The sequence below is a fragment of the Pseudorasbora parva genome, chromosome 14, assembly GCF_024679245.1.
Source record: "Pseudorasbora parva isolate DD20220531a chromosome 14, ASM2467924v1, whole genome shotgun sequence".
Taxonomy (NCBI): Eukaryota; Metazoa; Chordata; class Actinopteri; order Cypriniformes; family Gobionidae; genus Pseudorasbora; species Pseudorasbora parva.
The window spans coordinates 37354952-37427040 of record NC_090185.1 but is presented as its reverse complement, the minus strand read 5'-3'; the positions used below and the strand labels follow the sequence as shown (position 1 = coordinate 37427040).

The 72089-nt window shown below is 40.7% G+C and overlaps 5 protein-coding genes across 7 annotated transcripts in view; 2 read left to right on the top strand and 3 right to left on the bottom strand.

Annotated features, from left to right (window-relative positions):
- The window catches only part of mark1 (MAP/microtubule affinity-regulating kinase 1), a 144303-nt gene extending 142585 nt beyond the window's left edge, over positions 1-1718 (top strand). For all 3 annotated transcript variants that reach the window (XM_067416348.1, XM_067416349.1, XM_067416350.1), the window contains one exon: positions 1-1718. This exon is cut by the window's left edge and continues 1359 nt beyond it. The gene's annotated coding sequence lies outside the window, so the exon portion shown is untranslated.
- A 1108-nt stretch (positions 1719-2826) lies between these two features.
- On the bottom strand, positions 2827-21067 carry zgc:172076. The gene is made up of 9 exons (XM_067416352.1): positions 20913-21067; positions 20729-20775; positions 15631-15829; positions 9175-9335; positions 8713-8845; positions 7166-7322; positions 6142-6265; positions 5827-6016; positions 2827-3183 (listed from the first exon to the last, which is right to left on the bottom strand). Exons 1-9 carry the CDS (start codon positions 20944-20946, stop codon positions 3023-3025), a joined length of 1206 nt encoding a protein of 401 aa, XP_067272453.1. The 5' UTR covers positions 20947-21067; the 3' UTR covers positions 2827-3022.
- A 366-nt stretch (positions 21068-21433) lies between these two features.
- LOC137039626 (uncharacterized) lies at positions 21434-26709 on the top strand. The gene is made up of 2 exons (XM_067414920.1): positions 21434-23169; positions 26491-26709. The coding sequence occupies exons 1-2, from the start codon at positions 22048-22050 to the stop codon at positions 26491-26493; spliced, it is 1125 nt and encodes a 374-aa protein (XP_067271021.1). The 5' UTR covers positions 21434-22047; the 3' UTR covers positions 26494-26709.
- A 6570-nt stretch (positions 26710-33279) lies between these two features.
- On the bottom strand, positions 33280-56300 carry traf5 (Tnf receptor-associated factor 5). Its single transcript, XM_067416351.1, has 11 exons — positions 56157-56300; positions 49094-49317; positions 48935-48992; positions 48750-48851; positions 48472-48636; positions 48312-48389; positions 40857-40931; positions 38861-38953; positions 38483-38602; positions 36073-36241; positions 33280-34024 (listed from the first exon to the last, which is right to left on the bottom strand). The coding sequence occupies exons 2-11, from the start codon at positions 49309-49311 to the stop codon at positions 33459-33461; spliced, it is 1644 nt and encodes a 547-aa protein (XP_067272452.1). The 5' UTR covers positions 49312-49317; positions 56157-56300; the 3' UTR covers positions 33280-33458.
- A 3398-nt stretch (positions 56301-59698) lies between these two features.
- On the bottom strand, positions 59699-71869 carry rcor3 (REST corepressor 3). The gene is made up of 12 exons (XM_067416347.1): positions 71639-71869; positions 71482-71538; positions 70577-70654; positions 70404-70456; positions 67984-68145; positions 67400-67524; positions 67228-67306; positions 66669-66887; positions 65787-65864; positions 65619-65676; positions 64716-64957; positions 59699-61723 (listed from the first exon to the last, which is right to left on the bottom strand). Exons 1-12 carry the CDS (start codon positions 71760-71762, stop codon positions 61367-61369), a joined length of 1632 nt encoding a protein of 543 aa, XP_067272448.1. The 5' UTR covers positions 71763-71869; the 3' UTR covers positions 59699-61366.
- Positions 71870-72089: the final 220 nt, after the last annotated feature.

Genomic DNA, 72089 nt, shown 5'->3' with positions numbered 1-72089 from the left:
TTGGTTTTAGTTAGTTATTCAATTCTATATAAACGGGGGGGTGACGTCATGATTGACAGCTGAGATTGACGTCTGAGTGAAGTCTGATTGACGTCTTTTTTCTGGATTTTCGAGAGGAGATGGGAGCTTTAATCTCTACATTTCCATAACTGTTTATTTCACACTGATATAAATAATTGTTCTGCATCTGTGAGTGTGGGCGGGCTTTTAAAATCGCGGCTCTACTTCCTGCTCTCTACTGCGGAGACTCACTATATCTGCGCAAGATGGCATTTCTTCTGTGGAAGGTAGTATTTTTTTTACGGCCTATTGTTTCGACCGCAGTAACCAGGGTCTAAATGAAGTTTCGGGTAAACATTTCCCCCTCAAAACGGCCCTGCTCATGAACTTTCAGGAGTGGGACAAGGGCGCTGAACATGCTGATTGCTTGAGCTCACTCTGTATTTTATTTCAACCTAAACGTCGTTTGCTATTCAAATCAACAATAGAGTATAAAAAATACGACGACGAGGTTCAGGCTTTATTACGATTATATGCGGAGGGCGAAATCCAGCCGGAACTGGAAAGTCGCGCGCAGTCCTACGTCACCGGACTAATCTTCATGGTACTGGAAAAACTAGACAAAAAAGTTCCTGAGACAAAATCTTCTGGGTTATTTTGGTGGAAACGGCTTTTGTAACAATCCAAAAGGCAAATAGTTAATCACTTAAAAAATTTGCTGCGCTTAGTTGAGTTTAATACGTTTACTTTCCTATTCTATGGAGAAATAGCAACACACATGGAAGGACATGAGGGTAAGCAAATAATGACAGAGCTTTCCTTTTGGGTGAATTATCCTTTTAATCCACAGTGAGAATTAGATGTGATCATAACATCCGACTAAGTGTTCGTAGAGCAGGCGGTGTATTTCCCAGATGCAGATGGTTTGGATGTACAGATCAGCTAGAAAATAATAAATGAGCGTCTACATTAACATTCCTTACAGAACATCCTCCGAGACTGACATCAGGTGTGTTTGGAGCAACATTTCCCTTTCAAAATCAAGAAAAGCTTCAACTAATAACTACAAGAAATTTATTTATTAAGCCATTTTATGCCTTGTTTTATTAACTGTAGAAACCAGAGAATGCATGACTTTTTTTTCTTTCTCGTTTTGGTAAAATGTCATTTGTTTTGTAATAAGTGGTGATGATGAAGATGATGATGATGGATTACAACCACTCGTACTGGTACTTTCTACTAGTTCTTTTGTACTGAAGTATCGAAGGTTAAATGTGCAATGCTGTCTATGTTGTATTACTGTAATGCTGATTAAAGAGGTCGTGACTGCACACTTGTAAGGGAAGATGAGGTCAAGTTTCCGTAGTTTGAGAAAAAGGACTGAAAATATTAAAGGGTAAAGCTGTGATTAAAGCTCAGAGAGGCATTGAATGTTCGAATGTCAACTGTGATGTTTCATTTTGTGACGGTACATTTCCAGGTCAAATTTCTTTCTTTTTTCACCCCTAAATGAAACCGTTTGAATGGGAAGGAAGCTGAAGGCTGAGGATCTCCAAAAAATGCAATGAACTCAACACATTTCATCCTTCCATACACACTCTTCCCATTTATTCTCTTGACATTGTACTGTACATTTCTGCGGAAAATCCCTTGGGCCACTGTGGTTCAACTTCAGTCCCACCGGAGCACATTAAAGCTTACTTGAAATGAGTCTTTGAGCTACGATGTTTTGTGTCCTTTTTTTCCCACAAACCCTCAATTATATCATTAAGTAGTTTGGTCGTCATGAAGGAAAACTGAACATTCTTGTTCTTGTGTTTTGCACATGATCCTCTGTGTTTAGGATGTAGTGAATATCCCTGTCTGCTAAATGAGTCTGCAAATGCTGTGTGCAGGGCGATTTGAACAGTTTATAGAAATGCCCTCGTCACATTTCAGCCCAAAATCGGACAAAAATCAATCAATTGCATTTAGAGAAAATTGTGGCATTTTCATGAACAATAGGGTTAGATCACCCAAAAATGAAATGTATGTCATTAACTCCTCACCCTAATGTCGCTCCACACCCGTAAGACCTCCGTTCATCTTCACACACAGTTTAAGATATTTTATATTTAGTCCGAGAGCGTATGCAAGTGTATGCACACTATACTGTCCATGTCCAGAAAGGGAATAAAAACATCATCACAGTAGTCCATATGAGACATCAGTGGGTTAATTAGAGTCTCTTGAAGCGTCGGAAATACACCTGTATGAATTTTTTTCTTCAGCTGAACACAAGGGAAGATATTTAGAAGAATGTCAGTAACCAAACAGTTAACTGGAGCCATTGACTTCCATAGTATTGTTTTTTCTTACTATGGAAGTCAATGGCTCCAGTTAACTCTTTGGTTACTGACATTCTTCAAAATATCTTCCTTTGTGTTCAGCTGAAGAAAAAAATTCATACAAGTTTGAAACAACTTAAGGGTGAGTAAAGGATGACAGAATTTTCATTTTAAAGTGAACTATTCCTTTAACCGTTCGAATCTTTGTAAATCCAAAAAACACAGAAGAGAAGCCAATGCTGAATAAAGTCGTAGTTTTTGTTATTTTTGGACCCAAATGTATTTCCGATGCTTCAAGAGACTCTAATTAACCCACTGATGTCTCATATGGACTACTGTGATGATGTTTTTATTCCCTTTCTGGACATGGACAGTATAGTGTGCATACACTTGCATACGCTCTCGGACTAAATCTAAAATATCTTAAACTGTGTGTGAAGATGAACGGAGGTCTTACGGGTGTGGGACGACATTAGGGGGAGGAGTTAATGACAGACATTTCATTTTTGGGTGAACTAACCCTTTAATGATAGAAGCCATAGGCTCAAACCACTAGCTTCAAACATATTTTACAAACAAGACAAAGAGTGTCACAAAGTCCCCTTTTCATCATAATATTGATGAGAACCGCAGACTTGTCACCAGAGCAATGGAGCTTCAGTTCTCATGAAACAAACCGTCTGCTGATGGCCGCTTCACTTATGAGTAGGCACCAGGTCATCAATACCACCGTTGTTTTCCAGTCTTTTCTCCATTCGGATGAGAAGTTTGACCCCGTCCACCACTAGCTGGGTCAGCCTGACTTCACTACAGCCAATGGTCTGCAGGTTGCTGATTTTATAGATGCCTGGACTGCCTGTGTGTTAAATAAAAATAATGCCACAGTTAAAGTTTGTTTAGAGTAGTGTTGGTGATCAAAAGGAAATAGGTTAGTAGAGCAATCTTGCAAATATTTATGCATGACATTAAAATATTTGTGTTCTTGCCATCATCTTCATTGAGCTTTGATTAATAAATGGTTGTTTTCAAAGCTCGGAGTGGATAACCTCTTGCTAGGAGTCGGTAACGTTGCATTTAATTTGTAGAAGGAACATAAAAATGTATGAAATGAAATTGGTGACATTGAAACCACATTGAGCTCTATATGAGATATGGATAACAACGCTTCTTTACCATTTTGTTCAAAAGTTATTTGCCACTGGACTTTTTGTGGCTTTAGAACATTTGAGATACCCAAGTAGCACTGAGACCAACCCTAGTTAGTGTCCTAAATTGTCACGGCCTTTCATGGGAGTGCCATAGATGCCACCTGGCGGAAGAAAAATAAAGAGACTTGAACGCCCATGAATTCATAAACACGACTTCTCACCTCGTAAATATGAACATCCCAGGAGGATTGACCGCACCATTAGGAGGCTATAGTATGAATGTGTCTAATATGATTGTAATCTGGACGTGGAGCATCGGCCATTTTGTCATTGTGTAGCGTCTGTGGTCTCTTACAATGAGGATCAATGATGAACTCAATGTTGATTGTGAAAGGGGGATAGCTTTTAGCCGCATGTAAATTAAGAGCCACGCCACAGAGTCTGGGGGAAGTGACACCTTCGACAGCTTTACGACCCAGTCAAAATAAAACAGGCAGTGATCGGGTCACATGACTCGAACCCTGTTCCCCCCTCCTTACATTCTCCCAGACAGAAAGGCGCCAAGATTCCTGTCAATACACACAGACTCACAAACACACACACACATTCCTTATGAAGCTTTAATTAAGACTATTCTAGACTGTATACGAGGTAGCTTGGTGTGTATATGCATGCTCCTTGACTCATGCCTACTCAATCATGGTGTAGAAACAATGTAAGCTCATTTTAAATGCTTGTATTTCTGTGTAAGAATGTATCTCTGTTTTAATATCTCCCAGCCATAAGGTGTTTGATATCTAAATATTCCTATTTCTTTGACTTACTCAACGATGCACAAAATGGGATTATGAAATGTATCATTAATATGTTTAGCCAACTTGGGAGTAAAACCATACAAAATCAACACCCCTTTACGACACCTCAGAAACATGCAAAGCAGGTCGTAAACCAAGACAAAGAGAACTTTTCCCGCTCGGAATTCACCCTCTGGATTGGGTAAACTAACCCAGAAGGGGGCGTGGATTAATTCTCTTAAAAGACCAGTGGAGACAACTCTCCTCCTCTCTTCTTCTCTCTCTGGCTGAACCAACACGTCATCTGGCTGGCCATTGAGCCAGGCCACCAATGCAGGCCCTCCAAGCAGGCCCCAACTCTTCCGAAATCTTTTTCTACACTCCGCTCTTCCACAATCCTCTTCTCCTCGTTTCCCTACTGCCTCATCAACTTACTAGCCCCAAGGGCATTCTTCAGAAGGAGGACACGGAACATCCCTAAAAGCAACCAGCCGCTCCCCCCGACCTCGGAAAGAACCGCCGGACACGCAGGACGTTTGAACTCGGAACACATGCACACACCCGAGAAGCCACAACTAGAGCAAGTATTCTTATTTTCCAAATTCAAACTGCTGTTAAGAGGGTGTGTTATTTTCCCGTTGGGACAAGTTAACTCCGTGAAGGTTGTATTTGATGAACTGAAGGAAAGCTGCTTCTTATCCCTAATTCTTTGTCCCATCTCTCTCTCTCTTTTATCTCTCTAATTTTAGTCTATTCATTATTCTCGTTTATGTATTCTTTCGTTACTATCTATATTTTTACTCTCTTGATGCATATTTAGTATGTACTTTCTGTGTGAATTGTAGTGTTATTTTTAGTCTGTGTTTATTAAACCTCCAAAAGACATTTAATGAGTTGAGTCTGTTGTTCTCCCACATACACAAAGTCAATGAAACTTGCGATCTAAACGTTACCTAACTGCTTATGCTACTATTTTAGTAAAGTAAACTGTATGACCATTTGAAATATTGAACTTGTCCTGATCAGTAAAGTTAATGTTTCTTATGCACTCAAAGCAGTAATCCCTTATTGAGAATTGATTTGAAAAGTCTATAACTAATTTGCAGGACAAACTTAGTAGGATAATTTCAAGCAATTCCGTAAAGGGTTACTTGTATTTAATTAAACAATTTTCCCTATCGGAAAATTTTAATACGTAATGAACGACTAGCAAATTATATTCATAAATTCATGAATATTGAATATTAAATCCCTTTTGAGTTAATTATTCCCCGAGACATTAAACTCATAAGTCATTGTCGTTACAATTGTAATGTGACCTGCAGCATTAGCGTCTCATCACTGCCGTTCACAACTCGTCTGCTGTGGCCTCTTTGTAAATCAGAAACTTATCAGAAGTGGCAAGTCATCTTTTTGCCTACTGTTTTATGAGTACTTATAAGACACTGTTTTTTTTACCTGCTTTAGGGAACTAAGCACATTTGAAAGCAGACTAATTACGTTTTTATGTTAGACTGTGGCTGATATCATGCATGATTTTACACAGTTTTGCCATACTTGTTGCTTCCATCTGAAGTCGCAGTCTGTCCAGGATGTCATCCATGCGTTTGTTCTCAGCGAGATGTAACAGATTAACCGTGACGCTTGCCCTCAGGCCTGTGCCAACCTCTGCAGGCGAGCTGACCACCCAGCCCAGGTGAGGCTTCCAGATAAACGGATGTCTCAGTTTCTTATATAGTGTCTCCATCTAAAAAGACATACTTTTGGTGTGTGCAAAATACTATATAGAATATATATGGTTCAATATTAAGACCTATCATCTTCTCACAGAAAACATATCAACAATATTGTATGTAGTTGATTGATATAAACCTTCAGCACATTGATGCAGATCGTTTTAAATGCTTCTTGTAGGCAAGCATCACTTCTGTAAGACACTAGTTTCAGATGGTCTTCCATGTTAACCCAGACTGCCAGGGTCCCGTCCTTGCTCAACCTGATCACAAAACAAAAACATATCAGCAAAATCGAATTGCTCAGCATTATTTAAAGCAATAGTTCACCCAAACATGAAAATGTGATGTTTATCTTGTTTCTTCAGGAGAACACAAATGAAGATTTTTAACTCAACCGTTGCTGTGTGCCAGTCATATAATGCATGTGAATGGGTAACAACTCTATGAGAGCAAAACAAACAAACAAAAAAACATGCTTAGACAACATGCACAAAAACCCTGCTGCTCCTGACGACACATTGATGTCTTAGACATGAACCGATTGGTTTCTGTGAGAAACACAACAGTATTTATGTTTGGTTTTTTTTACCTCATATCCAGACGAATCTCATCTAGTGTTCCCATCGGCTATTACTTCCGTCTGATAAGGTCAAACTGGCGCAATTATAGCAATATATTATGTAGATTCCTCATTCAACCGATCCGCGCCGGCACTAATGAGGAATATATAAATATATATATCTATGATCGCGCCAGTTTGACCTTATCAGACAGAAGTTACTGCCAATGGGAACACTAGATGAGATTCGTCTGGATATGAGGTAAAAAAAACAAACATAAATATACAGTTGTGTTTCTCACAGAAACCGATCGTTTTGTGTCTAAGACATCAATGTGTTGTCATGAGCCACAGGGTTTTTGTGCATGTTGTCTAAGCATGTTTTTTTGTTTGTTTGTTTTGCTCTCATAGAGTTGTTACCCATTCACATCATTATATGACTGGCACACAGCAACGGTTGAGTTAAAAATCTTCATTTGTGTTCTCCTGAAGAAACAAACACACCTACATGTTGGATGCACTGGGGGTCAGCAGATAAACATCACATTTTCATTTTTGGGTGAACTATCCCTTTAACCACAACTTATAAACCCTAACCAACCACAGGGCCCTCGCATCAGGCCAGTCACGAGCCACACCGATCTGTATCAAAGGAGATGGTGGAGAGTCCATCACAACCCCGCGGTCTTCACTCTCATGGCTGAGTTCATCTATGGAGTAAAGCTTTCCTGGCAGATCCTCAGCCAACTGCTCCAAAGCTACAAAACAAGTTACATTAGCATAAAGTTAAAGGTGCCCGAACCTGCTTCAGGAGGGTCAGCGTCCTGCAGAGTTTAGCTAATATTTGCCTCAACACACCTGCCTGGGAGTGTCTAGTATGCCTAGTAATGGTGCGTTGAAGTCATGTCCTACAGATCGTATTTACAAGTTGGACGCACATGAATCAATGCCACCACAAAGTCGTAAAATACCAGTGGGAAGTTCGGGTTTTCTTTAAGCCCCGATCTGTACGAGTTGGAGGCGTGTCCGTTACAAACATGGAGGAATCAATGGATGCGAAGTCTAGTTGAATATTACCGTATTTAGCAGTGATACTGTCAGGCTTTGTCATTTACAACAAAGTAAGCTGGCATTGTAATGTAACAATTAGCCTAATATATAATGATACCTTTTACAGTGGCTTCATAGATTAAAGGGGTGGTTGCATGCGATTTTACTTTTTTAACTTTAGTTAGTGTGTAATGTTGCTGCTTGAGCACAAACAGTATCTGCAAAGTTACAGCGCTGAAAGTTCAATGCAAACGGAGATTGTCTTTTAAAGTTACGGCAGTTTATTGCCTACAAAAACGTCCGGTTTGGACTACAACGAGCTTCTTCCTGGGTTGGTGACATCATAAACCCTTGCTAGTCTCCGCAGATGAGACTTCTGCCCGTAATGGGAAGGGGCGTGGCCTTTCCGACAACCTGTGCTTGGCACTTCAGCCAATAAAAATACAGGAATCCACATTTTGCCATCTAACCAATCTAAGACCATTGAGTTTTTCAGAGGGATGGGCTTCATAGAAGCAGGAAGCAAACGAGCCGTTCAGAGGACAGTGGAGACAGCAGTGTGGAAAAAAAGGGAGAATAGAAGAAAAATACGGCGTTAAGACATGTTAAACTGCTCCCATTGACTATCAAAGGGGTGCTCAAGCTGTTTGTCGTTGCATTTTATTCTTAACCTGTCGTTGTCTTGAGGCCCCAGGCCAGCTCGGGGCCCCAAGCAATTGCTTGACTTTCACTTTCGGACGGGTACCCGAATATATGGAAGTGAATGAGGTTTTGCGTTTTTTTGTTTTTTTTGTATCTAGGCATACGTGAAACGTGTACGATTTTTTAATTTATTTTTTTCCACCTCGAAAGGGCATCGTGAGTCAAGAAGGGCATATGGGCAGTTGCCCGGGCAACCTGAGCAACCCCCCTGTGCACGTCACTGCTTCTGCTACACACTCAAAATGTACTTTTTCTTCACAAAAAGAGTACATACTTTTAGGACGTAGTATAAGTAGGCGAATTGGGACGCAGGATCAGAGACAGTGGCCCTCCAGGAGCAGGATTGGACACCCCTGCTCAAACTAGATCTGTGTGATCATGTTTTTACTGCAATACCTGCTTTGGCCAGTGTGAGGAGCTGTCTGCGCTCCCCTCTGCTGCAGTGTGTAGGGAAGCAGTAATCCTCAATGCCACGGCTCACAGTCACCTCACAACTCAAAACATACGCTTGGTCAAAGTCATCACCACCCTACACACATAAACACACACTTAACACATTCACAGCATGCTGCCTCTCCAGCACTAACTCTCATGACTATATTATAATCACACAATTTACCCTGAGGAAAGAGACTCCATAGAGAGGGTTCTCCTAAAACTGTGTTTTTGGGTTTCTTCAACTGAGCTGTAAAATGAATGTGTCTAGCATAGCAAAGTTCATGTTTGAGATCTCTGAAGATCTGGAGCAGACACGAGTGGGCCTTTTTCTCAGGTGCCATACTTTAGCAAAACGTGTCCATTTGGTCTCCATTTAATCTCATTGTAGAGATTTTACTAGTAATTCTTTTTTTGTCATACCTTCAGGTTGTCGTAATTGAAGTCGCTCTCTTGCACAGTGTCACTGGTGACCTTGTAGCCGTGGTAAGACTCAATAATACGGTCAAAAAAGTCACAGAACAGGATATATGATTGAGCATCTCCCGCTAAACAGCCGACTGCTTTTGGTCCGATGGACTGCCCTGTCAGACAAAGACAGACAAGATCTAAAATATAACATAACAGGACAGGGTTTACAAATGCAAGCATGATTAAAGAGTTAGTTCACCCAAGACTAAGTCATTGATTACTGACCCTCATGTTATTCCAAACCCGTAAGACTCTTGTTCATCTTTGGGGCATAAATGAAGATATTTTTTTATGAAATTGGAGAGCTTTATGTCCCTCCATTGACAGCTAAGCGTTCATAAAGAAATATTAATCCATATGAATTTCTGAATCGAACGTTGTGTATGTATATATATATGTATATATATATGTATATATATATATATATATATATATATATATATATATATATATATATATATATATATATATATATATATATATATATGATGTATGTTATAACGTATATAATATTATATATAATATATATTTGGGATTTTTTGGTTCGGTTCGTTTTTTTGCTCTTCTATTCTTAGGCGACAGGAACAGAAAGAGGTTAAGGAGAAAATGTTTTTACTACAATAATCTTTCTTTATTTTACTTAAAAGACTTAAAAAACCTTTCTTAAAGTTAAAAATTTACTTTAAAAAACCCTTGTACACATTCCTAGTCTATTGTATAATATAAAATAAATATATATAAAGATTTACAGTGGCAGCTCAGAGATTAACAGTAGCATTTAAGTAAGAAATTTAATTAATAAATATAAAATTAAAACACTACATAGTCTTCAATATTAAATATACATTGATTAAAAGCTACTGTATTAAAGGGATTTTTATTATTCAAGAGCAGTGAGGGATTTTCTCTGTCTTTTGTTGTTTTATTAACATAATTTTTGAGGTGAACTGTCCCTTTAAGGACAAGAGTTCACGACCTGCTCGCATCTTATACACACACACACATTTTACTTTCACTTTAGACATAACCGACTGTGTTTCTATATGTTAACCTTGTGTGTATTTGATAGTATTAGCACAGTAAGACGTTTACTCCAGTACTGAAAGGCTTAGTGCGCGCGCTCAACGCATGTAAAACAGTGATAAGCACGCAAATGAAATGTTTAACCGGCAAGGCTTTAAAACGCATGCCAATAATGGACTTTCATGATTGTGAATAACTATAGTGTATAGTATAACTCTGACAACAGCATTTCAAGCGTGGCTAAACACCTTCTAACCTTACTGCATATTATTGGATATTTGCTCATATCAGCACATAGACTTGGAGAGAAACAGAAATAATTCATTAAATGCAAAACCGAAAAAAAAGGCACTTCACAAGCGCGTATTGAACCACGAATGCCGTACCGAACGGTTCAATATAATATTGAGAATTGTGGCATCCCTAATATATATATAGGCCTTTTTAAACAGATTTAATTTCGTCATCATTCCAGCATTAAATTCCAGCAAGAGCCAATGAGGTTCATTCTCGTGTTACGCAGCACGACATGAGTGAGTAATTAATGACAGAATTTAAAACTTTTTTGGGTGCACTAACCCTTTACAGTTTTTTTTCCAATTGCTTTAGCACAATTTTGAAACCAGGGCCCAGTTTGTCAAAACACTTCACACAATTAACACAACCCTACACCAAAGTAGCACAACACTTGAGTTTAAAGTTGGTTCATAGGTGTGCTATTATGGAAAGCAGTGCCTTGAAATGGCAAAGAAGACATCGTGTTAGATTTCTGTGTCTAATGGAAAGAAGTGTGTGCAGTGTTTTGCAAAAAGTGTGAAGCTGAAAATGCGCTTGTAGTTGTGCAGGTCTGGACTGAGGGTTTGCTCCTTGACTGTCAGTTTTCACTAACTGTGGGTTAATTAACATTTTTGTGTGTAAGCAATCGTAAAAAACTGTAATATTAGTTAATGATTATTCTTAGATTTTTTTTGATCAGAAAGAATGGTAGACTAAAGGTTCAGTTAACTATCAAAAAGTTAATTTACAAATGTGTTCTCAGTGCTAGTACATTTATGGCAGAAAATATCAGACAGTGCATGAAACCCCAGTGGTCCACAGATATACAGTATAGGACCAGGACCTGGTGTGTGTGCATGCGTGTGTGTGTGCGTGCGTGTGTGTGTGCGTGTGTGTGTGCGTGTGAGTGTGCGTGCGTGTGTGTGTGCGTGTGCGTAAAAGTGTATAAAAAACAGTATAATATAACAGTAATGACAAAAAAGGCAACTTAAGTGTCCTTAAAGAGAGTACACTTAAATTACTACATTTCTTAATAAGTACACATTTAAAGCATGCACTTTATAATATTGTCAAATTAAAAGGTTTACTTTATGTACATTTTAAATCATTCAGGGGTTTTTTTTTGGCCAAAGATTCTGTAAAATTCAGCTAATTGCATTTAATATCAATTTAAATGATAACACTTTTTCCATTTATTTGCAATAGCATGCAATTGGTATGTGTCCAAAAGCATTACATTCAGTTCACACTTAAGTATTTCATTTTAATTATATTATTCTTTTTAAAGTAGGCTATATTATTTCTGTAATAAGTACTTTTTTGAAAGTGTGCTCAAGTGTATGATGAATGAACATATTCCATGATGAAAATGGCCAAATAAACATAGTAACGATATCTTTAGATGTAAAAGTGTAAAAAATCACGAACAAATTTATGTATGTTGGTGAAGATTTACATGTAATATAAACATAATAGAAACCAAATGGGAAAATATACAATACAGTGAATCCGGAAAGTATTCCCAGTGCTTCACTTTTTCCACATTTTCTTATTTAAAAATGAATTAAATTCCTTTTTTTGTCAATTCTACTATTAATCCCCATATAATGACAATGAAAAGAAGTTTGTTTCTTAAATCTTTGCAAATTTATAATAGATAAAAAAATAATAAAAAAAAATCACGTACATAATAATAATAATAATAATAATAATAATAATAATAATAATAATAATAATTTGTTCAATTTATATAGCGCTTTTCTAGGCACTCAAAGCGCTTTACATTGAAGGGGGGAATCTCCTCAACCACCACCAATGTGCAGCATCCACCTGGATGATGCGACGGCAGCCATATTGCGCCAAAACGCCCACCACACACCAGCTGATTGGTGGAGAGGAGACCGAGTGATGAAGCCAATCAGGATATGGGGATTATTAGGAGGCCATGATGAACAGGGGCCAATGGGCAAATTTGTCCAGGACACCGGGGTTACACCCCTACTCTTTATCGAAGGACATCCTGGGATTTTTAATGACCACAGAGAGTCAGGACCTCGGTTTAACGTCTCATCCGAAGGACGGTGCTCTTTGTCAGTACAGTGTCCCCATCACTATACTGGGACGTTAGGACCCACACAGACCACAGGGTGAGCGCCCCCTGCTGGCCTCACTAACACCTCTACCAGCAGCTACCTAGTTTTCCCAGTTGGTCTCCCATCCAGGTACTGACCAGGCTCAGCCCTGCTTAGCTTCAGTGGGAAACCAGTCTTGGGCTACAGGGTGATATGGCTGCTGGCCTGAATACATACAGTCTTGTTCAAAATAATAGCAGTACAATGTGACTAACCAGAATAATCAAGGTTTTTAGTATATTTTTTATTGCTACGTGGCAAACAAGTTACCAGTAGGTTCAGTAGATTGTCAGAAAACAAACAAGACCCAGCATTCATGATATGCTCGCTCTTAAGGCTGTGCAACTGGGCAATTAGTTGAAAGGGGTGTGTTCAAAAAAATAGCAGTGTCTACCTTTGACTGTACAAACTCAAAACTATTTTGTACAAACATTTTTTTTTTCTGGGATTTAGCAATCCTGTGAATCACTAAACTAATATTTAGTTGTATGACCACAGTTTTTTAAAACTGCTTGACATCTGTGTGGCATGGAGTCAACCAACTTGTGGCACCTCTCAGCTGTTATTCCACTCCATGATTCTTTAACAACATTCCACAATTCATTCACATTTCTTGGTTTTGCTTCAGAAACAGCATTTTTGATATCACCCCACAAGTTATCAATTGGATTAAGGTCTGGAGATTGGGCTGGCCACTCCATAACATTAATTTTGTTGGTTTGGAACCAAGACTTTGCCCGTTTACTAGTGTGTTTTGGGTCATTGTCTTGTTGAAACAACCGTTTCAAGGGCATGTCCTCTTCAGCATAGGGCAACATGACCTCTTCAAGTATTTTAACATATGCAAACTGATCCATGATCCCTGGTATGCGATAAATAGGCCCAACACCATAGTAGGAGAAACATGCCCATATCATGATGCTTGCACCTCCATGCTTCACTGTCTTCACTGCGTACTGTGGCTTGAATTCAGAGTTTGGGGGTCGTCTCACAAACTGCCTGTGGCCCTTGGACCCAAAAAGAACAATTTTACTCTCATCAGTCCACAAAATGTTCCTCCATTTCTCTTTAGGCCAGTTGATGTGTTCTTTGGCAAATTGTAACCTCTTCTGCACATGCCTTTTTTTTAACAGAGGGACTTTGCGGGGGATTCTTGAAAATAGATTAGCTTCACACAGACGTCTTCTAACTGTCACAGTACTTACAGGTAACTCCAGACTGTCTTTGATCATCCTGGAGGTGATCATTGGCTGAGCCTTTGCCATTCTGGTTATTCTTCTATCCATTTTGATGGTTGTCTTCCGTTTTCTTCCACGTCTCTCTGGTTTTGCTCTCCATTTTAAGGCATTGGAGATCATTTTAGCTGAACAGCCTATCATTTTTTGCACCTCTTTATAGGTTTTCCCCTCTCTAATCAACTTTTTAATCAAAGTACGCTGTTCTTCTGAACAATGTCTTGAACGACCCATTTTCCTCAGCTTTCAAATGCATGTTCAACAAGTGTTGGCTTCATCCTTAAATAGGGGCCACCTGATTCACACCTGTTTCTTCACAAAATTGATGACCTCAGTGATTGAATGCCACACTGCTATTTTTTTGAACACACCCCTTTCAACTAATTCAACTAATTGCCCAATTGCACAGCCTTAAGAGCGTGCATATCATGAATGCTGGGTCTCATTTGTTTTCTGACAATCTACTGAACCTACTGGTAACTTGTTTGCCACGTAGCAATAAAAAAATATACGAAAAACCTTGATTATTCTGGTTAGTCACATTGTACTGCTATTATTTTGAACAAGACTGTAAGTATTCACAGCCTTTGCTCAATACTTTGTTGAAGCATTTTTAGCACCAATTACAGCCTCAAATTTTTTTGAGTTTGATGCTACAAGCTTGGCACACCTATTTTCGGGCAATTTCTCCCATTCTTCTTTGCAGGACCTCTCAGGCTCCATCAGGTTGGATGGAGAAAGTCGGTGCACAGCCATTTTCAGATCTCTCCAGAGATGTTCAATCAGTTCAAGTCTGGCTCTGGCTGGGCCACTCAATGACATTCAGAGTTATCCCGTAGCCACTCCTTTGTTATCTTGGCTGTGTGCTTCGGGTCGTTGTCCTGTTGGAAGATGAACCTTCACCCCAGTCTGAGGTCCAGAGCGCTCTGGAGCAGGTTTTCATCAAGGATGTTTCTGTACATTGCTACATTTATCTCTCCCTCAATCCTGACTAGTCTCCCAGTTCCTGCTGCTGAAAAACATCCCCACAGCGTGATGCTGCCACCACCATGCTTCACTGCAGGGATGGGATTGAACAGGTAATGAGCGGTGCCAGTGTGCTCATTGGGACCTTCAGTGCTGCAGATATTTTTTTCTGAGTCCTGTCTCAGAGGGCTACAGACCATTCCTTGGACTTCATGGCTGTGTTTGTGCTCTGACATGGTGCTAACTGTGGGACCTTATATAGACAGGTGTGTGCCTTTCCAAATCATGTCCAATCAACTGAATTTACCACAGGTGGACTCCAATCAAGGTGTAGAAACATCTCAAGGATGATCCAGTGGATTTCAAACAAACTTCTTTCTTGTTGTCACTATGTGGTATTGTTTGTAGAATTGAGGAAAAAAATAATTAATTGAATCCATTTTTTAATAGGGCTGTGACATAACAAAATGTGGAAAAAGTGAAGCGCTGTGAATACTTTCCGGATGCACTGTACATGATTACACGTTCAAAGTCTTAAATCAGTGTGCTTTAGTGGATCATGTGTCATCTGTGTATTTACACATCTTTATTCTCATTGCTTGAATCATTCATTCAGAGAGCTGATTGCTGAGCTTCTGGTTTCATATCTCTGCAGTCTGCAGCCTGGTAACCGTTCAGTGGAGATTGTGACTCATTCTATGAATTAACGTTTGCGTAAATGTGTCAACAAAAAATGATCTCAAAACTCATCCAGTAAATGTCAAACTAAAACTCACCCGGTTCCTCAAGTCCAGGGCGTATTATATCATCAAAAATGACCCCGCCTTCGGTTGCGCGGTTGAACTGTCGCGTGTACATGTGCAGGCTGAGCACACGGCCCATGAGGGTGCAGTTTCGGTCCAGGTTTGGGAACTCATCTTTAGGGGAACATCTCTTCAGATTGAACCTGCTCATAGGGTCACGGGGGACTAAACTCTGAGAAAAAACAACATCAGATATTGCAGTTTATATATTTTTATTAACTAATCCATACACTGATATCATTTCTACAGAAGCAGGGTAACACTTTATTTCGATAGTCCAATTTAAACTACTCTATTCTACTAACCATAAGTAACTTTACAACTACATGTCTACTAACTCTCATTAGAGTATTAGAAGATTGTCTACGTAATATCTGCTTACACTTTATTTAGACGCTCCCCAACTTTTTGACTATAAGTAACTTTACAACTAACCCAAACTCTAACCGAACAGTCTACTAATACGCTAAAGACCTTATGGTTATAGTTATAGTTATAGTTATAGTTATAGTTATAGTTGGTAAATCCACTCAGGGTCATTTTTAGGAGATGCCAAAGTGAAATTTTGATCATGATCAAATTATAATATTGTGATTATGTAAATCAGTTTATTTTAGGTTCGATACCCTTGTCTCAATTCGATACATATCACGATACTGAACTCATAATACAATATTACTGCAATATTCCAAGACATATGGTAAAAGTTTTACAAAAAAAATGTACTGTTGATTTGATGCTATTCAATTTGGTTTTATATTGGGGTGTGGAAATGAATATGCTTGGATTTAAAGCTGGAAATGTGCACAGGACAATGATGGCACCAGAATAAAAATATTCATCATTCTGAAGCTGAAAATACAGAATTATTTTAGACAAATATACTTGCACTATGTCACTGGCTAGATATATTAAAATAATGTACCCCTTTTTTTACTGGAAACAGAAGACATTTGTGACCCTGGACCACAAAACCAGCCATAAGGGTCAATCTTTGGAAATTGAGATTTATACATAATCTGAAATAAATAAGTTTTCCATTGATGTGTGGTTTGTTAAGATTATTGTTAACAATATTTGGCCGAGTTTGAAAATCTGGAATCTGAAGAAAAATCTAAATATTGAGAAAATCGCCTTTAAAGGTGCCCTAGAATGATTTGAAACAATAGCCCCGTTTCCACCACAGGAACTTTACCCAGGAACTAGGAACTTTGGGTGGTACTTCGTGTGTTTAGACCGCAGGAACCAGGGTAAAATTGAAGTTCCGGGTAAATATTTCCCCCTCCAAACGGCCCTGCTCGCGAGGTAGTACTTTTTCAAAGTTCAGGAACTTTCGAGGGCGGGACTTGGGCGCTGAACATGCTGATTGGTTGAGCTCACGCAGTTCAACCGGCATTTTTAAAAGTCTTTTGCGAGGTTCGTTCTGCGTTCAGTAAATATCAGTCTTTGCTCTCTGTCTGGTGGCGCGCGGTCGTCTCAGCCATCTCACGTTCAATGTCCGTAATAGCTGATAATAATATACATTGTCATTTTAAATCTAGCTTTACAAGCTTTCTGAATATGCTGCATGCTGCTGAATCTGCATATTAGTGCTCTTTTCTGTCGTTGTTAATTACCTCTTTAGTAAACCTATACATAACCAGCAAAAGCAGCAAAGCTTGAATCTCTTCCATACTCGTTATTAATTTTTTTTCACCATATAAACGACCTGACCGATTACTTTTAAGTGTGTGTCCTTAAATGACGTGACGGCGCGCGCCGCGCTCATGTTGACAAGAGAAGAAAGCTAATTTTTCTGAGGGGTAAACTTTTTATTTCGTAAGTTATGAAGATAATGTTGGAGTAATGACACAGCGTATATTGCCCCAGGCAGTTTTTACTTTAACTGCGCCTGACAGAAGATTTTTTTTTCTGAGATGATTATTACACTTTACAACAAATAGCTATAAATAATACTGTATTAGTCCTGGTTGCCGTTAAGAGTTGCTATGGCTACAGTTAACACACTCCAGCTGCTGGAGAAAACAGCGTTGACATTTTTGATGCGGCAGACAAACTGCATGTGACAAAATGATTGCGATTGAAAGTCATCACATGTAAACACCAGATCGGTTTAGATAACGTCTCATGTAAACAGTTCACTAAATCTTTCAATCGGTACACACACAAATGATTACTGTCCTTCACTGATTTTGGAGGAGCAGTCGCGCGCAGTCCTACATCACCGGACTAATTTGCCTAATCTTCTCGGAACTTTATCGCGGTCGAAACGCAGACAGTTGCAGGTCTGGGGGGGAGAAAAGTTCCTGTAAAAAAGTTCCTGGTACAAATTGTTCCGGGTAATTTTGGTGGAAACGGGGCTAATATGTTAAATTGTTCTCTGATATCTACATAGAGGGTATGTGGCTTATTTAAGGGAAAACATTGTCCGGATAGTTTTACAGGTCCATTTACAACCCTATAAATTGTCCCTAGGATGTAATGCTCTGTTTTTGCCTTATTTGGAAGAGTCATGAATATTAATGTTGAGCTCTGCTCTGATTGGCTTATTTCAGCAGCTCACAGCAGTTCAGTGAAGCGGCTCATGAGTCCTGACAGAACACAGACCGACTGAATGACACTTTAAGCAGAATTGCATTACTTGTTTATTGGCATTTTCAGATCATCCGCTCACGAGAGAAAGAGCTCGCGTTCGTTTGGTTGCCAGATTTCAGTCATTTAAATCCCCCAAACTGAGCTTTTCTGTTTGGGGGATTTAAACATGAACAATCTAAACATGTCCAATCTGGCAACCATATGCACGCTCTCTCTCTCGCGCGGATGATCTGAAAACACCAATAAACAAGTAAGCTGCATTTGATCAATCTCCATGTGAGATGTTTTGCTTAAAGTGTGTCATTCAGTCTACATTTTAGACTTCGTCTACGCCACAATGTAGGCTAACGTTATGCAGTGACTGTGATGTAGCCTAATCTGAAATACAAATAGGCAAAAACATCATAGGAAACCCCATACTTCAGTTCTCAAAAATATAAATATATAACGTATATTTTTACCAAATGAATAGCCTTGTCAAATGACTATCGTTTTAACTTATATGGTGGAAAATGATATATATATCGTTATATGGGATGTTTGCTAGAAGGATCTAGTGAACGATCTAAGCAAAGTATCTACGGTTGTATTTTGTAATACAAAATAATATTACCCTTTGTCATTAGACACACTATTTAGTTTGGTATGGTACTTGGTGTTTCCTATTGTTACTGTACTAGCATCTTGCGTTATCTAGACAATGCTGTCTCTCTAAGAAACTTTCAATTTAATCAGAAATTGTTTAAACAGTCAATAAGGGGATAAATCACTAAATTACTGCTTGCAGGAATACAGTTGTAATTGCCACTTTCTTCAGTTTAAGACGCTTGAGCGAAGCTTGCTTGAAATGGGCCGAACAAACGAACGATCTTGAAATACATTGTTGTGGTATCGGATTATAATAAACCTCAACCAATGACTGTTGACATATGAAAAGTCCTCACGTCTCCTGCACAGCCTGGATCATAACGTGTGTCCGAGCTGCTGTTTTTGCTATCCTAGAGTGACGTTTGATGATTCGCTCCGTTAGTTTCACCTGAGAATGAAAATGTTTGGGCCTTCATATAAATGATCCCCAATGCTTGCGTCACAACTTATGTTGAGAAGCACTTTTTTTTTTCCTGTTGAGTTTTTGATTTACGAGATTTACATAAGAAGGAGGAGGCAATGATGTTTGAGACTCACAGTATGTGATGTCCATGTACTGAACTCTTATGATTTCACCATGGCAAGGTTAATTCAATTTTTCATTCTAGGGCACCTTTAAAGTTGTCCAAATAAAGTCTTTAGGAAGGCGTATTACTACTAATAATACAATTTTGATATATTTACTGAATATATTCATGGAACATGATTTTTGGCATAAAAGAAAAATGGCTAATTTTGACTCATACAATATATTGTTGGCTTTTGCCACAAATATACCTGTGAGTCTATACCCGTGACGATTGGTTTTGTGCTCCAGGTTAACATTTGTCATTATCAGGACCACAAATATTCCTCCATTGCAATATTATACATTATATTCAACAGTATAGTAGTTTAACATAGTACTGACACGAAAGCGTTTTTTTTTTTTACGTATTAAAGTTGTATTATATATATTGTTACACCCCAACATATTTAGCATTAATATGAATTACTAAAAATTATATATATATATATATATATATATATATATATATATATATATATATATATATATAATAATTGTAACTATAATATTATTATAGCAATGCGAGCTGCATCTTTATAAATACAATCATGAAATAGTAATTAATACTATTAAATCAGGCATTTGCTTTTCAATGTGCATGCTCATAATCCATCATACACTGATTTTGTAATTATAAAAATAATATAAATGTAACTATAACTGTTCTTATAATGCAGTATGGGTCTTAATGAGTCTTTTTAAATATATTTATAGAATAGTAATAGTCTTATAATACTGAACTTCATAGAAAGTGTTACCATATAATGCATTTAAAATGCGACAAACAACCAATTTCATATGTAACAAGGAATCTGCAAATATCATTAAACTTTTACAATAACAACAGGATGTAAGTACAGTAAAATAGCGAAAAATATTTGCTTGCAATTTTTAATGTAAAGATATAATGCATTATAATGTACATTATGAATACCTTTACAATGAAGTACAAAAGCTTTAGGTAAAGTGTTACTTGTTTTTATGGTTTTCATTTTAGTAAACTATAATAACGCTGATGGCAGCAGTGTTCTCTGTGCTTTCAAAATGAACATTGATCTGTTGTGAACTAAAATATAATCTGCCAAAAGTGGCCAAGGTTGTACAGAGAGAGGACGTGGTTGTGGCGATCCATTCGAGATCACTGAACAGTGCAACTGCCTGGCAAGCACTCTTTTTTTTCTCGTCCGCAAGCAGGCAAGAGTACGGGACTTTCCACTAGCTGGGTGTAAATGGGTTTGGTGTGTTAGTGAAGGGGAATACCTCCAGCACAGGCCTGTATTTCGACTCCTTTGGGTGCTCGGTGGGTGCTGAAACACAAATCAGACATGAGACTTCAAATCTCAAATTCCTCTACACAAATACCATAACATTGTGTTTTATTACACAACTTTTACACACTTTATTAACACAAGCAAATCCATGCATCCAAAAATGTGACACTTACGTTTAATCATCCACATTTTTTCTCTCTTCCACATCTTCAGAGCAGTTTTTGTCTGAAAAGCTTGCACAGATAGTCTCCAGCACACAATAGCTAGTCGGAGATGTAGACAATGTCTATGAATAGCTACTGGGGCTCAGCGTCATATGAGCGGCTATTGTCCCATCACCCACCATACAAAGCACGAGCTCCCATGCCGGTGTCATGTTGCCCGTCTGTAATAATGTTACTATTATTAAAACTATTCATACGGCTGTGTCAGTGTTGTCTTCACGTTGAAGCTTGAGGGCTGGGTACAAACATTTTATTATATACACCGTACAATCCAACGGTTGTTCTAAATAACAGTTTTTTAGTTAACTTGATTTAATGTTTTATGAAAAATATTTGAAAAAATAAGTTACCTGGTTGCCTTAAAATTCATTTTAAGTTTTAACTTAAAATTTGAGTTAATACAATCAACCTTTTTTGAGAATCGACAACCTTTATTCAAATATTAGTGAAAGGTTTTGTAAGCATACAGGGAGTGCAGAATTATTAGGCAAGTTGTATTTTTGAGGATTAATTTTATTATTGAACAACAACCATGTTCTCAATGAACACAAAAAACTCATTAATATCAAAGCTGAATATTTTTGGAAGTTTTAGTTTTTAGTTTTAGCTATTTTAGGGGGATATCTGTGTGTGCAGGTGACTATTACTGTGCATAATTATTAGGTGTGGCAAGGGGGGCGTGGTTCAGCGAGGTCTGCAGCGGGAGAGAGAGCCGCGGGACAAGCGGTACGTGAGTGGGTTGGAAGCAGATTAATAACACCTGTCTCTTGTTCTAGTAATGAGCGCGGAGAGGGGATAAAACAGCAGTGGAACCGGAGATCGAGGAGAGAGAGAACCCGGACGGTTGATGCGAACCCCCATGTACAGAGACTGAGTACCGGAACCCGGAAGTGCCGACCCGGAAGTGATCGAGAGATCGTGTTATGAGATTCCACACTTGAATGTGTGTGTGCTGACAAGTTTATTGAGAAAATAAAGAGCAAGCATCAACCAGCCGACCCCTTGTCCTCTTCCTTCCTCCTGATATCGAACTTTGCTACAGTGGTGCCGATACCCGGGAAGGAAGTAGGACCGCGCCGCCGCCATGACTACTCCAACGCCCTCCGCCACGCCGTTTGCGGACATTATCACCTCTCTCGCGGCCCTCCACCAGGAACAACATCAGTCCATGCTGGAGCTGCGGGCGGACCAGGAGCGCCGATTCGAGGCCATCGTCCGCGGCCAGCAAGAGGACCGCGAGAGGTTCCGGAGCTGGATAGACCGGGAGGTTCGCACCGAAGCCGCCGGGCTCGCCAGCGCACCGGTCCACGTGCCCCTACACAAGATGGGGCCACAGGACGATCCCGAGGCCTTCATTGACCTGTTTCAAAAAGCGGCGGAGGCCTGCGGGTGGCCCCGGGCACAGTGGCCGGTGCGCCTTATTCCACTGCTCACCGGAGAAGCCCAGGCGGCCGCCCAACAACTGCCGGTGGCGAACCTCCTGGATTACGAAGATCTGAAGAGGGCCATCATCCAGCGGGTCGGTCGGACCCCTGAACAGCACCGTCAGCGTTTCCGCTCGCTGGAGTGGGGGGAGACCGGCCGGCCCTTCGCGATGGCCCACCAGCTCCGGGACGCCTGCCGCAAATGGCTATTGGCCGGTGGAAGCGACGTGGACCACATCGTCGATCTGGTGGTACTGGAGCAGTTCATCGCTCGGCTACCCAAGAAGACCGCCGAGTGGGTCCAGTGCCACCGGCCCACGTCGCTGACGACGGCCATCAACCTGGCGGAGGACCATCTGGTGGCGTGCCCAGGGGTCGGCGAACCCCGACTAACCTCTCCCTCTCTCTCTCCCCCCTCTGTCTCTCCTTCTCACCCTGTCCCTCTCCCTAGGTCCCGCCCTCCAGGGCCCCCTCGCATTCCCCCCAGAGGTCGGGGTGGAATGGGCCCAGGGCAGTACGGGAGTTCGAGGGCCCCGCCCAGGGGGGCGGGGCTGCTGGGGTCGGGCGGAGATAACGGTTCCGGTTCCACCCCCCCTCCGCGCTCATATTCCAACCCACTCCCCGCCGCAGGGGCGGCGGGCAGGCCTGGGCTGGCCTGCTGGCGGTGCGGCGACCCGGACCATTTTGTGGACCGATGTCCAATGATGGACATCGGGACAATGATCCGGGTCCCGGACGTTCAGCGGGCCACCCCTGATCAAGCAGGAGAGTACCAAGTTCCTGTGAGTATCAAGGGGGGTACATATCAGGCCTTGGTGGATTCAGGCTGTAACCAAACCTCGATCCATCAAAGCCTGATGCAGCCTGGGGCATTGGATACAAGCCGCATGGTTAAGGTGCGGTGTGTGCACGGGGATGTGGTGGAATATCCGGTTGTCCCAGTCACGATACAGTTTAGGGGAGAAAATCATAGTGTTGAGGTGGCGGTTAGTCCCCACCTCCGGCATCCGCTAATTCTGGGGACAAATTGGCCCGCCTTTCCGGCGTTATTGGGGTCGATATGCGCGGATGCCGCTTGGGGGAACAAGGCTAGGAACGGGGCGGTGCGAGTGCAGGTTGGTGAGACTGATACGGGACCCTCGGGAACTGCTTCAGAGGAACCGAGCGGGGTCGAGAGACTGATTCTCTCGGACCGCGATGACTTCCCTCTGGAGCAGTCTCAAGACGATACCCTCAAACATGCTTTCCACCAGGTCCGCACGATCGACGGTCAGTCCCTTCAACCCGCCTTGCCCGTCACGTATCCTTATTTTGCCATAATTAAGGATAGGTTGTATCGAGTGACCCAAGACGCTCAGACAAAAGTGGATACAACCCAGTTGTTAGTACCAAAGAGCCGCCGGGAAATGCTTTTCCAGGCGGCTCACTCTAACCCAATGGCGGGCCACCTGGGACAGGCGGCCACGCTGAATCGTTTAATGACCCGATTTTTTTGGCCAGGCATTCATGACAATGTGCGCAGGTGGTGCGCGTCTTGTCCTGAATGTCAGTTGGTGAATCCCCTGGCCTCCCCAAAAGCGCCATTGCGCCCCCTTCCATTAATGCAGGTCCCCTTCGAGAGAATTGCGATGGACCTCATCGGGCCATTAGAGCGATCCACACGCGGACATCGTTTTGCGCTAGTTATCGTGGACTACGCAACACGATATCCGGAAGCAGTGGCTCTCCGCAACATCTCGGCGAAGAGTGTTGCGGACGCACTGTTTCGTTTAATCTCCCGAGTGGGGATTCCGAAGGAAATCCTCACTGATCAAGGCACGGCGTTTATGTCACGCACGTTAAGCGAATTATACGGGTTATTGGGCATCAAATCGATTCGGACAAGCGTCTATCACCCACAAACAGACGGCTTGGTCGAACGATTTAATCGCACTCTTAAATCCATGATCCGTAAATTCGTACAGGAAGACGCCAAAAATTGGGATCGGTGGTTAGAACCCCTCTTATTCGCTGTGCGAGAGGTCCCGCAAGCCTCCACGGGGTTTTCCCCCTTCGAGCTTCTCTACGGACGGCAGCCCCGGGGGGTGCTGGACGTCCTACGAGAAACTTGGGAGGAGGGGCCTTCTTTGGCCAAGAACGAAATTCAATTTGTGCTGGACTTGCGAACAAAACTCCACACCTTGGGGCGGCTATCTAGGGAGAATTTGTTGCAAGCCCAGGACCGCCAAAGCCGGTCGTATAACAGGGGTACGAGACTACGCAAATTCACACCGGGAGAGAAAGTGCTTGTATTACTCCCGACATCGAGCTCTAAATTAATGTCGAAATGGCAGGGGCCGTTTGAGGTCGCTCGACAGGTTGGAGACCTCGATTATGAAGTGATACGGTCCGATAGGAACGGAGCACGGCAAATATATCACCTCAATCTCCTGAAGAAATGGAATGAGGTCGAATCAGTGTTGTTGGCGACGGTGATCGGGGGAGAGGATGATCTCGGGCCAGAGGCGAGCATCAAAGCACAATCGGTCGCACTGGCCCCTGGGGGAGATCACCTCTCACCGTCCCAACTCACTGATCTCTCAAAACTACAGGCGGAATTCGCCGACGTGTTCTCTCCCCTACCGGGCCGTACCGACTTAATTCAGCACCATATCGAGACCGAGCCGGGCGTGGTAGTTCGCAGCCGGCCGTATCGTTTACCTGAACACAAAAAAAAGTAGTTCAGGAAGAATTAGGGGCAATGCTCGATATGGGAGTAATAGAGGAGTCCAACAGTGACTGGGCGAGCCCGATCGTTTTGGTCCCAAAAACCGACGGCTCGGTCAGGTTCTGTGTGGACTACCGCAAGGTGAACGCAGTGTCGAAATTTGACGCGTATCCAATGCCGCGGGTTGACGAGTTGCTTGATCGGCTGGGCACGGCTCGATTTTATTCGACATTGGACTTAACGAAGGGCTATTGGCAGATCCCCTTGTCTCCATTGTCCAAAGAAAAAACAGCCTTCACCACGCCGTTCGGATTGCACCAATTCGTCACGCTTCCCTTCGGTTTGTTCGGGGCACCCGCTACCTTTCAGCGCCTCATGGACAGGATTTTGCGTCCCCATGCCGCATATGCTGCTGCCTACCTGGACGACATCGTGATTTACAGTCACGATTGGCAGCGGCATATGCAACATGTCCGGGCGGTCTTGAGGTCGTTGAGGGGAGCGGGGCTCACGGCCAACCCGAAGAAGTGTGCAATTGGGCGGGTGGAGGTAAGGTATCTGGGCTTCCACTTGGGTCATGGACAGGTGCGTCCCCAAATTGATAAGACCGCCGCAATTGCGACCTGCCCGAGGCCCAAGACCAAAAAGGAGGTAAGGCAGTTCTTGGGGCTGGCGGGATATTATAGACGGTTTATACCAAATTATTCGGACCTCACCAGCCCCCTGACTGACCTTACTAAAAAGGGGCTACCAGATACGGTCCAATGGACGGAGCCGTGCCAGCAGGCCTTCACCCGAGTTAAGGCTGCTCTATGTGGCGGGCCGCTTTTACACTCCCCTGACTTTTCTCTCCCTTTTCTGTTGCAGACTGACGCGTCGGACAGGGGGCTGGGCGCAGTCCTGGCCCAGGAGGTGGAGGGGGGAGAGCGGCCGGTGCTGTACATTAGCCGTAAGCTCTCGAAGAGAGAGGCTAAGTACAGCACCATCGAAAAAGAGTGCCTTGCCATCAGGTGGGCCGTTCTCACCCTCCGCTACTACCTTCTGGGGCGGGAGTTCACCCTCTGTTCGGACCACGCTCCTCTCCAGTGGCTCCACCGCATGAAGGATACCAACGCGCGGATCACCCGTTGGTATCTAGCTCTTCAGCCTTTTAAGTTCCAGGTGGTCCACAGGCCGGGTGCTCAGATGGCTGTGGCCGACTTCCTCTCCAGAAATGGGGGGGGGGGGGGGGGGGGGGGGCTGCAGGCCGGACGGCTCCCCGGCCTGAGTCGGGCGGTGGGGGTATGTGGCAAGGGGGGCGTGGTTCAGCGAGGTCTGCAGCGGGAGAGAGAGCCGCGGGACAAGCGGTACGTGAGTGGGTTGGAAGCAGATTAATAACACCTGTCTCTTGTTCTAGTAATGAGCGCGGAGAGGGGATAAAACAGCAGTGGAACCGGAGATCGAGGAGAGAGAGAACCCGGACGGTTGATGCGAACCCCCATGTACAGAGACTGAGTACCGGAACCCGGAAGTGCCGACCCGGAAGTGATCGAGAGATCGTGTTATGAGATTCCACACTTGAATGTGTGTGTGCTGACAAGTTTATTGAGAAAATAAAGAGCAAGCATCAACCGTCCAGCCGACCCCTTGTCCTCTTCCTTCCTCCTGATATCGAACTTTGCTACATTAGGCAACTTAACAAAAACAAATTTATACCCATTTCAATTATTTATTTTTACCAGTGAAACCAATATAACATCTCAACATTCACAAATATACATTTCTGACATTCAAAAAACAAATCAGTGACCAATATAGCCACCTTTCTTTGCAAGGACACTCAAAAGCCTGCCATCCATGGATTCTGTCCGTGTTTTGATCTGTTCACCATCAACATTGCGTGCAGCAGCAACCACAGCCTCCCAGACACTGTTCAGAGAGGTGTACTGTTTTCCCTCCTTGTAAATCGCACATTTGATGATGGACCACAGGTTCTCAATGGGGTTCAGATCAGGTGAACAAGGAGGCCATATCATTAGATTTTCTTCTTTTATACCCTTTCTTGCCACCCACGCTGTGGAGTACGTGTGTGATGGAGCATTGTCCTGCATGAAAATCATGTTTTTCTTGAAGGATGCAGACTTCTTCCTGTACCACTGCTTGAAGAAGGTGTCTTCCAGAAACTGACAGTAGGACTGGGAGTTGAGCTTGACTCCATCCTCAACCCGAAAAGGCCCCACAAGCTCATCTTTGATGATACCAGCCCAAACCAGTACTCCACCTCCACCTTGCTGGCGTCTGAGTCGGACTGGAGCTCTCTGCCCTTTACCAATCCAGCCACGGGCCCATCCATCTGGCCCATCAAGACTCACTCTCATTTCATCAGTCCATAAAACCTTAGAAAAATCAGTCTTGAGATATTTCTTGTCCCAGCCTTGACGTTTCAGCTTGTGTGTCTTGTTCAGTGGCGGTCGACTTTCTGCCTTTCTTACCTTGGGCACTCCAGTGATGTTGCAGCTCTGAAATATGGCCAAACTGGTGTCAAGTGGCATCTTGGCAGCTGCACGCTTGACTTTTCTCAGTTCACGGGCAGTTATTTTGCGCCTTGGTTTTTCTACACGCTTCTTGCGACCCTGTTGACTATTTTGAATGAAACGCTTGATTGTTCGATGATCACGCTTCAGAAGCTTGGCTATTTTAAGACTGCTGCATCCCTCTGCAATATATCTCACTATTTTTGACTTTTCTGAGCCTGTCAAGTCCTTCTTTTGACCCATTTTGCCAAAGGAAAGGAAGTTGCCTAATAATTATGCACACCTGATATAGGGTGTTGATGTCATTAGACCAAACCCCTTCTCATTACAGAGATGCACATCACCTAATATGCTTAATTGGTAGTAGGCTTTCCAGCCTATACAGCTTGGAGTAAGACAACATGCATAACGAGGATGATGTGGTCAAAATACTCAATTGCCTAATAATTCTGCACTCCCTGTATTGGGTAATTGTGTGTGTTTTATTTGTGATGACGCAGTGAAACATGCCAATTTATGCCATTTTTATGGTTTATCAAATTTTTTATGCAGTTCAGATACAATAATATTTGAGTTTCTATTTATTAAACACATTTCCTTTATTGTATCAACTCATTATGTTAATTTCAATAAACTCAAAATTTGAAGGCAACCAGTTTACTTACTTTTGTTTACTCAGAAAAGCCAAGTAAAGATTAATTGACTGGTTCGAGTGCCATTTTGTCAAGAAGAAAAAAAGGCAGGCCAATTCTTCAGAGTCTTTTCACTCGTTTCCTCCTCTTCTGTAGTTATCTTTCTCTAGTTGCATTCGCTTATTTCCCAAAGTCATCCTGAGTTTTGAATTGTCAATACAACTGAAAACTTTGTTGATTTTCCTCGAATGTTCACTAAAATATACAAATACAACTAATTAATTAGGTTTTAATTAATTCTATAATCAAAAACTGAAAAATTGGGCGTGCAAAATGATTCGGCCCCTTTACTTTCAGTGCAGCAAACTTCAGTTACTTTCAGTGCACAAAGTTCAGTGAGGATCTCTGAATGATCCAATGTTGACCTAAATGACTAATGATGATAAATAGAATCCACCTGTGTGTAATCAAGTCTCCGTATAAATGCACCTGCACTGTGATAGTCTCAGAGGTCCGTTTAAAGTGCAGAGAGCATCATGAAGAACAAGGAACACACCAGGCAGGTCCGAGATACTGTTGTGGAGAAGTTTAAAGCCGGATTTGGATACTGTCACGTACACACAAAGGAAATGGTGCGAGGACTCAAGTGCAAAAAGAATATATTTATTTATAACATATAAAACATAAATGCAAAACAAAACCCACGAGGGGGAAAACGTAACTAGAAATACATAAACTAACACTGAACACATACCACAAAGAAGTCACAGGGGACCAGAAGACGTAGACAGTACAAGGATACGACCCAGACTGACAAACACAAGGAGCTTATAAAGGGAAGAAATCAAGAGGGAACAGGTGGGAGAAATCAACACTAATTAGATAATAAGGGGGGAGGGATCAGACCATTACATGAGCTCATGCTCAGAATGACAAAACCCACATGTGCACACAAGACAGGACAGGCATGTGACAGATACAAAAAGATTTCCCAAGCTTTAAACATCCCAAGGAGCACTGTGCAAGCGATAATTTTGAAATGGAAGGAGTATCAGACCACTGCAAATCTACCAAGACCTGGCCGTCCCTCTAAACTTTCAGCTCATACAAGGAGAAGACTGATCAGAGAAGCAGCCAAGAGGCCCATGATCACTTTGGATACATTTCGTTCCACTTCATGATTGTGTCCCACTTGTTGTTGATTCGTCACAAAAAAATCTTTGTTTGAAACCTGAAATGTGGCAAAAGGTTGCAAAGTTCAAGGGGGCCGAATACTTTCGCAAGGCACTGTAGGTGCAATTTTAAGTATATTTCTGAGAAGTACACAAAAAGTAGACTAAAAGTATACTTTAATTTTAGCTTAAAAGAAGTATACTAAATAGCACACTTGAATAAACTTCTTTTTCATAATGGTTGCCTGATTAAACCAGCAAGCTATTCACATAGCTCGCTATAAATATTGTCAGCTAAACTAACTTGAAAACAAACTAACTTCAAAAACGAACAAAGCTGCTGTCCATTTTCCACAATAAGATAGCATCCAGCAGGCATCAAGAAACGTTTGAAGAGTCCAGATTTACTCTTTATTAACTCAAGTGGTAAATCAGAAACAATCATTTACAGCATTGCTGCCAAAAAAAGGAGAGGGGTGGGGGATTGGTGTGTCGGGGAGCAAGTAAAAAATTTTATTCAACCTATTTTTTTAAAAAGCATGTTATTGACCTTATTAAATTTTTCATCAATGGATATGTTTCAAAAACAAGAGAGAGATGGGGATATGACGTGTGTTGATCTGCACCAATCGCTTAGACAAAACGAGCTGCCTTAAAAGAGTTAGTTCACCCAAAAATGAAATCCTTACAGATTCCTTGTTCCATCAGTGGGTTAATTAGAGTCTCTTGAAGCATCGAAAATACATTTTGGTCCAAAAATAACAAAAACTACGACTTTATTCAGCATTGGCCTCTCTTCCGCGTAGAGCCCTGCACGGGCCTCAAATCTAGGCCCTAGCCCGGCCCTGGCCCGAGACGCTGAGGCCCTAGCCCGGCCCGTGTCCGACAGCTTATCATAATTCTCGGCCCGAGTCCAACTGGAGCCCATGTTTTTTGTTTTTTTTTACATTGTAGCAGCAATTAAAATAGTTCTGTTTTGTTTTTAATGTCAACGTAGTTATATTTCGTTTCGTTTCTTTATTAAGTTAATTTAGAAAAATGTTTAGAGCATTTTTTTGTTTGTTAAATTAAAGTTTTATTTTTTTTAAGTGACGACCAAGCGGCCAGCGGCCGACAGTGAGCTAACCGCATATTTAATCGATTTAGTCTCTCAAATCAACTCTTGACTTGCCTCGCCTAAAATCCATAGATATAAAACACTTCAAGCATTACAATTTTAGTTAATTTTGCCTACTATTACCATCACAGTAAAAGGCATTTTGACGAGCTGAGGCAGGCTGATTCTGCTCGCGGCTCTCGCAAACGGAGCTAAACAAATAAAAATAAAAAAAGAACATGCAGGTTGTCTTATAGTCTATACCTTACACCTATATACACGCATTCCCGTGGTATATGCTCATTTAACGGAGTTTACAGCAACGAAAGCATAAGATTAGATGCATTTTATTCAGCAGCTCATTTCAAATTCAAAGACCACATAAGAGAGAGAGAGAGCGACCTAGGTGCACTGGTAAGATCATTTAGTCTCAGTCATTTTTATTGAAGATGAGTATTGCAGCACCATCATATCTATCTGACTACATAGCCCATAACACGCTCTCGCACGTTTATTTTTTAACCATTTGCCAGGAGTAAAATTTATACATGTTGTTTAAACAACCAGATACTGCCTGCGTCGGTCGGAGCCGTGTGGAAAACGCGTGCATGCTTTAAATAGAAGATACGCCTATTTTCACGCGACACGCAAGCGTGTTGGAAGTGTTTCCAGGCGAAATATAATAGTAAAAGATTTGTATATAACATTTTGACACGAATACATATTAATAAAAATGACATTTTCATGTTTGAAAGTCTGTAGGTTAACATAAATGCAGATATAGGCCTATTTGTAATAATAAATAAACAACATAGGCTAGGCTAATTATCGATTTTGAAATATTAAACCTGTCAATACAGAACGAAATATTCTGTAGCCTTTTGCCGTCAATACCATGGAATGGGCCGGCTACTGCCGACGTTGTCTTTGCTGTATCAATAGGCAATATATTTATATTTAACATGAAGTATAGGGCTTCCCTGTACTGTACATTAATAGCAGCAGACTCCCCGCGGATGACACGCAACAGAAACGCCACGCTCACAAGAAACGCGCGCTGCTGCTGCTGGCGCGGACTCTGAACCTATGATCTGAACACTGTGCGAGCCATTTTGACAGTCACGTTAGCTATTATGGTCTCGTGTTGTTTCCACCAGCGCAAAACATCTCATTGTTTCTTTTAATTAATAAAATAAATATAAAACGAAGGATAAGCCTAAAAAAGGCCCGAAGCCCGGCCCGCGTTTTAGGTATGACGTGAAAATTGGCCCGAAGCCCGGCCCTTGGGCCGTAAAAAAGTCGGGGCCCGTCGGGTTCGGGCATAAATGCAGGGCTTTACTTCCGCGTTTGTATTCCGGCTTCTCTTCCGAATCATGAATCAATACGCTGATTCATAACCGTTTGAATCTTTATTTGAGGATTGAAAACAAACGCGGAAGAGAAGACAATGCTGAATAAAGTCGTAGTTTTTGTTATTTTTGGACCAAAATGTATTTCCGATGCTTCAAGAGACTCTAATTAACCCACTGATGTCTCATATGGACTACTGTGATGATGTTTTTATTCCCTTTCTGGACATGGACAGTATAGTGTGCATACACTTGCATACGCTCTCGGACTAAATCTAAAATATCTTAAACTGTGTGTGAAGATGAACGGAGGTCTTACGGGTGTGGAGCGACATTAGGGGGAGGAGTTAATGACAGACATTTCATTTTTGGGTGATCTAACCCTTTAAGCAAGCGGCCACTGACCCACGCTACAGAAACAGATCTTGGCTGGGAATAACCAGTAGCCATCATAACTGCATAAACAATTATGATTTAGGACTTTTAGTAACACTTGACACTTTTCTCATGCGCAGAATTTTGGTCATGCACACTGATATATTCATAAATATGGCACATATGAGCAGTACATTCAACCTTCAGTTGATTTGAACGGATTCAAACTGATTCAGATCTGTGCATGTAAACATAACCAGTGTTACTACAACAAATGTCTTCATCTGAATATATAGTGCAGGGTTCCTCAAATCCGGTCCCATATGGCCACTGCTCCAACCCTAATCAAAGACACAGGTCGGTCAGGATTTTAGCTAAACTCTGCAGGGCAGCATTTGAGGAGCCCTGCTATAGAGACTCCAGGACTGTTTTCCAAAAGCATCGTAACCTTAGAGGGATACTCCAACGCTTTTTCATATTAAACTGTTATTCCCTTAACTAAGACGAGTTGACACACACCTCTCTCATCCCAGTGTATGCTCTTAATCTCTCTGACGCGCGGTGACGATCTGATAGCATTTAGCTTAGCCCACTAAACCCAGTTCATTCACTATGGTACCAAACAGAGATCAAGTTAGAGGCGACCAAACACCTCCACGTTTCCCCTATTTAAATACAGTTACACGAATAGTTTAACGATCAAGTTTGGTGAGACAAAATAAAACGGGTCGCTTTTCTTAGCGGATTAAAAAGGAAAACTATAACGTATGGCGGAATAGCACTTCTGAGAGTACTTCGACTCGGCGCAGTAAAAAGTCCCGGCTGAAAAATCCTCTCCTCCTATTGACATGAGAGGCTGAGGGAGAGATGTGAGGGAGGATTTTTCAGCCGGGACTCAGCCTCTCATGTCAATAGGAGGAGAGGATTTTTCAGCCGGGACTTTTTACTGCGCTGAGTCGAAACTATGGTACCATAGTGAATGAGCTGGGCTTAGTGGGCTAAGCTAAATGCTATCAAATCGTTACCGCTCGTCAGAGAGATTAAGAGCACGCACTCAGACGAGAGAGGTGTGTATCAACTCGTCTTAGTCAAGGGAATAACAGAGTTTAATATGAAAAACCTTGGAGTATCCCTTGAAATTGATCGTAGAACAATTGCCACCAATGGTCTCTACGATCAACGTAGATGCTTTTGGGAAACGCAGCCCTGGACTCTGCTTTGGGAGTGCTACAAGTCCTCTAATCCAGTTGTGTCCACCTTCACTTTAATGAAGAGCGTGTCGTCTCTCACATAAACGGCATTGCGAGGCACATCCAGATCACTGTGGGATATGAAGCATGGGAATCCTGTGGCCACATTAGCATCAGATGTTGGCCGGCGAAAGCTATCGCTGCTGCTATCAGGGGTGAAAGTGCGGCTCAAGTGGTTCCTAGAGCCGCTTTGATCCAGCAAAGTTAACGTTACCTTCTGTCGGAACGGCCACAGTAAGAGCGAATCGAAGTCTCCACGCATTATGGTGACGTAGAGCGACATGTGGGTGCCTCTGCCTGAGTTGTCCCCACCAAGGTAAGCCCGCAGACTAAGCTTGTAGCCGCTACGACTGGTGTAGAAGGGGATCGAGCTGAGGGGGGTGCCGGCTTCTTTTCGGTGCCAATAGTCACGCACTTTCCAGATGAGCTTCCCGTCATAGGAGGTGGATTCAAGCTGGCGGAAACGCTGCTCATTACACTGCAGCTGCTCCACGTGGATGTCCAACAGGCGCGTGTGACGTTGACACGTCTGCTCTAACGCACCTGAGGGACACAAACACAAACACAGACAGAGCTACGGTTAAGGCCTTTGTACACTGAGTCCGAAATTTGCATGCAAAATTTCCACAAGTCAAAAAATTAATTCGACCTCACGTTATGTCAATCACGCTTGCACACTGCCTCTGAAACTTTCGTCCGTCCAAAAAAAAAAAACAGGTTCGATTTTCTGCGTTTTTGCATCCGGTTTGACAACTCTGAGTTTTGACAACTCAGAGCCACCATACATATTATTCTATCACAAATACTACAAATATTATTATATCACAGCTAATTATAGCACACCAAGTACAACCGCGCGTGCGCGTGCGTGTGTGTGTGTGTGTGGATCCATAGTCATACTGCCAGTCTCTGTTCAGGGTTAAATGATTCACGGAAATTAGAGGTCTTCTTTTTAATATGTGGCTCCAGTATCGCTAGCAAAGCATCAAACTGAGCCACTGACACTAAAGTAAACTTTGGATTGGTCTGGATAATCACGCTGGATAAGGAGGTCAAACTCTCCTTCATCTCTACGCGATCGCAGGAGTGCATGAACCCAATGTCTCTTCAGGACAAACAAATCATCCTCACTACTTGAAGACGTCACTTTGTCTTGTTTTGCATTTGTCCCCCGTAACGCATTCATTAATAAGCATCGGACTTAGTGTGCAACGTCTCTGTGCGTGATTAATTTTTCGGATCACGAATACGAAAAAACGAATGCGAAAATTTTGGACTCAAAGTGCGCATAGGCCTTAACAGTTCAAAAAAGAGGATGCATTTGTACAGGGACGTTTTTGAGAATGGTCACTTTCCCGCTGGAACACGCCCCCTCAGCCGGGGCTGAGTGGCAGAAGAGCTGCTGCGTGTAGGAGTTATTTCAGCAAATGACCTCTCAGTGTTACATCTATCCCCAGCCAGTTACAACTCATCCCAGTAGTGGGGTAGGTTGTGACAACAGAACTCTTTTTATTTAACCTTGAATAGCTGGGTTTAATTTGTAGGGTTTAATTTGTTTAAAACATCTAGTTGGATGGACACCAGTAAAGGTTCACCTGTAAAAGTTCAACAACAAACCTCAAAAGGGCAAAATAGTACCCTTCACATGTCTAAACCAGTAAAAACTACATGAGCTTACCTTGGGCCTAAAGGTAAAACTGGCTATAAAGGATAATTTGTGTTACCAACCAACAGAATTTATCTCCAACCATAATCACACAAAAAAAGTTCAGCATTACTTGAAAACAACAGCCTTGGTGTTTTAACATACCATGAAGATCATGGGTTTTTGGCCACAACAATGTGTGAAACTAAACTTGTCAAGCCAAAAACATATGCATTCACAAACGTAGAAGTGTGAGCTTTTTTCACCCAAAACGTCACCCATCTTGTTCAGTGGCTCAACAACTTTGGGTGCATTTACATGCACACTAGTAAGCTGAAACCGCGTTTACATGACTTTATTAATAAACCGGGTTATTTCCTTGTAGTGACGTTATAAATAATAACATCCGTATCTGACTCTGAGTTTTTTAAATGTTACGTCAGTTGTGATGTTAAATAAAGCGCCATGTCAGCGGGAGATTTACGGCTCATATTATCCCTCATCAGTTCCAGATGCAGCGTTTAGACTGAACCTCTTCTACTTCTGCTGCCTGAGATGAGAACACATCTTTACAATTTTCTGGGTCTTAAAAGAGTCTGCGTTTGTGATATATGGCCATATTTCATGCTAAACACTCGCTGGCTGCATTTAAATCTGCTCTAAGTTTGTGTTTTTGTCACCTATCACACATGCGCTCTTCAATAAGCCGACAGAAAGCAGGTTAATGCGTTTACATGCAGCGCAAAATCAAGGTAAGAGGCAAAAAACTACCTGTCCCGATTTATGCTTACACCGTTCATGACCTTACTCCGATAAAAGAAAACGGGTTACCGTGTTTACATGACCATGTTCATTGTCGGCTTATTAGGCATAATCGGCTTAAGAACGTGCATGTAAACACACCCATTCAGAACAATATTCTTGTGGCCAATCAGACTTGACTTACCCAGATGCTCCCTGAGGCTTTCTGTAACAGCCACCTGCTGTCTGAGAGAGTCCAGTGATGCCCGAAGGCTCGGCAGCTCCTCGCTTAATTCAGACCCCAGAACGCCCCGCAAATCCCTCAGTTCACGCTGCACACTGCAGATCCGCACTCTCTGCTCCTCCACAGACCTCTGCCACACAAACACAGATCATACAGCAATCTCTGAACATATATATATTTCCATTTCTCTTTGTTTTAAATATTTCTCTCAGTTTATTTCGGCTCTTTTTGAGTGTGCCTGTGAGTCTATGCACTGATATGAGCAAATATCCAATCATATGCACTAAAGTTAGGGGTTGTTTATCCACATTATAAAGCCTTGCCGTTTTAAACATTTCATTCACATTTTCATGTGCTCAGCGCGCACACTAAAAGCCTGTCAAACAAACGTGACTACGGCGCTAATACTGTCAAATACACACAAGGTTAACATATATAAACACAGTCGGTTATGTCTAAAGTGAAAGTAAAATGTGTGTGTGTGTGTGTGTGTGTGTATGAGGGTCGTGAACACTTGTCCTTAAAGGGACAGTTCACCTCTAAAATTATGTTAATAAAACAACAAAAGACAAAGAGAAAAATCACTCACTGCTCTTGAATAATGTATACAGTAGCTTTCAATTAATGTATATTGCATACTGAAGACTATGCAGTTTTAATTTTAGCCTACATTTATTCATTCAATTTCTTACTTAAATACTACTGTTCATGTCTGAGCTGCCACTGTAAATCTTCATATACATTTATTTTATATTATACAATACACCAGAAATGTGTAAAAGTTTTTTTTAAAAGTAAAGTTAAGTTTAAGTAAGTTTTTTCAAGGGTGGGTTGCACCAACAAGGATTAAATTAAACTCAGTTTAGAGCTAATCTGAGCTAGCTAATCTAATTTGTTGATCTAGGCTTTAATTTAAATCTAGTTGTGTTGCACCACTTAATTTTAAACCAAGATTAACAAATCTGGGATTAGCAGTATTTAACCTGCGATTAAAACCTCCATTAATTCTCGCCGCCATGATGAGCCACTGACAGCAACAATACTAACATTCAATAAGCAGCTCTCGCTGATAAAGGAAATAAACTTGTAAAATGTCCTCTGTCTTTATAAAGTGCTAGAGAGAGACCGTTACTGATCAAGCAGGCAATGTAAACACTGCGGATTTCACAAGCATGGAAAATACATTAATGCAACAATGTAAATGTTTCACTTACACTCGAGTGAATACAAAGATCTCGCGCAAGTAAAGGAACTGTGAATTTAAAAAACAAAAGTCCGTTATTATTAACGATCATTCGCATAACTGACAAAATGGCACAGCGTAACAGAAGCTCTAATTTTACAAGCCACGAAAAAATTATTACATCAATTAATGGAGCAATTTGGAACAAAAATCGAAGACAAAAAAACAGATAATACAATTCTGCTCACTGTTGATTTATGTACTCCGAAAAGGTCTCCATCCACCATTTGGAAACAACCAGTAGCGTAAAAGCGCAAGGCTATTAAAAGCTGGAGCAGGGGTGGTATAGCTGCATTTCGGTCACTGCCATGTCTAATTGCAGGTTCAATTTTTCGATTGAATCTAATCAGAGTTTCCTTGCTGAATCGGTAACTGTTTGAAAATTCGCCCCCATCATAAAACTCAACAGGATTGAGACGGCCCCTAATTTTTCTGCGAGGAACTCTTTCATTTTCATCAATCCACCAAATAAATGCTGCCATTTTGACGATTTAAACCTCCTCAGTAGCAAGTTTAATTTTAATCTGAGATTAAAGTTATGGAGCAACAAGATTATAGTTAATCCAGGTTTATTATGAAAATAAATCCAGGATTAAAGTCATGGTTTAAATTTAAGCCTGCTTATTTTTAAACAAAGTTTAAAGTTTGGTGCAACAGAATTATACGATGAACCTTGATTTAATCTAGATTTAAAGTTAATCCTTGTTGGTGCAACCCACCCCAAGTTTTTTAAGTCAAATAAAGAAAGAGTATTACAATATAAACATTTTCTTCTTAACCTTTTTTTGCTCCTGTCGCCTAAAAAAATAAACCAAACTAAAAACCGTGGTTAAAAACCGAGGTATGTATTGAACCGTGGACTAATTGTATTGTTGCATCCCTAATGCTTACATAGTAAATACTGGCAATAATGAATGAATCTATAATGAATGCTGATTACTTTATTCTCAAAATAACAATCATAATTTACACTGTTACATACAATTATCGTTCAGAAACAGGTCAGCTTGGGGGGCGAGGTTGGTGAACTGTTCTTTTAACATGGCATTGAGTTTTATGGATTCTAAAATTACAGGACAATCAGCTGTTTTATACTTAGGAGCCTGACTGATCACAGAGTTTCTTTACCTGTAAGGTAGTAAGTGTGCTGTCACACAAGGTGACATCCCTGTCCAGATTGCTGACCACAAGACTTTTGTCCTTCAGCACCCCCTGTTGGACTATCATATCCTTCTGCAACTGTTCCACCTACAATCAGGACCGTTTTAATATTAAACGTGTTACCAAGCAATAAGCTACAAGTGATAAACATGAAGTTTTTCTCTGCATTTTCAATGAAATTATAAAGGACACATTTTCATTGATTTATTTTATTTAATATGCATGCATTATTTAGCTCCTGGAAACAAAGATATCCCTTTTATAATAACATTTGATGGGATATACTTAGATGTATTCTTTTATGGACCACAATTTCTCTTTTTCATTTTGTATTTTGCATCATACCTGTTTCTCAAGTTTGGTATTACTTTCCAGGACAAGCCGAACATGGGAACTGAACTCTGTGTTTTCATGAACTTGCACTTTCCCTCTTTTATCCTGGAGGAAAGACAGAGTTCATGGGTTCATGGGAGATCTCTAAAGGATATGTATTTAACATCCAGGGCTGTTTCCCAAAAGCATCGTAAGCCAACAATGATCTCAACAATCAATTTAGCTTACAATGATTTTGAGAAGCCCAGTGCCCGGTTGGCAGAGGTGGAAAGAGTAACAAAATATTCTACTCAAGTAAAAGTACTGTTACTTCAATTAAATTTTACTTAAGTACAAGTAAAATTACTGGTCTAAAAATTTACTCAAGTAAAAGTAAAAAGTAGCTCATTTAAAATGTACTCAGAGTAAAAGTTACTTAGTTACTTTTTTAACAGTGGGGGTGGGGGACTCTCCCCTGTAGGGTTGTGATAGAATGAGATTTTCACGATATGACGACTATCTCAGAAAACATCAATTAAACATTTACTGTACCTATTATTAAATGGTTATTATCACTTGTTAAAATGATGTTAAATGAATGAAGAAGATTGGTCTTTTTTTTAATTGGTTGAACAAATGCTTTATTATAACAAACTTAAAACCATTTGTTTATTTTGTTTATCAAAATTTCAATAAAACATGTCTAATAAACTAAATTCAATAAATTATTATGAATTAGATTAACAACTTATTTTTATCATTAATTCGTAAAAATGTTTAAGAATAATAGAGTCCATATGTAGTAGACGGAGCAGCTCATTCACAGAGAAAGAACAAGCAGATCATATATTCATATATAGCATTCAATGTGTAACGAGTAGAAATATAGTGTGGCCCCTTTAAGAGCTGCGCGCGCTCCCTGAAAACGAGTTCTGCTTCTTGTGTGTGTGCGCACTGAGTTTTGAGCTCCCATGTGTGGGGATTATTCTCTGTTTTTCTGTTGCTAACAGTCAGTTATTTTGTTTTATTGAGTAATGCTGTGGACGGAAATGGAGTTTGTGATGAGAGTTCAGCGGGGAATAAAGCGCGATCTGTTTGACGTCAATCGCCTCCGTGTTTGCATCCACTCCAGATATATTATGTGAGCTATCCGCATTTTAATCCCGGACACAAGCGTTACAAATGTTGTGCTTTAATGTTCACAGACCATGTCGCGATTTGATTTATTTCTAAGGCCTACAGCTCTACATTCGAGTTTTTCGTTCATCCACCAGTTTGCGTGTATTACACCAAATCTACGTTATAATGTAAAGTTAATGTTCATGACTGGATTCCGGGATTCCCTCTGCGTCACAGAAATCAATCGGCCTAAGTTATAAACATACCTTTATTTGCACAGAGGGATGTGTTCCCGAACATGTTCTATGTGTTTCTTCATTTGCATCCACATTTTGTGCAAATTTGATATCCTCCAGGACAACACCACATTATTTTTTTTCTATATCCAAAGTATTTCCATACTAGCCAGGAGTTCACGACAGCGTTTTGCTTTCACCTGAGTCTGCGTCACTGACGTCTGTCTTGTTCTTCTTCATCTGATATTTGCGCGCATGGTTCTCTCCCGCGTCCTGCGCCCTCTATTCAATATTAGTCATTTCCGGATCGCGTTCTTTTTCCTCCTCTCTTTGCATTAATGATTTATTTTTACTCAGTAACGGATGTGGTTTAAAATGTAGCGAAGTACAATACTTTAATCAAAATGTACTTAAGTAAAAGTAAAATTACAGATTTTTAAAACTACTTAAAAAAGTAGAAGTACACAGAAAAACTACTCAATTACAGTAACGCGAGTAAATGTAATTCGTTACTTTCCACCTCTGCCGGTTGGATAAAACACCTTAAGTTTAAGGGAAACCTAAGGGTGATCTTAAGGGAAATTTTCACTTAAGGTGTTTTATGCAACCGGGCACAGTTCATTAAATAGAACTGATAAAAAGACTTTCACTTTGAAAAGACAAAGTTTTCTTACTCTGACTGTGCAGCCATAGTTTTTATAAATGCAGTCTGTCTCCACTTCAGGACACTCATCAGCATGTGCTTGCAGCTGCAATGGGATCAAAAAGCAGTAATGAGCTAATTAAAATATCTTTAGTCTGATAATCAGCTTTTTACAGAGCCCTAAGGGAACATGGTAATGAAAACATTTTTTGGGGGAACGCAATGATTGGCGAGTGAATACAAAGGTTATTGGGGGAACCCAATGGTTTGGCGAACAAATGCAAAGGTTCTCAGGGAACACAATGGTTTGGCGAACAAATGCAAAGGTTCTCAGGGAACACAATGGTTTGGTGTGCGAATGCAAAGGTTCTCAGGGAACACAATGGTTTGGTGTGCGAATGCAAAGGTTCTCAGGGAACACAATGGTTTGGTGTGCGAATGCAAAGGTTCTCAAGGAACACAATGGTTTGGTGAGCGAACGCAAAGGTTCTCAGGGAACACAATGGTTTGGTGAGCGAACGCAAAGATTTTCAGGGAACACAATGGTTTGGTGAGCGAACGCAAAGGTTCTCAGGGAACACAATGGTTTGGTGTGCGAACGCAAAGGTTCTCAGGGAACACAATGGTTTGGCGAACAAATGCAAAGGTTCTCAGGGAACACAATGGTTTGTGTGCGAATGCAAAGGTTCTCAGGGAACACAATGGTTTGGTGAGCGAATGAAAAGGTTCTCAAGGAACACAATGGTTTGGTGAGCGAACGCAAAGGTTTTCAGGGAACACAATGGTTTGGTGAGCGAACGCAAAGATTTTCAGGGAACATAATGGTTTGGTGAGCGAACGCAAAGGTTCTCAAGGAAACAATGGTTTGGTGTGCGAACGCAAAGGTTCTCAAGGAACACAATGGTTTGGTGAGCGAATGCAAAGGTTCTTAAAGAAACAATGGTTTGGTGAGCGAACCAAAAGGATCTCAGGGAACACAATGGTTTGGTGTGCGAACGCAAAGGTTCTCAGGGAACACAATGGTTTGGTGTGCGAACGCAAAGGTTCTCAGGGAACACAATGGTTTGGTGTGCGAACGCAAAGGTTCTCAGGGAACACAATGGTTTGTGTGCGAATGCAAAGGTTCTCAAGGAACACAATGGTTTGGTGACCCAACACAAAGGTTCTCAGGGAACACAATGGTTTGGTGTGCGAACGCAAAGGTTCTCAAGGAACACAATGGTTTGGTGAGCGAATGCAAAGGTTCTTAAAGAAACAATGGTTTGGTGAGCGAACCAAAAGGATCTCAGGGAACACAATGGTTTGGTGTGCGAACGCAAAGGTTCTCAGGGAACACAATGGTTTGGTGTGCGAACGCAAAGGTTCTCAGGGAACACAATGGTTTGGTGTGCGAACGCAAAGGTTCTCAGGGAACACAATGGTTTGTGTGCGAATGCAAAGGTTCTCAAGGAACACAATGGTTTGGTGAGCGAATGAAAAGGTTCTCAAGGAACACAATGGTTTGGTGAGCGAACGCAAAGGTTCCCAGGGAACACAATGGTTTGGTGAGCGAACGCAAAGGTTCTCAAGGAACACAATGGTTTGGTGAGCGAACGCAAAGGTTCTCAGGGAACACAATGGTTTGGTGAGCGAACGCAAAGGTTCTCAAGGAAACAATGGTTTGGTGTGCGAACGCAAAGGTTCTCAAGGAACACAATGGTTTGGTGAGCAAATGCAAAGGTTCTTAAAGAAACAATGGTTTGGTGAGCGAACCAAAAGGATCTCAGGGAACACAATGGTTTGGTGTGCGAACGCAAAGGTTCTCAGGGAACACAATGGTTTGGTGTGCGAACGCAAAGGTTCTCAGGGAACACAATGGTTTGGTGTGCGAACGCAAAGGTTCTCAGGGAACACAATGGTTTGTGTGCGAATGCAAAGGTTCTCAAGGAACACAATGGTTTGGTGACCCAACACAAAGGTTCTCAGGGAACACAATGGTTTGGTGTGCGAACGCAAAGGTTCTCAAGGAACACAATGGTTTGGTGAGCGAATGCAAAGGTTCTTAAAGAAACAATGGTTTGGTGAGCGAACCAAAAGGATCTCAGGGAACACAATGGTTTGGTGTGCGAACGCAAAGGTTCTCAGGGAACACAATGGTTTGGTGTGCGAACGCAAAGGTTCTCAGGGAACACAATGGTTTGGTGTGCGAACGCAAAGGTTCTCAGGGAACACAATGGTTTGTGTGCGAATGCAAAGGTTCTCAAGGAACACAATGGTTTGGTGAGCGAACACAAAGGTTCTCAGGGAACACAATGGTTTGGTGTGCGAACGCAAAGGTTCTCAGGGAACACAATGGTTTGTGTGCGAACGCAAAGGTTCTCAGGAAACACAATGTTTTGTGTGCGAATGCAAAGGTTCTCAGGGAACACAATGGTTTGGTGTGCGAACGCAAAGGTTCTCAGGGAACACAACGGTTTGTGTGCGAACGCAAAGGTTCTCAGGGAACACAATGGTTTGGTGAGTGAACGCAAAGGTTCTCAGGGAACACAATGGTTTGGTGAGCGAACGTAAAGGTTCTCAGGGAACACAATGGTTTGGTGTGCGAACGCAAAGGTTCTAAGGGAACACAATGGTTTGTGTGCGAACGCAAAGGTTCTCAGGGAACACAATGGTTTGGTGAGTGAACGCAAAGGTTCTCAGGGAACACAATGGTTTGGTGAGCGAACGCAAAGGTTCTCAGGAAACACAATGGTTTGGTGAGTGAACGCAAAGGTTCTCAGGGAACACAATGGTTTGGTGTGCGAACGCAAAGGTTCTCAGGGAACACAATGGTTTGTGTGCGAACGCAAAGTTTCTAAGGGAACACAATGGTTTGTGTGCGAACGCAAAGGTTCTAAGGGAACACAATGGTTTGTGTGCGAACGCAAAGGTTCTCAGGGAACACAATGGTTTGGTGAGCGAATGCAAAGGTTCTTAAAGAAACAATGGTTTGGTGAGCGAACGCAAAAGTTATCAGGAAACACAATGGTTTGGTGAGCGAACGCAAAGGTTCTCAGGGAACACAATGGTTTGGTGAGCGAACAAATGCAAAGGTTCTCAGGGAACACAATGGTTTGTGTGCGAACGCAAAGGTTCTCAAGGAACACAATGGTTTGGTGTGCGAACGCAAAGGTTCTCAGGGAACACAATGGTTTGTGTGCGAACGCAAAGGTTCTAAGGGAACACAATGGTTTGTGTGCGAACGCAAAGGTTCTCAGGGAACACAATGGTTTGGTGAGCGAATGCAAAGGTTCTTAAAGAAACAATGGTTTGGTGAGCGAACGCAAAAGTTCTCAGGAAACACAATGGTTTGGTGAGGGAACGCAAAGGTTCTCAGGGAACACAATGGTTTGGTGAGCGAACGCAAAGGTTCTCAGGGAACACAATGGTTTGTGTGCGAACGCAAAGGTTCTCAAGGAACACAATGGTTTGGTGAGCAAACGCAAAGGTTCTCAAGGAACACAATGGTTTGGTGAGCAAACGCAAAGGTTCTCAGGGAAAATAATGGTTTGGTGTGCGAACGCAAAGGTTCTCAGGGAACACAATGGTTTGTGTGCGAACGCAAAGGTTCTCAGGGAACACAATGGTTTGGTGTGCGAACGCAAAGGTTCTCAGGGAACACAATGGTTTGGTGAGCGAACGCAAAGGTTCTCAGGGAACACAATGGTTTGGTGTGCGAACGCAAAGGTTCTCAGGGAACACAATGGTTTGTGTGCGAACGCAAAGGTTCTCAAGGAACACAATGGTTTGGTGAGTGAACGCAAAGGTTCTCAGGGAACACAATGGTTTGGTGAGCGAACGCAAAGTTCTCAAGGAACACAATGGTTTGTGTGCGAATGCAAAGGTTCTCAGGGAACACAATGGTTTGGTGAGCGAACACAAAGGTTCTCAGGGAACACAATGGTTTGGTGAGCAAACGCAAAGGTTCTCAGGGAACACAATGGGTTGGTGTGCGAACAAATGCAAAGGTTCTCAGGGAACACAATGGTTTGGTGTGCGAACAAATGCAAAGGTTCTCAGGGAACACAATGGTTTGGCGTGCGAACGCAAAGGTTCTCAGGGAACACAATGGTTTGGTGTGCGAACGCAAAGGTTCTCAGGGAACACAATGGTTTGGCGTGCGAACGCAAAGGTTCTCAGGGAACACAATGGTTTGGTGGGCGAACAAATGCATAGGTTCTCAGGGAACACAATGGTTTGGCGAACGAATTCAAAGGTTCTCAGGGAACACAATGGTTTGGTGGGCGAACAAATGCATAGGTTCTCAGGGAACACAATGGTTTGGTGGGCGAACAAATGCATAGGTACTCAGGGAACACAATGGTTTGGCGAACAAATGCAAAGGTTCTCAGGGAACACAATGGTTTGGTGGGCGAACAAATGCATAGGTTCTCAGGGAACACAATGGTTTGGTGTGCCAACGCAAAAGTTCTCAGGGAACACAATGGTTTGGTGAGCGATCGCAAAGGTTCTCAGGAAACACAATGGTTTGGTGAGCGAACGCAAAGGTTCTCAGGGAACACAATGGTTTGGTGTGCGAACGCAAAATTTCTAAGGGAACACAATGGTTTGGTGAGCGAATGCAAAGGTTCTCAGGGAACACAATGGTTTGGCGAGCGAACGCAAAGGTTCTCAGGGAACACAATGGTTTGGCGTGCGAACGCAAAGGTTCTCAAGGAACACAATGGTTTGGCATGCAAACGCAAAGGTTCTCAGGGAACACAATGGTTTGGTGAGTGAACGCAAAGGTTCTCAGGGAACACAATGGTTTGGTGAGCGAACGCAAAGGTTCTCAGGAAACACAATGGTTTGGTGAGTGAACGCAAAGGTTCTCAGGGAACACAATGGTTTGGTGTGCGAACGCAAAGGTTCTCAGGGAACACAATGGTTTGTGTGCGAACGCAAAGTTTCTAAGGGAACACAATGGTTTGTGTGCGAACGCAAAGGTTCTAAGGGAACACAATGGTTTGTGTGCGAACGCAAAGGTTCTCAGGGAACACAATGGTTTGGTGAGCGAATGCAAAGGTTCTTAAAGAAACAATGGTTTGGTGAGCGAACGCAAAAGTTATCAGGAAACACAATGGTTTGGTGAGCGAATGCAAAGGTTCTTAAAGAAACAATGGTTTGGTGAGCGAACGCAAAAGTTCTCAGGAAACACAATGGTTTGGTGAGCGAACGCAAAGGTTCTCAGGGAACACAATGGTTTGGTGAGCGAACAAATGCAAAGGTTCTCAGGGAACACAATGGTTTGTGTGCGAACGCAAAGGTTCTCAAGGAACACAATGGTTTGGTGAGCAAACGCAAAGGTTCTCAAGGAACACAATGGTTTGGTGAGCAAACGCAAAGGTTCTCAGGGAAAATAATGGTTTGGTGTGCGAACGCAAAGGTTCTCAGGGAACACAATGGTTTGTGTGCGAACGCAAAGGTTCTCAGGGAACACAATGGTTTGGTGTGCGAACGCAAAGGTTCTCAGGGAACACAATGGTTTGGTGAGCGAACGCAAAGGTTCTCAGGGAACACAATGGTTTGGTGTGCGAACGCAAAGGTTCTCAGGGAACACAATGGTTTGTGTGCGAACGCAAAGGTTCTCAAGGAACACAATGGTTTGGTGAGTGAACGCAAAGGTTCTCAGGGAACACAATGGTTTGGTGAGCGAACGCAAAGTTCTCAAGGAACACAATGGTTTGTGTGCGAATGCAAAGGTTCTCAGGGAACACAATGGTTTGGTGAGCGAACACAAAGGTTCTCAGGGAACACAATGGTTTGGTGAGCAAACGCAAAGGTTCTCAGGGAACACAATGGGTTGGTGTGCGAACAAATGCAAAGGTTCTCAGGGAACACAATGGTTTGGTGTGCGAACAAATGCAAAGGTTCTCAGGGAACACAATGGTTTGGCGTGCGAACGCAAAGGTTCTCAGGGAACACAATGGTTTGGTGTGCGAACGCAAAGGTTCTCAGGGAACACAATGGTTTGGCGTGCGAACGCAAAGGTTCTCAGGGAACACAATGGTTTGGTGGGCGAACAAATGCATAGGTTCTCAGGGAACACAATGGTTTGGCGAACGAATTCAAAGGTTCTCAGGGAACACAATGGTTTGGTGGGCGAACAAATGCATAGGTTCTCAGGGAACACAATGGTTTGGTGGGCGAACAAATGCATAGGTACTCAGGGAACACAATGGTTTGGCGAACAAATGCAAAGGTTCTCAGGGAACACAATGGTTTGGTGGGCGAACAAATGCATAGGTTCTCAGGGAACACAATGGTTTGGTGTGCCAACGCAAAAGTTCTCAGGGAACACAATGGTTTGGTGAGCGATCGCAAAGGTTCTCAGGAAACACAATGGTTTGGTGAGCGAACGCAAAGGTTCTCAGGGAACACAATGGTTTGGTGTGCGAACGCAAAATTTCTAAGGGAACACAATGGTTTGGTGAGCGAATGCAAAGGTTCTCAGGGAACACAATGGTTTGGCGAGCGAACGCAAAGGTTCTCAGGGAACACAATGGTTTGGCGTGCGAACGCAAAGGTTCTCAAGGAACACAATGGTTTGGCATGCAAACGCAAAGGTTCTCAGGGAACACAATGGTTTGGCGTGCGAACGCAAAGGTTCTCAGGGAACACAATGGTTTGGCGTGCGAACGCAAAGGTTCTCAGGGAACACAATGGCTTGGTGAGCGAACGCAAAGGTTCTCAGGGAACACAATGGTTTGGCGTGCGAACGCAAAGGTTCTCAGGGAACACAATGGTTTGGTGACTGAACGCAAAGGTTCTCAGGGAACACAATGGTTTGGTGAGTGAACGCAAAGGTTCTCAGGGAACACAATGGCTTGGTGACTGAACGCAAAGGTTCTCAGGGAACACAATGGTTTGGTGAGTGAACGCAAAGGTTCTCAGGGAACACAATGGCTTGGTGAGCGAACGCAAAGGTTCTCAGGGTACACAATGGTTTGGTGAGCGAACGCAAAGATTTGAGGCAACATAAAGGTTTGAAGAGTGATTGCAAAGGTTCTTGGGGGAAACGTAGTTTTGCAAGAGAACACATTCATTTGCAAAACATTTCTCCAAGAAACTTTGTGCATGCAAAACCTTTTAGTTTTTTAGTTTAGTTTAGAAACTCAGCATTTAGCAAAACATTTGTGATAGAGCACAATTTTTGTGTAGGGAACGCAAATGTTTTGCAAAAGAACAAATAGTTTCTTCGAGAAACACAATACTTTTGCAAGCAAGCGCAAAATCATTGAAATATATATTTTTTCGACCTATTTAAAAACCCCTGAGCCCCTAAGAGGACATGTTGATGGAAACAATATGGGACCACTTTGTCCCCTTTGAGGCTCTGTATCAATCTGAAGAGAGTAATACAAAATATTTGCTAAAATACAAAAACACCAGGTGCAGATTCATTACAATTAGACCTTTCTAAAAGTGGGTCTCTTTGGGAGTGAAGTATCTGACTGTCGTGTCACACCTTGTGTCTTTTGATCATCTGCAGACACTTGTTGGAACAGGGGACTTCAGCTTCCGGACATGAAGTCTTCTGATGGGCCTGGCATAGTTTAGAGGCAAGATTAGAAACAAACACACCTAAGATGACTTTATGCACTACTGAGACATGGAGGCTTTCTGACCAGCAGTTGAGACACAGGAAAAGACTGCCTGCAGTGCTGGCACGATTCCAGCCGGAAGGAACAGACATTCCTCTGATGGTCCATTAGGTTTTTGCGTAACACGGTGTCGTTGCACCCTGAGTTGGAACATCTAATACACTCATACTGGCAAGCTTTTAGATGATCCTGAGAAAGAAAGGTAGTACTGGTGTTACTCAGCTCTGACTGATGGAAACAGGCAGCTAGGATAGTTTTTCCTTATCAATTTACAGCATATTACATCATGTCTTGCCCTTTACCTGCAGGTTACATAAAGTAACCCTCTGCTTACAGTCTGGGGCATTGGTGCAGTAGACCTCTAAGTTTAGCAGTTCCCTTTTACAGCAGTTGTCTTGAAAAACCTGCAAGCATTTGAGTTGAAAATTAAGCTACACTCATGATAATTGCAGATAAATACATCTTAAAAAATGTTATATAATCTCACCTCCTCAGGTTTTATAGGACTTTTGTCTAAAGGACATTTCGGACTTCCCCCGTTTTCACTGAAAAGAAGAAAGTTTACACATTGCGAAAAACATTGCTGAAAGTCATGTTTACCTTTGCTGATATTGTTGAATTAATTTAACTAATACAATTCTCTTACATGTATGCCTTTACACACTGAGCACAGAAAATGTGCCCACAGCCCGTCTGGTGAGGGTTCAGGACGATCCCACCGCAGGATGGGCAAACGAACTGCTGTTCTAACCTCAACACAAAGCTCAGCGTACGATTGGTCAGAACAGACTCCAGCTCCCATGACCTCATTGGCTCAGAGTTCTGTCGCGAGAACCCAGGAAGCTTGTTGTCCTCTGTGGCCATGGAAACCTGGTAACAACATAAGGTAAAAGTAGATGCATTGGTCTGACACAACAGAAGATATGTAAATAATTTATAAGAAAACTGTATTGTTAAATGCATTTCTGTTTTCTGTTTTGTTTTTAGCAGGATACTCCATGGCTAGCTGTGCATTAAATTATTTTAATGCACGATGTGGAGGCAAAGAACAGCTAGCCATAGATTATCCCACATAAACCATTGTCATTGGCAAGCATTGACAATTTAAATTTTTGAATATTTTTATCTAATATGATTTCTGACCTGTAAGGTGGCCAGAATAATAATCTTACACGGTGTGTTAATAGGCCAGAGGAGAACTGGCACCCCGACTGAGTCTGGTTTCTCCCAAGGTTTATTTTTCTCCATCATGCCCCGATGGAGTTTTGGTTTCTCGCCACTGTCGCCTTTGGCTTGGCTTGCTCAGTTGGGGACACCTAACATTATGATCCAAGTTATTCAAATAAATATACAAATAAAATTTATTAATTAGGTCATATTTAATTCTATAAACTATCCAAATCAAACTAGCCAAATCAAATTTTGTTGCAATATTGTCCTGTTTGACACTGTGAAGCTGCTTTGAAACAATCGTGATTGTAAAAGCGCGATATAAATAAAGTTGATTGATTGATTAAAGCTGTTATAGATGTTTGCAGTGCAATATTTAGAGGGGAAAAAGTTATTTTCATCCGTTAGATCTAACATTCTGCCTGCCTTAAACCAGACAAAGCTCAGTTCAGTATGGAGTACCACAAGGCTCAGTGTTAGGACCGTTGCTCTTCCCCCTGTATATGCTACCACTGGGAGATATCATTAAGAAGCATGGCGTTAGTTTTCATTGTTATGCTGACGATACTCAGCTCTATATTTCCTCACGCCCGGATGAAACCTACCAATTCACAAGATTAACAGAATGCATAGCTGATATAAAAAATTGGATGAATAGTAATTTTCTGCAACTTAATTCAGATAAAACTGAATTTTTAATTATTGGACAGAAAAGCTCCACAAGTAGTAACCGAGAATACTGTCTAACACTTGATGACTGCTCTGTCAAGCCCTCGTCGTCAGTGAGGAACCTGGGTGTGCTCTTTGATACCAATCTTTCATTTGAAAGCCACGTTTCTAGCATCTGTAAAACCGCATTCTATCATCTTAAAAATATATCTAAATTACGGCACATGCTTTCAATGCAAAATGCTGAACAGTTAGTACATGCGTTCATGAGCTCAAGGCTAGATTATTGTAATGCTCTACTGGGTGGTTGCCCTGCTCGCTTAATAAACAAACTCCAGCTAGTCCAAAACGCAGCAGCTCGAGTTCTTACTAGAACCAGGAAGTATGATCATATTAGTCCAGTTCTGTCAACACTGCACTGGCTCCCTATTAAACATCGCATACATTTTAAAATCTTGCTTATTACTTACAAAGCACTAAATAGTTTAGCTCCCCGGTACTTAAGCGAGCTCTTAACGCATTATACTCCATCACGTCTATTGCGGTCTCAAAACTCTGGTCAGTTGATAATACCTAGAATATCTAAATCAACTGCAGGCGGTCGATCCTTTTCCTATTTAGCTCCTAAATTGTGGAATAGTCTTCCTAGCATTGTTCGGGAAGCAGACACACTCTGTCAGTTTAAATCTAGACTAAAAACACATCTCTTTACTATGGCATACACATAGAACATTTTTAACTTTCATTATTCAGATCAATTGACTGATTGTTAGGCTGCATTAACTAGGTCAGCCGGAACCGGGAACACTTCCCATAACACCTGATGTACTCGTTACATCATAAAAAGAGTGACATCTACGCTAATGTTAGTCTCTCTGTTTATCCCGAGGTTTATCCCGGATCTGGGCCCTGTCCGGATCGGATGGTGGACCTGCCTGGACATGACCAACGCATCCTGGAGTGTCTGCTGAGCCGTGTCAAATGGTGTCTCCTCCGAATTTGCCTCACTGGCACGACATGCTCAAAACCCGTCTTCGGCGCAATAATTCCGATCTTTCATGTATTCATACTCTTGTGTAATCGACGCCCCATCCTAAATAAATCTGTCTCTTCCGTGATACCCTGAAAATTTTGAATAATCCGATCTAATATGATTTCTGACCTGTAAGGTTGCCAGAATAATAATCTTACACGGTGTGTTAATAGGCCAGAGGAGAACTGGCACCCCGACTGAGTCTGGTTTCTCCCAAGGTTTATTTTTCTCCATCATGCCCTGATGGAGTTTTGGTTCCTTGCCACTGTCGCCTTTGGCTTGGCTTGCTCAGTTGGGGACACTAAAAATATGATTAAAGTTATTCAACTTATTATACAAATAAAATATATGAATTAAGTCTTATTTAATTCTATAAACTATAACACTGATCTGCCAACATTGTCGCTATATGATAAATTAAAATAAGCTGATAACATCACTGTTTTCTCCAGTACGGCTGTACAGCCAAATCTAATTTTGTTGCAGTATTGTCCTGTTTGACACTGTGAAGCTGCTTTGAGACAATCGTGATTGTAAAAGCGCTATATAAATAAAGTTGATTGATTGATTGATTGACAAAGCAATAAAGTGCATAAGATTACATTTATTTCAATTAAAGGGTTAGTTCACCCAAAAATGAAATTGATGCTATTAATGACTCAGGCTATTCAAACCAATGACCCTAATGTCGTTCCACACCCGTAAGATCTCCGTTCATCTTCACACACAGTTTAAGATATTTTATATTTAGTCCGAGAGCATATGCAAGTGTATGCACACTATACTGTCCATGTCCAGAAAGGGAATAAAAACATCATCACAGTAGTCCATATGAGACATCAGTGGGTTAATTAGAGTCTCTTGAAGCATCGGAAATACATTTATACAAAAACAAACGAGGAAGAGAAGACAATGCTGAATAAAGTCGTAGTTTTTGTTATTTTTGGACCAAAAGCCAAGGTATTGTCAACGCTTCAAAAGAGTCTAACTAACCCACTGATGTCTCATATGGACTACTGTGATGATGTTTTCATTACCTTCTGGACGTGGACAGCAAGTGGGCATACACTTACATTCAAAGGACAGAAAGGCCTCGGACTAAATCTAAAATATCTTAAACTGTGTTCCAAAGATGAATTATGCTGCATTCACACTGCATGCGAATGACGCAAATAAATTGCACTATTTGCACGAAGTTGGACGCGTGAACATTTTTAATCCATTCGCTTCATTCGCTCGTGAAATTCACTTCATTCGCGAATTCGCGTCATGGGAGGGGCTTCTGCCAGAGCTGAGCTCCTGATCCCCTGGGTCTCACACCTCCGAAAACGGCAGATCAAATTTTCAAATAGGAGCTCTCTTAATAAATTAACCAGATATTTGAGCTTTAAACAACTACATTCTCGCCTGAAAAACTATTAAAACTACATTTTGTGACACAATAACAGTAGTATTTTTAAATTACTCTGGCCTCGGGGTTTCCCCTATGGGTTTCCCAATCCGTCACTTCACCACGTGACAGCAGTAAGCAGGCTCCTCATTGGTTAACGCGGTGCAAATATCCGCCAAAGTTCAGATTTTTCAACTTGAGAGATTCACGTGTTTTGCGCGATTCGCGCGAATCACGCGTTCAAAATGCTCAATTCGGGTGATCCTTGCCACGTCCTTCGCGCGAATCGCGCCACACAATGCCTATTTGTGTCTCTGCATTGACTTAACATGTAAATCACTCGCGCGCGAATCGCATCATTCGCTTGCGGTGTGAACGCAGCATTACGGGTGTGGAACGACATTGGGGCGAGTCATTAATGAAAGAAATTTCATTTTTGGGTGGACTAACCCTTTAAAGATCCTTTTATTTGTCACAACTAGATTTTAGATCAAATCAATCATGTGTCACAGTGATTGTGCACTATGTAATCTAAAGTTAATTATTTTTTAATATGTCACCCCCTTTTTAAGAATATACTATCCAAACTTAAACGGTTTTAAATTAACGATTTGCAATATATAATACATAAGCACTTCAAAAATTGAAGTATGAAAAAGTTATGTAAGTTTAAATTTGCTGTAAATCAAATGTACTGTATTAACTATTTTTTATTTTATACAAAATATATATTTTACCATTTTTTTCTAAAATTATTATAAAATCAAAGCCATATGTCTAACCAAGGTGTGTTCCAAATTTGAAGTTGATATCACAAAAAATAGATTTTGCAGAGGTAGTACCACAAATAGGTGTTTGCTTTTTTAATGAGTTTTCCTGTAACAAATTAATAGATTTCTGTCCAAATTACACTTATATCACAAAACAGTCACCAAATATGGAACCTTACGACTTTTTCAGATGATATGTGTTTTGTCAAGATTAGAAAAGGTTTTAATTATAAAGTATTTGAAATAAATTGTGTAGCATGAAACCTGACACCACCCACTAGGGGAGGAGCCCGCTAGAAGAATTTAGAGTACCGTTACCATCACTGTTTTTTGTTTTTTTGGAGTTTGTAAGCTTTCTTATGATACCTAATTTACGATGGCTACTAAAATATAAGCATATAAAATATAAGCATAAATATAAGGCAATTCAAAACAAGAGTGCCAAGTGAATGGTGACAGTTAAGGGGTTAACAACATAATTATAGAGGCAGAGTTGGGTCTTAACGAAATACATGTAACTAATTAAAATACAAAATTAAAGTAACTATTCCAATACAGTTTCATTTTAATCAAATTACAGTTACATCCAAAAAGTATTTTAGATAACCAAAGTGATTACTTTAATGTTTAAATTAAATAATTGACGTTTAAAATGCAATGTACACCGTAGATGGCAATTAATATAAGCAGCGATTGGTGATTTTCAGACTTTCAAGACTAAGATACATTTCTGCTCATAAGTTTCATATCCCCGTTTCATGTTACGTCATTTGTTTAGGTAATTGCGACTTTTTATCTCACAATTCTGACTTTATAAATCGCAATTACAAGTTTAAATCTCACAATTATGAGAAAAAAAAGACCGCATTGTAAGATAAAAAGTTGCAATTATACCTTTTTTATTTTTTATATTTAGTGGCAGAAAAAAAGTTTCCATGAAACAATCCATTAAGAGCAGCGGATGAGCAGTTGTTACATGGGACAGCTAATAACTACATGTTCCCCAGAAGACAAAATTAATACAATTTACCCTGTTCATCCAAATCAAAAAGTTAACACCTCATGTTTCCTTCTTGAGCATTTTTTCTACGATTTTTTTGCTCCAATAAATACTGTGGGAAAACTGATGTTGTTTAAAATAATATGCAGAGGAAAACCAAGTCCTGTTTGGTGGTCCCTTTGTTTTACACACCTTATTAGTGCAGTGCAGTGTTTAAATTTAAGCGGCATCTAGTGGTGAGGTTGTGAATTGCAACAATTCCCTTTCGAGGCACATAGAGAAGCTATGGTGACCGACACATGACAAAAATATGCTCTGCGTCCCAATTCACCTACTTATACTACATCCTAAAAGTATGTACTCTTTTTGTGAAGAAAAGGTACATCATTTTGAGTGTGTAGCAGAAAAGTATGCAAGCTTTGAGACTACTTCGTCATCTTTAACAGACTCTGTCGCTTAGTTATGTGCATCCCATCACATTTTAACTGTCCTGTAAATCATCGTCACAGTTAAACTCATCTACATTCAGTTTAACAATACTACGAATCGGAGAGAAATATAGCCGCACGTTAATTTCCCATTCGTGGGTCTTTAATGCAGAGACTCTCTTCATGTGTTTGCAGTTTAAATATAATAATGCATTTAAATGTTAACGGCAAAATGTAACAATACAAAAGTTTACAATGCTCCTGCAGGTGAAATATAATGTGGACAACACTGATTAATTATCTTTTAGTCAGGTTAAATACTTGACTATTGATCACTCAAGCCCCTTAAAGTCCTCATGAAATCAAAATTGACCCTATTTACTTTGTTAGCACACATTACAGGTCTTAGGTCTCATTATAAGATAATAAAAACATAACGGTTCATTACGAAAGGTCTTTATACTCCACTGAAAACATGGTTATGGATCTTACATTGCATTTCTGTCACTAGATCATCATAAATATTACACACTGCACCTTTAAATTACAAAACTTGTGTAATGTAACGAAACATTACAAATTACTTTTTAAAGCATGTAGTTTGTAATCTGTAGTGAAACACATTTTAAATGTAACCTTCCCAACCCTGTTTAGAGGTAACAGTTGCAACTTCAGTGCGACATGCTTCAATATCCAATAAATATCTTCTTTTCTCTGTTTACTAATATCCTACTATTCTCATCGCCCCCACATCAAACCATAGGATAAGTTAAACTGATAAAAAAAATAATAATAATAATAACTGCAGTGCACTTCTTCAAAGGATGATTATATGTGACCACGTTTTTTTGAGCCAGCAATATTTTCAAAGCGGAGAATTATGGTTTCAAAAATTACGAACTAACCTAGGTTTACTACTATTCTTTAATAATGTAGTTTTTAAAGCAACGAGCACGCACAATACGATCTGTTCCTGTGAGAGACTGCAAAACATATGGGGAATCCCCAGTGCAAGAACATGACACTATGGATATTTAACTGAAGTAGCCTAAAGCATTATTTGCTATATCACATGCCCTCATAAAGCGAGTAAATGCACGACTCTGAGTTAGACTTCGGCACGGTTATCGTGTAAACACAGTCAACAGCTCATTTAGCCATGTATGAAACATTCAAACATTTACTTTCGCTTTACACTATCGGCAATATTATTCGCAATGTATATTTTAAAACGCATGGGGCTACATACCTGAGGGTTGACGGCTTTAATAGCTCATTTTGACTGATGTGGTTGCGCTTTCAGTGGATATAATCCTGAGTAATATATTATTTGACAGTTACCCGGCTCGGCGTTCAATTATGTCGGGCGCGCTGCCACGCGATTAAAATGAACGGAAAATGGAACGGCCAATCATACTACGGCGAAGGCCAGGCTCATGAATATTAATCAGTCAACGTCACAGGATGCTTACCGCGTAACGTCAGCATTCCCTTATGAATATTCATGAGTTGAGTCTTGGCGATGACAGGTTTCGTTATTTTGCGGACGGAAAGTGCATTGCAGGAAGTTTCTATAAAAGACTCGGCGAAAATATACATAAATAGAATGCGCTTAAACACACACACACACACACACACACACATGTTTAAACTAGGAGGGAAAACGTCAAACAGACTGTTTCAATTGCACAGTAGCCAGGGCCGGCGCTAGCCATTTGGGTGCCCTAAGCACAAATGCTTGGCGGTGCCCCCCCCCCCCCCCCCCCACCCCACCCCACCCCCCAACCAACCAACCAAAGAAATAACTACCATTCAGAATTTCTTAGTTAGGTTCTCTTTACTTCCAAAATAACTGCTGCAAATGAATAGTTGGAACTGAACAATGTAAACACAAAGTTAAAAGTGCAAAAAAAGTTTAGTGCAAATAACAGTATAAGTGTATGAATTTTATGAAGTATGAATTTTAAAGTGCACATTTTAAACTGCAAATAACCATGCATAACTGCACAGTAGAAATTACTCAACAGAGGGACTACATCTCTATAAAGAGACCATTCTGCTATTCTATAGAACTATATTAAACATTTTCACTACCATCAGTTGTCAGAGGCCCTACAGAGGCACACGCCTACATTTCCTAGCTGCAAAATCAGCTATCAGGTCATCATATGACAGTTTCTGAGCCACGTCCCCATTGATGCTGATGACAGCCAGACCACTTAAATGCTCCATATAAACACCTCAATCGGAATAAAAATGCCCAAACCGAATGAAATTGTAATCGGTTTGAGAGGGGTGGGATAAACCTTTTCATGAACTGATCAAACGAAAAGATTCACCATGTAAACGACCTGACCCGATTACTTTTGAGTGTGCGTCCTTATATGACGCGATACACAGCGCGCGCCTTCACCACTGAAGAGTGCGCGCCGCGGCGCGCTCACACCAGGTTATAATGTTGAGAGGAAAGTTAATTTTTCTGAGGGGTAAACTTTTTATTTCGTTAGAAGTTATTAAGATAATGTTGGCATAATGCCACAGACAGCTTGGCAACACCCTCTCATATTAACAGCGTTTGTCCCAGCACTTTTTACTTCAAAAACGTGCATGTAAACGTGGCTATTGTCTTACCTGCAAGCGACCCGCGAGCATCATCCTCTTCTTTTTTCTTTTTTCCGCCCCCGACTCTTGGTGCCTTTTCGAGGCCATGTCTGAGGTCGGTGTCTGCCAAATTTGACATTGATTGAGGCATAATCGAACAGACCACTGGGAGGTGGGGAAGGGGGGGCACCAGAGGGAGACTGGCACAGAGATTCACCTTTTTCTCGACTAATTTGGTCTAGGCCTATATTACTTTTGTATTGCTTTTGTATATTAACATGCTTTTAGAAATATTTTATTTGTCATTTATACTAGTAGCCTATTGTCATGATTTTTTCACGACCCAGATTTTTTGGTGCCCCCCCAAGCACTTGGTGCCCTACGCGCAGTGCGTGATGTGCGTGTGCGGAGCGCCGGCCCTGACAGTAGCCCAGTTATGGCATGCTAGAGGAAACGAAAATGAAACTGTTCGTGTTTTAATGTTTCTATATGACAGCACATGACGGAATATAACATATGAACATGCCTTAGGCACAACTTTTCATTATTTTGCATATAATGCCACAACAATAGCCTATAACCTCTAAATAACATTAAATATAAAATAGGAAAACGTGTTTAATAACGTCAATACATGTTTTGTACTGTGTGATGCATAGCATTTGTCAATATGCAGCCATGTAGAAACACTTTTTGGGAAAATAAAAAAATACAAATAAATCAAACCGAAAAAACTAAACAAATCATTTAATTAAAGTTCCTCGCTCACAAATATTAGAACAAAAAATCGGGTTAAAACAGCACAAAAAATTATCCTTCTGAGTGCCCGTAGTCGAGGACATTATATTTTCAGCGCATTTGTCAGTGCCATTATTTTGTTTCAAGAAGAACACTAGTATTGTTTTTTCTTAGGCACGTTTATAAAAGCTATATGTATGCCTTAATTGAACTAAGGCCTAATAACCCTGGTTTAGGCTAACCAGGCGTAGATGTCACAGTTTTGAGTCTGGATGTCCTGTAGAGCACATTCAGGGCTTTTCTGATACACTATTTGTTTTGAGGCTTCACCAGAACAACAAATTCTGCTTGGGCTTTAAATACAACTGAATGATCAAATTTAGCACTTGTTTGTTATAAATCAACATCTCAAGATAATTGTATGGATTTTTGAATCAAAATCAGACTTTCTGTAACAAAACAGGGCCTTGATTTCACATGAGGACACTTGAGGACACACATTGATTTCAGGACACCTGATGACTTAAATCACGTTTATCAGGCATTCTGGGAGACAACAAGTGCATAGAGAAAGAAATTACATATCAATATTCCTATAAAATATTAGATATTAATATGAAAATGTTGCCAACTATTACTCCTATTATTACACTTCTATTTCATCACGTCGTTCCATGAACACATTAAATCCAGTGTACAGATGCATTGCATTGAATGGGAAAACCAAACTATGGCTATTTTACCCACATATTGCATAAAGTAAAATGATATATCAATGAATTCTGCTATATCTTTCATAACATCGTTGAGAATCAAAGTTTGGTTTAAAATAAACCCTGAAACCTAAAAACGTAGGAACTGTTGTTCTTGCCTATACACGTAATTTCATGTCAATTAAGTGTCTACTTACGAGGACATAGCATAATATATAATTTTTCAAGAAACTAATTCCCATTTGTTTCTTATGCTCTAAACAATGTAATGACATAATGACAAAAGTTATGTACGGATGTCACCCTGGTTCTTAGGAGAATAAGGAACCCAGAAAAGAAGAGAAATGATGAGAAAATGGTACACAAGTGGAAAAAAGGTTTTACACAGTGACTGCTTCCATGCACAAGAATATTCCCATATTAATCAGATTAATGTACGGTAAATGTTTTTCCGTCTTAGCACTGACTGCAATAACCAGGTTAACAGGTCTCTGCGTTTTAAACCTGTTGCATGTCTGTTTCAATCCGAATATTCACTGTGACTAAATATCTGCATGTCCAAACACCAGTAATTCTGGGATATTGACTTTTCACAGCTCTATCTAGAATAATACTGGAGCAAAAACACAATTCTTACAAACATAAATCTCAATGCATTTCTCTCATCATATGCTTCATGAAAAAGAATGTTTAAATGATTAAAATAAATGGCATTGTTTCCAGAAGAGAAGAACAGGGAAAGAATGTACATTGGTTTATTCGGATAATGCTCATTACATGTACACAGTAATATTTAGAGCCGTGGAGCATGTAAACAACTTTTCAGAATAAAGGTTTGACCAGAATATAGACCTTAATTGGAAAATGATGAGCACTGATCTCCAATCCAAAGTTCATCCCCATCCTAAAATCACAGATTCCTGCACTTTTCCGCAGGGGTGGGAAATCGGGTAACGCTACATGCAGCCTCTGATCAACCAACAGCACATCACTAATAAAATACAGCTTAATGTCTGGCTGGAAAAGTGTGGATCGTTTACACATATATAAAGAAACCAAAATAATGCTAATCAACAGACATGGAAAACAAGTGTTCTGTACTCAAAAGGGACTAAGAAAGTTTTTGGCATCTATAAAAACAAAACAAACAACACATGAAATAGTGACAGTAAGATTCTATGATTTTCATTAGGGATTCATTATTTTCTTACTTGTTTAAGAGCACTTTAATGGCAAGAGAATCTGGACAGGTGATTTTCTGTCATCCTGTAGCACCAAATATTAAAATAGGAAAAACAACGTGACATGACAAAAATCACAAACATGGAGGAACAACAAGCCGACCCCGTTTAAAGAGGTTCGCCGTTACACCGCAGATACAACGAGGAAAAGTGCTGAGAACACAATAGTACAATGTTACCACATGATTACAAAATCAAAACATAATCAGCTCAAATAAATAAAGTTATATAACTAATATATACAGTTTAAAACAATCCTTTTTTCCTAGTATTCACAATGAGCACTGCAAACTAATTATTACCTTCACAGCAAGAGACAGAGCGTATTTAGGCCACGCCCACAGCGGGAGGGGGGCGGGGGCAATCCAACGCTCTCCATTGACTTTCTATTGCGTGAAGCGGCCTCCTTGTCATTTCGGACATATTACAAAAAACTGAATTTCTAAAAGCTGATATGTGACAAGGTGTACAGCAAACAAGCTAAAAAACACAACTACATTTTTATAAGCTGTCGACCGCAAAAAAATGGCCATTTAAGGAGATAAAAGTGAATACAGGCAATAAGACGTGAAGCTTTAGTAGGAAGAATAGGTCAATTTTGGGATCCTAACACTCAGTATGCCTACGTGTGTAGTAAACATGTTGTCAAATATCAGTTTTATATATATATATTATATTTCCTGTACATATAACGCTCTGTCTTAGTTTAGAGCAGAGCATTATTTATCTCCTTGGGGCAATTAGTTTAGGCTCTCATGGTGCTTCACATGTAACACTTAACACATTTACATTCAAATATATATATATTTATTTATTTATTTTTAAAATCAACCAAATTTGTTACATAAACTGCCTCAGGCACAAAAGTAAATTTATAACACCAGTTTTAATTGGATGTATCCACTTTTGTGTCCTTAAAGACTCATTTTTTGGGGGTTAACAGCTAATAAAAACTTCTGGGTTTTTGGTTGTGTTTTTAGCTTGTTTTCTGTCACATATCAGCTTTTAGACATTGTTAGATTTTTTTTGTAATAAGTCAGAAATGATAAGGAGGCCACTTCCCGCAGTAGATAAGTCAATGGAGACGGTTGGTTTGTTTCCCCCCCGGTGGGCGTGGCTTTCATGACGTGTCGCTCTGTCTCTGTGCCACAGATGTCTAAAACGGGTCAGTGTAGAGCGGAGGAGGAGGGCGTGTCCGATGGGATGCCCACCAGAGAGGGCGGCTGCGGCCCCGGTGCTATGGAGGCGGTGATGGGGACGGGTGCGGCGGGTCTGGGGTTGAGGCGTGGAGGGAGGGGGTTGGAGGGTCGGATGAGTGGGGGGGGCTGGTTGAGGGCCGGACGGGGCTGGAGGAAGCGGGCCTGTTGCTGCAGGGGTGGTGGCTGCCGATGTAAGGCTGGGGTGGCAGGCAGAGACGGCCGCAGGAGGGGCGGAGGCTGGTTGAGGGAGGTGGAGCTGCAGCCTGCGGTCAGAGATGAGGACGTGGCTACAGGAGACGGACCGGAGGCTGGGGTCACCTGACCCTAAACGTGAGAAAAGGGTGAAGATAAACGGTTACATTTCTTTATGTAGCAGGTTAAAAAAAACTGTTTTAAAGGTCCTGTTCTTTGCGATTCCATCTTTCAAACTTTAGTTAGTGTGTAATGTTGCTGTTCGAGCATAAATAATACCTGTAAAATTATAAAGCTCAAAGTTCAATGCCAAGCGAGATATTTTATTTAACAGAAGTTCCCTTTCAAAGCCTACAGCGAACGGCCGGTTTGGACTACACCGCTGCACTTCCTGCTGTAATGACGTCACTAGAACCGTTTGTTGACGAACCCTCCGCCCACAAGAACACGCAAAATAGGGGGCGTGGTCTCGTTGCTCTCCCACGTGGAGAAGAGCGGGCATTGGGCCTCATTCATGAAACTTTCGAGTAATTCTGAGAAATGTGCACGTAAAATGGACCTTTATTAAAACTCTGCTCCAGATTCACAAACGCTTCATATAACACGGATTCGTTAGTTAAACGTGCGTTTATTAATGAATTCCAAACATCCGTAAATAGGATGCCCGTGCACGCTCATTCATAATTAGCATAATCCCCGCCCATGAGTTACATCTGCAAATGACATGGCCAGCAACGCAGGGGACTCTTCTGGACTTCTTTCTCAGGTTTGCCTCCAGGCTTTTGCATAAATGTTGAAGAGACTAATTGGCCTTATGACTAGCAGTAAATATTAAATTATTGTGTGTCCACCAAAGCATGTTTTAGCCAGCTAAAGCAGCCTGGTGGCGCTTGAAAACGCTTTGCAAGGGCAGCATTTTTCCAGCTGAGATACTTTGATACAGAATATCCCTGGCAGGATGTTACTACTAGTATCTCATTTTAAAGAATATTTCTGAATTTAGAAATGCAGTAAAAATGCAGTATTAAATTCTCTATTATTGTTGTCCGGTTGGTGTACAAGGGAGATGATTGGTCAGCGTAGTTTTTGTCCCGCCCCTCCTCCACTGTGATTGGACGGCCTGGCAAAAAAATGACAGTGTGGAGCGCTGCCTATTGGCCAACGTTAAACAGTACAAACAAAACAAAACAAAAAAGACGGAGCAAATCAACTCTTGAAATATTATTATGGTAGGCCTGCCCTACATTGTGCATCAAAATGCAATGTCATCAGTTTGCCTAAATTATAACAGACTGTTCAAATGTTTTACGCACCATTTACTCGCGGTAGGGAGCAGGTGTACATTTATTTCGTACCAACTAACATTTTGAAAATACGAACATTTTCGTGAATCCCAAGAATTAGGTCAGAGCGGCTTTACGAACGATTTGCACACAAATTCGTTCTGCTCGTGTTTCATGAATGAGGCCCATTCAGCGCTTGCATCCATAGACAGTAAAAGAAATGGACGGAGCGATCCCATTGCCCTCTACGGCGTTAAGTGATGTCAGTATAGGAGCACTCACTTCCTGATGGCTGAGCGAACTGCGCAGGCTCAGACTGAGCTTGACGACGTAGATGTGACGTGAGCCTCCTGTCTGACAGCTGTAGGTCTTCTAGTAGTTGTGGAGAGTGAAAGCTGAATCACATTGTTTAAATATTTTCTCCCGTTGCTTTTGGCTCACTATGGGCTTCTCCCCATTCTTCCCCCTTGACTTTATGTCTCCACGTCCCCCTGACTGTCTCATAGACAGTAAAAGATTGCGTGCGAGCGTCTCCTCAGGTCTATACGGTAATTTCTCAACTGTGCGACAGAGTCGCGTTGGTTATGACGCAATAGTTAGCCTATTTTTACAAAAACAGCTTCTACGGGGCGATAGTGTAAGATACAAGGTAATGGAGCCTTTTATGCATTGTCGTGTTTCTTTAGAAATAAACAATGGACAAATGGAGTCTTTAAACGTCTCAGATGTAAAGTTATTCACTGTCAAAGTGACTCAAAAATGAATGGGAGTCAATGGGATGCTAACAGCAGGTGATGGCTTGGTTAGCAATGGCAGCCCCTATGGGTGGAACGCTTTCCGAGCGCTAGATTACCCCCTTGCTTGCATCGCCCCGTTATGGTAAGAGGCGGGACCTTTCCGGGCAAAGTGCGCTAAGCTGCTGTCCAATCACAACACGGGAAGCGCTGGCCCAATCAGAACTCGTTACGTGTTTCTGAAGGAGGGACTTCATAGAACAAGGAAATCATCAGGCCGTTTTTAGGACAGAGGAAACAGCGCTGTACAGATAAGTCAATTGTGTGAAAAATACTGTTTTTACACGCGAAACATGAACTCATGTTATATTGCACACAGTAAACATAATCAAAGCTTCGAAAACACGCGAAGAATGGGACCTTTAATTTAATATATAGATTTAAGAATATAATATGAAACTTGAAGCATAGCTTATTTAATAAGATTAGGGGAAAATGCCCTTTATAAAGGTAAAATATCACTAATATGCAGATTTAAAATATGTCAAAGCTGATTGAACACTGAGAATATTGCTTCAGAATAAGTTATATTTACAACACACACAAATCTAACTTTTTTCCAGACAAGCACATTTTTTACTTGGACAAGTGAATGACCATTTTACTTATCCGAAGGAGAGACATGAGCTTGCTTAATGTCGAGCCCTACATTATATTTTAGATTTGAATGCACAATTGTTTTTTAAATAAATAAGAATTCAACACTTTGCATACATCTGTTATTTTGTCTTATTATCTTTATTTAGTAAAGTCTGGTGCCTTTAGTCTCTTCAAGGAAGGTATACAGTTTATTATTAATTTAACAATAATATCGGATCGGTATCGGGTATCGACAGATACACAAAGCCCAGGCATCGGTATCGGGACTGAAAAAAATCGAATCGTGCACCCCTATCAATAACTATTTTATTTATTTATAACTTTTTTTGTGGGTGGGCCAGTGAAAATGTAATCATTGAATTATATTGTATTAAAAATCGAAATTCAAATCGAGATCTTGTGAATCGGAATTGACATGGGACATCAGACACCAGCCCTAACCCTTACCTCTTCCTCTTCCTCATCGGTGCTCTTCCCTGAGGAAGTGTTGCTGTTTTTCCCATCCTCACCAGAATTGGCTCCGTCTCCGTTGGGAGTATGAGTTCCCTGTTCCGCCTCCCATTCCTGAAGCACCTCGTCCAAGTTAAACCGCCGCCGATAGTTCACAAAGAAGTTCTTTACCTGTCCCACTGTTTTATTCCCAATGACATCAGCTATAGCCTGGAAGTCCTTCCCATATTTCCGTACTCCTGATTGAATGGTGCAAAAAAGGTTGTCATGTATGACATTTTACATTAGCGGTCGACCGATATAGTTTTATTTTTATGGCAGACACCGATATCTTAAGATAGCAGAGTGACATATTGCAGATATAATATACATTTATTTTAATTTTTATCTAATAAATTTGAAATATTAAAATAAGTTAAAATATACATTTAAAATAAACATGCCTATACATTAGAACTTATTGATTCTGCAATCATATTACAGTATTTTTCACAAATAAAGTCATTGTTTAAAAATATATAAATAAAAAGAAAGTAAACAGTGTTGGCTAACAGGGCACTCATTAATTTGGTGCGCACTGGTAATCATATTTGTTTCAAATACAGACAAGGTAGCACTAATTTTACATCTAGCACTGTTTGACATTAATATGTGTTCAACTAAATATAGCGCAGCATATTTTGAAAATAAAGGATTTAAAGTCTCGTCTCAAGTGAAACATTTATTTTCTTTGTTTAACAGGTCTTTATAATAACTTATGACTGTTTAAGGCCATAAAGTAATGAAGACTGACAATCCAACAAAATAAAAGTCCCGCTTCTAATACATCAGCCTTGGCAATATATCGGTTGACCACTATTTTACATTATTGTAAATTGATACAGGTAACGGTTTATTTACCTTGTACTGCCAAGAGCTGCTCCTCTGTTGTCCAGCGGGCATTAATTTTTTGGGTGCACTGGAACAAAGACATTACCGTAGGCTAAATTATGATAACATGCAAGCAAAACCCAAACACGTTTCAGATTAAAATGCACGTGAGTAAAGGTCTAAGTACAAGCGAGTCACCTCAGGCAGTCTGAATTCATCAATTCCATCTTCAATCTTCTGCTTAAGTCCACTGTTTAACTGCTTGGCATTTTGGACCTAAAGAAAATCAAGTAAAATGTGAGGAGGAAAGAATACATAAGATTTAAAGGGTTCACCCAAAAAATAATTCTGTCATTAATTCCTCATGTAGTTGGACACCCGTCAGACCTCCGTTCATCTTCACACACAGATGAAGATATTAGTGTTGAAATCCGATGGCTCAGAAAGGCCTTCATTGACACCAATGTCATTTCCTCTCTCAAGACCCATAAAGGCACTAAAGACGGCGTTACAAAGCCCATCTCACTACAGCGGCTCTACAATCATTTATGAAGAGATGAGAACTAAAAAATGACTTATATAGTGATGGGCCGATTTCAAAACAAAGATTCAAACGGTTATTAATCAGTGAATCAATTCATGATTCGGATCCGCCAAAGTCACGTGATTTCAGCAGTTTGACACACGATCCAAATCGATTCACTGATTCATAACCGTTTGAATCTTTTTTTTAAAAATCGGCCCATCACTATACAAGTCGTTTTTAGTTCTCATCTCTTCATAAATGATTGTAGAGCCGCTGTAGTGAGATGGGCTTTGTAACGCCGTCTTTAGAGCCTTTATGGGTCTTGAGAGAGGAAATGACATTGGTGTCAATGAAGGCCTTTCTGAGCCATCGGATTTCGACACTAATATCTTCATCTGTGTCTGTGGTTAAGATTAATGTTAATCAGTCTTACAGGTTTAAAACGACATGAGGGTGAGGAATTAATGACAGAATTTTCATTTTTTTCATTTCTTAAACTAACCCTTTAAGATTTAAGTTCACTACTTCCAAAATGATGTATTCTCCATCCGTACCTGTCGTTTTAGAGACACCAGCTCCATGTCCAGCTGGCGCAGGACTGAGTTTGCTGCACTGGAGCTGCAGGAGATGGCCACCACATCCTCCTGTGTGAGGTACATGCCTTTGGGCGGCCGGCATTTGGACCGCTGACTGTGGTGCCGGTGCTGCAGGGTCTGGTGCTCTCTCCGTCCCAATGCAATCTTGGAACTCAGTGTCTGAGGTTCTGCTTGAACCTTTCAGAGGAAGAACAAACTACAGTGTTGAGATGCTGGGAAAAGCTGAAGTTAATCACAGTATGATACATCTGTATCAAAATATATCTTGTTCAGTTATGAAACTATACTACCCTCCAAACACACCTTGGCAATAGAATCGCCATTGGCTAGTAAATCATTAAGTTTACTTGCATGACTACTTATAAATATTATATATATATAAATATATATATATATATATATATATATATATATATATATATATATATGTAAATAATAGTTAGACTTGATTTTCACCACAGAGGGCGTTATTTTGAGAGTTGTCATAATTAAATGTTGATTGTAAAAATGACATTACCTCCTTCTTTGCCTCTTTCGTAGGGTCATAGTCACTGTCATTGGCCTCAATGGGGTTTGATTCTTCCATTTCTTCTTCACTAATGCATCAAAAAAAAAAAAAAAAGTGAGTCCCTGCAATATTAGAAAGACTAAAACTAATGATTGCGCTCAAAGAAGGGCAAGTGAATGACCTTTCATCTTGATTATTCCGGTTTGCCAGCTTTCGCGCTTGCCGGTCCATTAGACTTGTCCGGGACCGTGTTTTTTTCCACGAATAGTAGTACTTCACAAGACTGGATATGGATTTGTCCGGCAACTACAATCAATTATTAAATTCTAGAATTAATGATGAAAGTGAAGTGACGCATCTGATGACTTCAATAGGGTGAATCTCACAAAACTTTTATCCCAAAATAAAACACCAATTACATAAAAAATGTTTTAATTATAAGCATAAGTTTTAAATGTTGCATCGTAATGATAATTAAGACCATGACCTCTTGATGCATTTATACAACATTTTCAATTTATGCAATTTTCACCTACAACACAAAAAGTATAGACTGGGTAAACCCAGCCCGATCTGCCAGTGATTTGATTTCTCCCTGCACCTGTGACTTTTTCTATCAGGCTTCTGTTACACATTTGCAGGGACCAATAACAAACCGGCTTATCCACCTATTGGCGGATTTACTACGTTGACAATGTGGTCTAGAGACGTTTACAGTGAGATTGGCCCTGTTGGCTTCCCGCAGTAACACTCACTGTGACTCACCATCTGCTGGATCCTGTGGAAGCTCTTCCCATGAAAACTGAAAGCTTGTTCAAACAACACCTTGTCCTCCACCGTCCACTCATCCGGGAAGGGGGTGAAGTTTGGGAGATCAGCGAGGGATTTCTCAATGTTGTGTTTATGCCAGAAGAGCATGCCGAGAGCCTGCGGAGCACAGAAGACATCCATACTATCAAAATCAAACTGCGATTAGCAATGCATTATAATAAATATACTTTATTATGAAAATAACTGGGAAGGCTTTAAGAACTCCAATTGAAATGAAGAAACACTTTGACTAAACATGAAGACAAACAACAAACAGCTGCGACAATCTATGGTGTAAGATTTGTATTGAAAGGCTGTAGAATGCCCCAAACAATCACAAAAATAACACCACACTTAAATTGTATTTTTTATATATATATATATACATACATATTACACACACACTAGGCTTGGGCGGTAATACGGTAAAATGGTATACCGCGGGATCTAAAAATAGCAACGGTATCAGTTTCAATACCGTCAAACCGTCAAAAAAAAAACAGATCAACTTACATATTGCTGATCAACAATTAATTATTAAATATATAATAAGTTGAACTAATTAAACTATTTACATATTAAATACTATTTATTTATTAAATGCCTAAATATGTGTATGCGTTGTTGTGACAGCGTGGATGAGAGAGAGAGAGAGAGAGAGAGAGAGAGAGAGAGAGAGAGAGAGAGAGAGAGAGAGAGAGAGAGAGAGAGAGAGAGAGAGAGAGAGAGAGAGAGAGAGAGAGAGAGAGAGAGAGAGAGAGAGAGAGAGAGAGGGGAAAAGACGGCGAGTCGGGCACTGAGTTATTCGGTCTCGAAAAAGAACACAACTTCTGCAGTTTGGAAGTATTTTGGGTTTTGACGGTAAATACAGACGAGGCAATTTGCAAATTGTGCAACAAAAAGATGACCGCGAGAGATGGAAAATACCTTGAACCTAAGGGCGCATATCCGAAACCACCATCCACTCACTGCTGCGTGGATGAAAAACCGAGCGCACCCTTGGACTATGCTGTAATATTGCCGAAGCCTTTTGTCACACAGCTGGCAATGTAAGCAATAAGCATGAACTCCACAAAAATCAAGTGGACATGGGACTCACAAAAAAAAAATGTCAATTGTCTGACAATTGTCTCATAACGGTAAGCATAAAACGTGCAGAGAGTTTCTCAGGGGCAGGGGCTCAAATGTAAAAAATAAAATAAAAATATAGGCCTATATATATATATATATATATATATATATATATATATATATATATATATATATATATATATATATATATATATAAGCCAAGCCAACAGTTTGTTGACGCTGTCTGAGCCTTACATCATAATGTTTTAATTATTCACGGTAATACCGTAATACCGAGGTAAAATAGGGAGGAGGTTTGACGGTATCAAAATTTGGATACCGCCCAAGCCTAACACACACACACGCTATTTTAACTTGAGTGCCCCACTTATATAGACACAAGATGCGAGCACAACAGTTAAACACATATAGGGTGATGTAAAAAACAAAACAAAAATGATAGAACAGTAGAGCAATGGAATGAAAAAACACTGTGGCGTTTAATTACCCCTTTCCACGCAATTAAAGTTGTATTTATTGCTATAGTAACATGTAAGCTTCTATCTATCTATCTATCTATCTATCTATCTATCTATCTATCTATCTATCTATCTATCTATCTATCTATCTATCTATCTATCTATCTATCTATCTATCTATCTATCTATCGTTTCTGCTCAAGGGTGCCCTCTGGTGTCCAGTATGAATGAAAAAGATGTGTGATAAGCTCTCAGTAATGCTCACTCCATCCAATTTTGGGTAAAAAATTTTCCCTCCAAAGAAATAATAATAATTAAAAAAATGGAAAAAATGTAAATGATATTTCTCCCCTCACATTGGATACATTTCATTTTAAAAGACATTCTGACAAAATATAAGAGTGTCACATTTTTTTATAATATAATGTTACAATAAATCTTTAGACAATTCTGATGATTTATAGTCATAGGCTGCCTGCATGTTAAAAAGTAACCCTGCAGATTTTCATAAATTTTTTTGTTATTTATTATTATTAATAATATTATTATTTTCTCATTATATTGTTATTTTTATTCTTAACTACTCTATTCTTAATAATGAAAATGTTATTGCAGTAGTGAGATTTCTTTTTTTGATCAATTAGATTTCTTATTTTGTGCAGGCCTACAAACGATTTGAAAAACATCTAATTGCGATTCTTCTGGTTAAATTGATTTGCAAAGCGCAATTTTAACCAGAAAAATAGCAATATGTTTTTTTCAACTCCATCCATCAGCCAGCCTTACAACAAAGAGATTTTTGACGACGGTTTCCTTGTAGCTTACCTGCTCAACATTGTATCCATGCTTTTCTTTTGCAATTGCAATGTATTCATCCACTGTGGGGGGAAAAAAGTATTAAAAGACACAAATTGCAGTGTATACAAAATAAATACAGTATTTTTGCAACACACACACAGAAAAAATTAAATGACAAAATGGAAGTCGTAAATACTTACATTTAGAGTCAACTATCGTATGATATGGAGACCAAACCAACATGCCACCATTGTCTTTATCACTGTATTTTGTGGAACCTACAGCATTCCAATACAAAGTATGCATTACATGACAAAAATATATAATTTTTTTGTCTTTATCCATCAGACACATGTTCAGATAAAATAATATATATAAATAAAAGTATATATATATATATATATATATATATATATATATATATATATACAGCATACTGTAGAAGTCATTTTTGTAAACATTCTGGCAATTAAGAAACAAAACAAAAAACAGCAACAAAATTACTCAGTTCCAAACAATGTCAATAAAAAAGAGCTTTTTGTATGAAAAGTTCAATTAATCATTTTTGTCCTGTCAAAACCGTTAACGCGAGTTTCATTTTACCAATATTTATTAAAACGGTAGCAAGTGTTGCATAATTACAGCAAGTATTTGAGTGTTAAATGATAGACTTTACAATTATGCGTCTTAATTAGCTAAATTCAGGAATTGATCAAATTTAATAAGATTCTTAATTCAATTCTGGATGGCACACAACATAGCTATTATAACATCTTGTTTCCCGATTAAATATGCGATTTATACATTCCCAAATAGCCACATAAACCCGTGACTCACATCATAATCATGTGTCAAAGTTACTGAGTATATTAGCTAATAAGTGGCTAAGCGAGGAAGCTAACATAATTTCACAAAAAGCTTTTCATGAGTACGAAATCATACAATAACATTAAAAAACGACTTAAATGACTATTATTGAGCATTCGATGTTTAAAAACCTCCAAAGCTACTTTTGGTATATTCATTATATACCAAATTCTCCGGGGCGATATGTGTACCGAGGCTACCACAGTCAGTCAGGTTCTTAAAGGCAGCTTATTCCTACCTGGATCAAATTCAGGAATATTTGCTTGATAATCTGATCCTACACGCATTCCCACATCTGAAAACAAGAACAATTGCGTGAGGTTTCGAGCTTGTTAAACTGCTTGTATTTTATCAATATACATAAACAACCTCCGCAGGAGTGTTTGAGGCTATACCGTGCTCGTCGTCACTGCCGCTCTCGTCGGAAAAATGTCCATTCGAGGCGTTGGACGGGCTTTTTGTTCCGTTTGAGCGACCTTTCCCCAGGTATTCCGACCCCTTGTCCATCATTCCCGGCATAGTCGCGATACGTGTGATTATTTTAGGCAAAAAAGAAATGTCAACACAACAGCATTTATTCTCTCTCGCTCTCTCTTCTCGTGAGTCTCTGCGCAGCTGCGCCGCGGTGCGCCTGTGTATCCCTCCGCTCGATCGCTCTCGTGTTCCCTTAGCTCCACTGCCTATCTCTACACCACTAACATCTCTTGCGTGTTTTCATCAAACGTTCAAAGTAAATGTACAGGTTTGCCTGATTTTAGTTCTTTGCTCATCGATAAATTAAATGTCCAGGTCTTTTTTTCCACGCGGAAGGAATCGTTACGCACGTAAACAAAGGAGAAACGCGGC

What these genes read in the sequence shown, in the direction of transcription:
- zgc:172076 (XM_067416352.1), bottom strand. Translation starts at nt 20,946, where the DNA reads ATGTGGAAGAGAGAAAAAATGTGGATGATTAAAC. An exon ending in AAAAATGTGGATGATTAAAC is followed by an intron (nt 20,776 to 20,912) that starts GTAAGTGTCACA and finishes TTTGTGTTTCAG; the next exon opens with CACCCACCGAGCACCCAAAG. An exon ending in AATACAGGCCTGTGCTGGAG is followed by an intron (nt 15,830 to 20,728) that starts GTATTCCCCTTC and finishes GTTTTTTCTCAG; the next exon opens with AGTTTAGTCCCCCGTGACCC.
- rcor3 (XM_067416347.1), bottom strand. Translation starts at nt 71,762, where the DNA reads ATGCCGGGAATGATGGACAAGGGGTCGGAATACCTGGGGAAAGGTCGC. An exon ending in TATTCCTGAATTTGATCCAG is followed by an intron (nt 70,655 to 71,481) that starts GTAGGAATAAGC and finishes GGAATGCTGTAG; the next exon opens with GTTCCACAAAATACAGTGAT. An exon ending in TCCACAGGATCCAGCAGATG is followed by an intron (nt 67,525 to 67,983) that starts GTGAGTCACAGT and finishes AATTGATTGTAG; the next exon opens with TTGCCGGACAAATCCATATC.
- traf5 (XM_067416351.1), bottom strand. Translation starts at nt 49,311, where the DNA reads ATGGCCACAGAGGACAACAAGCTTCCTGGGTTCTCGCGACAGAACTCT. An exon ending in CAGTGTGTAAAGGCATACAT is followed by an intron (nt 48,993 to 49,093) that starts GTAAGAGAATTG and finishes TCTTCTTTTCAG; the next exon opens with TGAAAACGGGGGAAGTCCGA. An exon ending in AGATGATCAAAAGACACAAG is followed by an intron (nt 40,932 to 48,311) that starts GTGTGACACGAC and finishes ATCCCATTGCAG; the next exon opens with CTGCAAGCACATGCTGATGA.
- LOC137039626 (XM_067414920.1), top strand. Translation starts at nt 22,048, where the DNA reads ATGACTACTCCAACGCCCTCCGCCACGCCGTTTGCGGACATTATCACC.